At 43.0% G+C, this 61,618-nt stretch overlaps 1 protein-coding gene across 1 annotated transcript; it reads right to left on the bottom strand.

Annotated features, from left to right (window-relative positions):
• Positions 1-966: 966 nt before the first annotated feature.
• atp1a3a (ATPase Na+/K+ transporting subunit alpha 3a) lies at positions 967-22,063 on the bottom strand (the record flags this gene model as incomplete). The annotated part of the gene is made up of 23 exons (XM_079232432.1): positions 967-995; positions 2,093-2,184; positions 2,324-2,425; positions 3,393-3,523; positions 3,753-3,898; positions 4,845-4,968; positions 5,767-5,921; positions 6,593-6,761; positions 7,072-7,222; positions 8,121-8,257; positions 8,515-8,690; positions 8,811-9,003; positions 9,105-9,349; positions 10,359-10,557; positions 11,877-12,056; positions 12,402-12,490; positions 14,298-14,415; positions 16,105-16,239; positions 17,578-17,691; positions 20,430-20,633; positions 20,875-20,934; positions 21,853-21,966; positions 22,046-22,063. The coding sequence occupies 23 exons, from the start codon at positions 22,061-22,063 to the stop codon at positions 967-969; spliced, it is 3,081 nt and encodes a 1,026-aa protein (XP_079088558.1).
• Between the last annotated feature and the right edge of the window lie 39,555 nt (positions 22,064-61,618).

Below are 61,618 nucleotides of genomic sequence, written 5' to 3'. Positions count from 1 at the left end.
ATTTTTCATTTTTTTTAATAACACCTAGTCGTCTATTAGAAAACGACAACAACAACACAGGCTGAACAGAACTCATTCCTCACGAGGAGGGAAGGAAGGAGTCCAACGAAGTGACCTTTTTTTCCACCCTGTTGGGGGCGTGAGTGAAGTTTTATGGTGAGATTGACTCTTTATTGATGGGGAGGATGAGGAGGAGGAGGAGGAGGAGGAGGAGGAGGAGGAGAAGAAGGAGGGAGAATGGCAGTAGAATATTGGCAGTACATTGAGTACATAGAAGTAGAAAGAGAGAAGAGGTCAGAGGAAGGGAAGGAAGTCAAGTCTTCGTTGGCGGATGGTAGAAAATGGCAGTGAGTAAGGAGCTGGATCTGGGTGGCAGGCTCTGGCAGTAAAAACTAAATAAAGAACCCCGTTCGCTCGAGACGGGAGCGGCCATGTTGTTGTTCTGCTCGGCAAGAGAGATCGCGGTGGGACAGTCGGGTTTCTGTCTCTACTCTGGGACTTGGATTCTTTATTCGGGTCCAGGCGGCGCTGTAGTTTGAGGACGTGCGTGTGAAGAGCGGCTGCAGCCGACGGCGCGGTAGTGGGCGTCGGCACGACAGTGTTACTGGCAGGCTGGTGCTGGAGAGACTTTGAATAGAACACAATACAAAAGGGGGGACAGAGGGAACAGGGAAGATTTACACCCATCACACCTCATCCTCTCTTCCTCTGGCGCTGGTCCTCACGGCGTCTTGGCGTGTGATCATTTTCGTTTTGTTTGTTTCTTTGTGGGGGATGAGGATGGAGAGGAGGATGAGAGGAGGAGGAGAGGAGGATGGGCAGGACGTTATCTTCTTGTACAGTTCCAGCATGTTGACGGGAGAGGAGGGATGGATGGAGAAGAGGAGGAAAAGAGGAGGAAAAGAGGAGGGGGAGACAGAAGAAGGGGTGAGTTCAGGGGTGAGAAGGAAATGATGTTTTGATAATTTAGTAGTACGTCTCTCTTTCCACCCAGCCTGCAGAGGAGAGAAACAGGGGACAAGAGAGAGAAGAGTTATCTATCAAATTATTACATTATCTATATCTATTGGTGGGCCATTAGAGCAACATTATTATTTAAAAAGAGGAGGGCCTGGATGAGATTGTCCTTAAAAGTTGCAATCCTTTTTTTCCCTTACATTTGCAATCTATTCTTCTTATCACCCTGTAAACATCTATACTGGCATGTAATCAAAGTTGGAGTAATATTACATAATAGGACATGCTATTAGGGATGTTAGCGGTGAACTGGCTAACCAACGAGAACAGTTTTGACCTCTTGTCTGTTGCTGTGTCCCTGGTAACCAAATGAGCTGTTCAGAGCTACGTGCTGAAGATGTAAAACACAGGAAGCCTCCGGTTCTGAAATGTGACGCCAATGCAGAAGTGTCATAAACTTGCATTCTCTCTCCTGACCACCAGGGGCGACTCCTCTGGTTGTATAGAAGTCTATATACTTCTCTCTTGATTTATTCCCTCAGTAAACATTGTAAACATGAGTTTATGTCTCAATCTCTAGTATCTAGTCTTCTTCATACAGCATGATGTTCATTTAGTAAATTATGGTCATTTAGAGTCAGACAGACGATAAAGCAGGGGACGCTTTAGGGCGGGACTACCTTGTTATTGACAGCATACCGGTGTTGTCCAGTCTTAGTCTTAAAACCCTTTCACTGCGTGTTTTCACTTCATTTAAGTTCAAATTTAAAGTTTTAGTTCAGAATCAATCAATTGAGTAAAAGGAAAGCGCCTCTTAGTTAGTTAGTTACCGGCTAATGGGAGTCGGGCTATCAAAAGAAAATGGACCAAATCTGACATCCCCACATCAACTAATGTAAACATATGGTGTACTGTAGTTTAATGGCAGGCTGGTGAGGTGAATACAGCTCAACGTTCTATCTAATCTATTTTCTACAAATTGAAAATGGGCAGCTTTCAGGCTGCAGGCTCACACAAAGAAAATGCTCGTTGTTTGAAAAGCATTTGGTTCGCTTAGTGCAGCTATGAGTGAAACTGCTGTGCGGCTGAAATAGTACACAAGTATGTGTGAGCGTGAACGTGTGTGTTATCTGACCTCCAGGGTTTCGACGAAGGATGAGTTTTCGGATTTCATCGTACACAAATATGAGGAAACTGTATGGGAATGCACAGAACCACCAGCTGGGCCTGAGGAAGGAGGAGGAGGAGGAAGAGGAGGATGAGAGCAGTCAGTACTAAAGAACACAGTAATAATGACATCGCATTACACATAACTCGTTAGCGCTGAAAGTGAACATGGAGGTCTGTGTGTTGAAGCGCTGCTTACTTGAGCGGGTACATCCGTAGTGCCACGTCCATGCCGGGGCAGTAGGACAGGAAAGCAGCCAGAGCCGTTTCCTCAAACAGGCCGAAGATCAAAATCTTATTCCTGCAAGACAATAAGTGCAGAAAGAAAAGTTAGATTCAGTTGCTATCTTAATCTGCTTTTGGATCGTACAATGGCTTCAAAGTAGATTTCCTGCAGGCGGCACCAGTATGTGGGCTCGTGCGCCTGGACTGTAAATGCTGCGCAGGACAGAGCAGCTGAGGAAGAGGACCGGCGGGTCAAGAGCCAGACAAGGTGGACCCAGGGGAAAGGGGATCAAACAAACATGGGCCATACATTGTGGCCATAAATGAAAGATGTGTCAGTAAAACCTGGCTCTCTAGTGACGCCTAGTGGCAGCAGTGGGAAATTGCTTTTTTTCTTCTGCAACTAACTGAACTACAGCCACCAACCGCATCACAGCGCAGAGAGAAGCGTGCATCTGTCTCATGCGAGGCTTGTGCTCGCGCCAGCGCGACATTGAGACACGAGGAGACACATCCTGCAGTATAAGCGCACGCATCCTTCTGCGAGTTGATACGGTCGGTGGATGTTAGTTCGGAGAGAACAGTTTCTACATTGCACTGTTCTCAACAAGGTCTGTGGATCATCTCGAGTGAACGGGTCATGATGTCTCACAAGAGACTTTGCTGATGAGTTTTCTTTGAGCAGCACAAGCCATCTAGTTCCATCATGTTGTAGAGCAGTGGTACGTAAAGGCCCTCCAGGGGGTACGTGAGATTTTTTAAATAATACATTTAAAATGAGCATCCATTAAAAAAATCTTTTTAAAAATAGTTACTTAATAAATATGCAATAAAATGTGTAAATTCATAAACTGAATATATATATATTCTATATTGCAACTGCATAAAACAACTATACTTATTATGAGTATAGTTTATAGCAGTATATGCAGTATTACAACTACAAGTGAGAGGATGAATATGTATTTTTTTGTGAACTGTCCCTTTAAAGACAAGGTACATTTTGAATGTAACAAAATAAGGTTTGTGTGTATTTGACTCACTTCATGCCCTGCTGGAACACAGAGTTACGCCTGGTCTTGCAGATGATGACATCGGCCCACTGAACCACCACGATGCTGACGAAGAATGCCGTGTGGCAAGTGAACTCCACGATCTTCCGTTGCTCGTAGGTCTGGACAGGGAAAGAGGAAGATGGACTTCTATTCAGACGGTTGTCGGCGTGACGCGTTTCTATACATTCATGTTTGTGTTTTGATCATTTCAAAGATTGCTGTTGTTAAAGGAAATATTCTAAAAACAACATCACGGTACACAAGTGTAAAACAGGTAACTGACTCTCCATGCGGTCAGTCAAACAGAGCTGGCAGCAGAACGCGGGTCCTGTGTGACATCACTCGTACCCATTGCTGCCCGTAGCTGTCCTCCAGGTCGTTGGTGGAGCGATCGTCCCAGTTGAGCCGGATGCCGACAAGCACGGACGGCAGAAACCCGTTTTCAGCCATGATGACGAAGTAGGCGAAGAACCCGCCGAGAGCTTGGATCATGCCTGCAGACGCAGAGATTCACACCCGTTATAATCATTGGAGATGATGATGAGATGACAGAAAAGAAGGGAACCGTGCTCTGATTGGCCGGCCACTGATGGGAATTGTACTTTATATACTTTATATATTTTTGACTGAATTAGAATCACGTGGATATCAAGGTGCTGTCAGACAGCCTAAGAACCAGCGGCGGGCCGTGGATTTTCTACTTGGGCCTTCAGTGGATCAGCTGGAAAATAAGCTAATAGGGAAAAATAATTATAATACATATAGTGTATTTGTGAAAAACAATTACATTATGAAATATATATAACTTTTAATTATATATTCTTTTAAAAGATTACTTTTTTTTTAAATAAATAGCTATAACTTTGTGATTCTGTTTAGGCCAGCAGAGAAGGCTTAGCCGGCCCTGACGGCTCCGCCACTGATAAGAACACTGATGATAGCAAACTGGTGTAGAGCAGTGTGTTAGGAACAAACCCATGTTGTGTTTGGGACCAGTAAAGGTTGTCAGATCTCTGCATGTATGCATATGGTCTTAACTAATATATAATATAATATAACAACAACAGGGGGCAGGCAGGGACTCTGTATTTAAATGTGTATTAATTCAGTATTTGATATATATCTTTTAAAATGATATTTACTTAATGTTTATTTTCATTCTAATTTTTTCCCTTCTTCATATTTTAGTGTGGTTAAGTGACCCTCCCCCAATTTAAACTGAACGAAGTACATACAATAATAATAATAATAAAAAAGATTTTATATATATATATATATATATACATATACATACATACACATAGTATTACTATATGTTTAATTTGGGGGAAGGTATGAACAATGTTTTAAATGTATAAAATTAATAAATATATGTAGTAAATGCGACACACTGACCATAGGTCTGTACTGTGTGTTGAATAACACAAACATGGCACCTACCGATCTGTCCATAGGCGATACTGATAAGTCTCTCGTTGACCAGTTTGTCCCTCAGTGGGTTCCTGGGCTGCCGCTTCATGATGTCACTCTCCGCTGCCTCATAGGCGAGAGAAATGGCCGGTACCTGACGAGGAGACAGACAATGCTGGTATAGTGATTTCATGTGTCAGCAGTGAACACAATACATTTATATCTGGGTATGTTTTTGCAAACTGGACTGGTCTCACACTGCCACCTAGTGTCCTTTTCTGTGTACATACTTTTTATCCATAACCTTGAACTCAACTTCAGCGCTAAATAGAGGGATTGTGTGAGGGATGTCTATCCAGTCTGTAGGACTGGACTGGTTGATGGTGGAGGTGAGGGACTCGAACGCTTACGACTCGATGCAGAACATTCAATAATCGGAAATGTAACGTTATGATCGCCTAAGACAATTCTGTGACGCCGGACTTTCCATTCTTAACCGCTGCCCCTGAAGTTACTTAAACCTTCTCATTGAACCTAAACGTCCACAATTTCCTCAACTCGTAGAAATTACATCCTAAATTGTGTTTTTATATCTCTGGCTTTATTTCATTAAAAACCCCACAAATTATGTTCAGCATCTTTCAGATTCTAAATGTTTCCATTCTATGTGATTCATGCGGCGCAGTTTAACATTCTTATGTTACACACCTGTGTGTCTTCATGATGATAACCATGCTGTGTATCTTCTAGTACCCGTCTGACATGCATACAGTTCAGACAGCTCTACTGGTTTACTGTGCATGCTGGGTGTTTAAAACAACAGCCGAGTGTGTGAGGCCACCTGTGAGTAATAAGTGCGTTCACACATCGGCTGCTACATTTCTCTTTCGCCTGACTGGACACCTCCCACGTGTCCCGTCAGGCTACAGTGTGAGTGTCACTCTTCTGTTACCATGTCGGTTCCCAGGTCGATGCAGAGGATGGTGATGGTGCCCAGAGGCAGCGGGATGTTGACCAAGATGAAGAACAGGAAGGGGGTGATTTCTGGGATGTTGCTGGTCAGAGTGTACGCGATGGACTTCTTCAGGTTGTCAAAGATCAGTCGGCCTGAGGGGATGAAAATAAACGCAGACCTCTGAACAGGTGAAGCTCCTCGTCATTTCTTGGCGTGTCCTCAAATGCTTCACATCCCTTAAGTGTGTACAACCTCAGCCAAAAGCTTCTGTAAGCCAATAATCACAATACTTAATAAAAGTATTGAAATAGTGTCATAAATATTACCGCCTTGTGGTTGTATCCCTCTGCCTGAAACTGAATGCTCGAGCTGTTCTGGTTTTTATTTTAGATCCATTAAACAGGATCATCCCGGTTAAATAAGAAAGATGATGGAAATACGACTTGATGTAAAGTAGACCCCACACCACTAGCTCTATAAAATACATTATTATTATTATGAACTCATTAACATAGCATTCATAAGTGTCTTTCTTGTCATTCCATCTTATTTATTATTTTTCACTGTTCCGTCTACTATTCTGGTAAAAACAGGACAAAAAGAGACTGGAAGTAGAATACAACATCCTTCTCCTTTCAAACATGAACTGCTTATGTCTGAAATGTAAGGAGTAGAATATTACACAAGTATGTGCAACCTACATATACTCTCAACCGAAGTAAACCCTTGTTCTTCTGAGGCCCGATGCAAAAACATTTGATCTCAGCTTTAGCTAGACTCTTTCTTCGAGGTGCCTTTGCCTCCTTTCCCGCCCCTCCCTCACCTTCCTCTACTCCGGTGACGATGGAGGCAAAGTTGTCGTCCAGCAGGATCATGTCGGCGGCCTGTTTGGACACGTCTGACCCAGAGATTCCCATGGCGACGCCGATGTCAGCCTTCTTCAGGGCGGGTGAGTCGTTCACGCCGTCGCCTGTCACGGCCACGATGGCACCCTGACAGAAGAGGAAGACATGCATTTGAGGTGTTTCATCCCCGTCCGGGACGCACAGCGCTGAAAGCCATGAGCTTGTGCGTGTGTGTACTGTGTGTGTACTGTGAGTGCACTGTGAGTGCACTGTGAGTGTACTGTGAGTGCACTGTGAGTGTACTGTGTGTGTACTGTGAGTGCACTGTGAGTGTACTGTGTGTGTACTGTGAGTGCACTGTGAGTGCACTGTGTGTGTACTGTGAGTGCACTGTGAGTGCACTGTGAGTGTACTGTGAGTGCACTGTGTGTGTACTGTGTGTGCACTGTGAGTGTACCTGTCTCTGGCAGCCTTCTACGATGATGAGCTTCTGCTGCGGGGACGTTCTGGCGAAGACGATCTCCGTGTGGTTCTTCAAAATATCGTCCATCTGATCCTGATCGAGTTCTTTCAGATCTGTGCCGTGGATCACACAGGCCTTGGCGTCTCTACACAACGCAGATAAAAGCAAAAATAACTATATTATATATGTTATTATAAAATATAACAAATCATAAAAACTACTGTGATATAAAGGTGCTGCAAAGTAAAAGACCAGACTCATCGATGGAGTATTAGGGCCGTTGTAGGTCATTATAAAAAAAAACACGGAGGGGGGTAATATTCTGAAAAAAAAAGAGAGTTTCCTGAAATGAAAGAGACAAATTGTGTACCAACTACCGTCTTAACTTCCTAATGTTCTTATAATGAGGATGGCCTCTGAGCGAAGTGAAGGTCGTGAAATACAGAATATGTACTGTATTTTACGAAGATAAGGCTGACATTGGAATGCATTGCACTTTATCCTCAGGATAGACCATCTGTTTTAAATAAATCCTAAAGATTGCGGTTTCTGTCCTCTCCAACGATCGCCTCTGAGTGAGAGGACGGTGCTGAGACACAAATAAGCGTTTTCTTTCATGTTCTTTCAGTGTTTTTTATGGACATAAATAAATACTTGTATAATATATTTTGCACTTGGCGGCTCCCGTTACCGCAGTGTGTTTAACGGTTTCGTCTGTGTTGTGTCCTTGCAAAGTGAAACAATGTGATAAAAATTCTGGAAACAAAATTCATAAATCTGTGACTTTAATCTCAAAGAATGCCACTTTTTTTTTCCTCGCAAATGTATGACTTCATAATCTTAGAGAATATTCATGTTTCTTTTCTTGTAAATTAGCCACTTAAAACTTAAATATATCCCTGCATCCGTATTATATATATATTTTTGACCTACAATGACCATAATACGCTGTCGTAAAACAGAGCTCGGCTGTATAAAAGTGATTGCAAAAGTCCAATCTATATCTTTCAATGCATGTAATGATATTATATTCCCTGTCTTGCCTTGGGTTGACCTGGCTGACGGGGATGTTGAGGCGTGCAGCAATGTCTTCCACTGTCTCGTTGCCCTCGGAGATGATGCCCACACCCTTAGCAATGGCCTTGGCTGTGATTGGGTGGTCACCAGTCACCATAATTACCTGAAATATAGGAAGAGGAAGATGAAGGTTGGCGATGAAAGGGAAGGAAAAAGAAAACAACAAGCAAGAGGAGAAAAAGGCCATTTGTTAATATAGAAGGAATAGGGAAAAGAGAAAAATAATACAATAAATACTATCAATGGAACGCCCTTCCTCTAAAAACGAGTGTGGCAATCATCTACAGCCTTCACATCTTGGTGGATGCCATGTTCTGCTTTTCCGGGCCTTTTGAAATGCCAGACTTGAAAGGTGCCCACCTTGATGCCAGCGGAGCGGCATTTGCCCACGGCGTCGGGCACGGCAGCGCGGGGAGGGTCGATCATGGACATGAGGCCCACGAAGCAAAGGTTGTCCGTCACGAAGTTGACGTCATCCGTGTCGAAGGCAAAACCTTTGGGGTACTTGTCCTCTGGCAGGAACACGTGGCAGAAACCTGGAGGGATTAGGGACGAATGAATTATAAAACACAGGACACAGAAAAACTTTATTGGTAAATTAAAATTCCAAATCATGAACCTTTTGTTGAATTACCACTGTGTTCCATCATCCTTACCCAGTACTCGCTCTCCCAGTCCTCCCAGTTCCTGATAGGCGTTCTGGAAGGCCTCTTTCAACTCATCGTCCATGGGCTGCTCCTTGCCCTGCACCATGATGGTGGAGCTGCGGTCGAGGATCCTCTCTGGGGCTCCCTTCATCACCAACAGGTAGCGGTTGTCGTTTTCATCCTCAGTTTCATGAATTGAGAGCTGATGAGAACAGATTATAACAAGAGCGTGAGAACCTTTTAAGACGTGTGCGGTGTTCGTGCATGTTTAAGCCCATTCACTACAAATGAAAGGGGACGAACCTGGTACTTGTTGGTGGAGTTGAAGGGGATCTCGGCCACCTTCTTGTTCTTGTCTCTCATGGCTTTGACGGCGCCGCAGGACAGCTCGATGCACTTCAGCAGGGCGGACTCGGAGGCGTCGCCGGCCACGTCGCGCTTCAGGATGGGCAAAGCATCCTGGCCGGCCTTGAAGGAGGCGCGGTTGCACAGAGCAGCGATGCGGGCCAAAGACCCCCATGTTGCGGAGCTTTTGTCGAAAGAGGAGCCTAGAGAATAATGGGGGAGAGGAACCTTTATGGACAGGTGTCTCAGCCTATGGCACCCTGCAACAGCCGATCAATTCAAATCAATGTAAGAATAGTCGGCAACGACGTTCGTCACCCTTTAGTTGGGTCGATGTTAAAAGGTGAGAGGAGTAAGCCAAAGCCTTGTGTGTGTAGCTCATGTGATGAATGACAAGAACGTTTTTTTGATACTGCTGACCTGTATGCCTGATATGTGGCGAGAAATTATCAAATTTCTCAGTGGAGAAAAGTGCAGAGGCAAACGCACGTCCACAGGTTCTGATCTACAAACGAACGTAACGGAGAGAAATACCTTGCATCTGTTGTCTCTGTTCTGAGATGGAGCAATGAAGGCGGATGAAGCTCTATTTCAAAGCTAACGCTTGATAAAGCTCAAAGGACATGAATCTATAAGAAAAAAGGAGTGAAAACAGATGGACGGTATTTCTGTCCCGTTACGTTTGATTTTACATGAACCTGGAATTGTGAGTTTGTTTGTCAAACGGGCAGAAAACTGCCGGCTGACGCTCATGAAGGTCCGAGAGTCACTGGAGTACAACGTCGTGTGATGTTACTTTGGAATACTTCATGCCATCAGTCAGACAGTCTACAATTAATCTTTCTTTCTTCAACGATACGACATTTCCATTATATTCTCTTTCTTTTTATTGTGGTAAAAACTTATTGCACAAGATGAGGGATACGTGTTTTCCCTATAAAATGCTTGAAATAATAAAATATAGCTTTTCTTCTAATGATCAAAGTAATAATCAACAGATAGATTGACGAGCAAAATAGTCGCATCTGTTCCGGATCAAGCTGCATTTTGACGGTCTGAAAACATTTATTCAGCTATTTTAGTTTATTTTGGATGCCGGCCAGCAGTTGGTGCTGTCAGAGAGGAACTCAGGTCACAAATATTCTGAATATTTGTCAGGAGATCTTAATGCACGCTGCATGGAAGCAGGGACAGAGGCTGGAGAAATCTCACCGGACTGGTCCTCGGTGGTGTCGGCCTCGTGGATCTGGTTGTCAAACCACATGTGAGCCACGGTCATCCGGTTCTGGGTCAGGGTGCCCGTCTTGTCGGAGCAGATGGTGGAGGTGGAGCCGAGGGTTTCCACGGCCTCCAAGTTCTTCACCAGGCAGTTCTTGCGAGCCATTCGCTTTGCCGTCAGAGTCAGACACACCTGAGAGGAGCCGAGAGGAAACGACAGCGAGGAGAGGAGGAACGACAGGAAGGAAAGGAGTCGTTGAGGACAGAGTGGGACAAAAAGGAGAGACGGAACCAAAGGAGAAAGAGAAAACATTATTAGTATCCGTGTGTGAAACTAACAGTACAGATGAACATCTCCAGGTATCTAAACTAACTCTGTGCCATACTGTACCTGAAACTATAAAGCACACCCAGAAAGAAAACCCGCCCCCACACCTGGAGACGTTCATCTGGCTCTTAACAATGCTCTAAAAATCAAAATGCACTAAAACCTCCTTTCCGGAAATGAAATACAGCCCAAACAGCGGAGATGCAGAGAGAGAGAATGAGGCGTGAACGAGAGAAGCGGTGGAAATGAGCGTGTGCGTGTGCGTTATGACATCATGCCAAGTACGGCAAAGACCCGTGGGCCAAACAGAACTAGCCGAGCAGAGAAAGGCCGAATTCATTTCAAGAAGCAGACTGTCCATTAGCCTAATATCATTACATTAGCTAGCCGTTGTCATTGCCGGCAGCACCACGACTGGCCTGGAAAAGAGGGAGAGAGAGAGAGAGAGAGAGAGAGAGAGAGAGAGAGAGAGAGAGACATACGGAGAGAAAGATGGAGAGAACACAAACACACAAACACATGTGGGGCCGCTTTGGGAGAAGGAGAGATGTAAAGAGAGATATACAAACGCAAGACAATACACCACCGTCACCACGGGAACAGGCGCTGACACAGAGAGAATGTTAAAAGCACATCAGAGATGCACAGAGAGACATACATCAACAACAAAAACAACACACCGGTATGAACACAAACGCAGGGAAACGGGGGTGCAGGGACGAGATCAAACAGCAGACAGGACAAGACAACATCGGACTGAAAACACTGAACGCAAAATGTTCACGCCCCACTTCCCCAACATAGTTGTAACAAAATGGTCCTTGCTGAATTTTTATTGCAATAACATAATGTTTAACTCCTCCATATTTGCTTTAATAAATAATAGAATAAAGAAAATTGCACTTTAAAGTAAACCAGATTGCTCCATCAGACAAAAACAAATACAATCACTTTGTTAGAACAATGCAAATAAAGTTCTATATGTGCAAAAAAAACTATGAATATTTAGTTCCTATAGTTACTATTTTTGAGTGAGTGTTGCAGTCTTCACCCTGTGCTCCCCTAATATAACTGTACTAGAAATACTACCATTCTACTACCACAAACTCTCTCTCTCTCTCTCTCTCTCTCTCTCTCTCTCTCTCTCACACACACACACACTTGTTATGTCTCTCCCTACTCACAGTGACCGTGGCCAGCAGTCCCTCTGGCACATTAGCAACGATGATGCCGATGAGGAAGATGACGGCCTCCAGCCAGGAGTAACCCAGGACGATCGACAGCACGAAGAAGCTCACGCCCAGGAAGACGGCCACGCCGGTGATGATCTGGATGAAGTGCTCGATCTCCTTGGCAATGGGAGTCTGGGGAGTAGAAGAAGATGATTGACTGTTTTGTTTATCCTCATGTAAAATTGTTAAGTAATGAAATTTGACCGCATTTCATTATTTTAGGAGCAGTGAGCTGGTGTGAAGCGCCCGAGGAGAAACTTGGGGTTGTTTGTCTAAATAGCTTGTTTTTACACTTGAAGCTGAGAACACGTAATAAATGTAGTCAATTGAGCTGTTATGTTATGTGAGCTGAGTATGTGAATGAGCAACTGAACGATTACAGAAATGAGCCTGTTTTTAGCAAGCGACCTCCTTCATGGTGCTTGTGAAAGACACAGCAGACCGTTGTGGAATAGTGAACAGTAAGGCGTGTGGTACCTTGCCAGCCTCCAGGCCTGAGGTGAGCGTGGCGATGCGGCCCATCACTGTGCGGTCGCCAGTGCACACGACGATGCCGCGCGCCGTTCCTGAAGAATTAGAGAAGAGGGAGCAGTGTTTTTAGTTTTTTATTATGAACTTCTTTAATCTGTTTCAGAAAAGATGAAGACGGAGGAAAACAGAAAAGCAAGAAGAAAATTACCAAAGCAGTAAATACTCAGATTTAAGAAGTTGAAAATAAATTAACATTTATTAAACAATTTTTAAAACTTTTTTAAACTATTATACACACCATGCTATTTTATAAAACTCTTTTATATGTAAACATATATTATTATATATAATAGCTAATTATCTAAACATGTGACCAGTATCAGGAGTCTGGTGTGGTCAGTATAGAACAGGTCAGCAACCTTTCCTATCCAAAGAGCCATTTTGTCTGGAGCGGCAAAAGCTATTTGATATCACAGCTTATGAAGTTTTATATAAGCAATATTATGTGTACAAAAACTATAATCTGTTGTATTTATGAAATTATAGAACAAGAATAAAGACAATGCTAGACATTGTCTTGCTATTTTACCTGTTTATAACTATCAAACTCTTATGAAGAGGAGAAAAAAAGTCATGCGTCGTTCTACATTGAGCTCATGTGGTAGAGTGTTGATCCTGTAATCACAAGGTAGCAGGTTCAATCCCTGTCATCCTCACGTGAGGTCTCCATTTTAAAACGTATATCTTTTGCTACGTTTACACTGAGCGTCCTCACTACGGACTTTTAGAGCACCGCAAACGGAGGACGGATCCGTTTTTACTAGCGGACGCCTCACTGTCTCATAAGCTGCCACAGAACCAGCAGCAGTAGTGGAGTTTGGAGACTTGATCCACTTCCTGAAAGTATATCTACTTTGCTCAGTTTGCTGCAGCAGTTGAGGAATCGCTCTTCTTCGCTCTTCTGCAGCTTGTTACTGTTCAGCAGATGCTGTGTGCTTGTTCTGGAAGTATCTTTCAACAATACATGTTTTGTTGTTTGATAACTTCTCGCCACATATCAGGCATACAGGTCAGCAGTATCGTTGGCAGTGAAAGCAAATGAATACGTCCATGCAGAATTAAACTCTCTATTTTTCTTCGTGAATTTTCTTTTTATTTATGTATCCGTCGATAGTTTAGCGAGGGTGGGGCTCTGCAAATCATGATGAGCCACCTGAAGGGAAAGGTGCTTGACAGCAACGAAAATTGCAATTTCTTAGTGACACAATATCACCTTAAACTCCAAGATAATAGGAGTTCCCTTTGAAAGATTGCCCACTGGGCAAAAGTATTTATATATTTTTTCAAAGCCTCAGGGAGCCGCAACAGAGGGTCTAACGAGCCGCATGCCGACCCCTGGTCTAGAAGAACGTTTGGACAGAGTTGCAAGCGGTGATGCTTGGATAGTAAATGCAATGCAACAGTGTGTCCACAGGAGGGCGCCACACATCACGGTGTTCCTGTTCTACCACTGTGAGGCGCTGAGTGTGAGTCAGAGGGGTCGTCACGGTGATATGATGGGATGGAACAGGCACAGTGGGAGTCACGTTTTCAACACTTTGACCTACAACGAGAGCTAATGTGCAGTGTGTTTGTTTGCAGGACTATCTGAGCACTGAACCGGAACCACACACACACACACACACACACACACACACACACACACACACACACACACACACACACACACACACACACACACACACACAGTATATACAGTATATAGAAACATCTTTTCTAATCCAAACAGTAAATGCTTTGTACAGTACATGCGACGAATATGATGGTACATAATAAGAATGGTTAACAATGGTTAACAATAATAACAATAACAAGGTTTCGGATAGCATGCCGGTTCCTTACCCTCCACACAGTTGGTGGAGAAGAAGGCAATGTTGCGGGTCTCCAGAGGGTTGTCATGGGTGCCGTCGGGGGACCTGGTCTGGGGCTCTGATTCACCGGTCAGGGACGAGTTGTCCACCTGGTTAGTGTGCAAGAGAGAGGGACAGAGAGGAAGAAGAGGGAGCAGGGATTCATGATAAGACAATGTACGGAGACAGATTGCTTTTTTGGAGCCTCTAATGGTTGTGTGTTGCCGTGTAGAGGTTGTTTTCATCAAACATTCTTTCCCAGATAACATTCGGAGGACGATTTGAGGATCATATGAGGGAAATCAAAGTGTATTTAACATGGAGATCTGTGTTTGTCCTCAGCTTGCACCGGCACCATTTAGGGAGGATCAGGACTTTAAAAGCAATCAGGTTAATGTTTACAAAGCGGTTACAGTACAATGAATTTAGAATTGGGGTGAGCCCGACCATAAAGCCGACGGTTCGGATCCGGTCACAGATTTGAGTCACGGATCGGATCAGCACAAGAACAAAGGGAGCAAATATAACTTTGAGAGATCTTCTGATGACGGGTTTAGGCCGCCGATACCAATTGCCAATAAGGATCCATTTTTGGCAGATTTTTGTTTTGTTATAGCAGCTGGTCTTCACCATCCCAAAAATCCTTTCAGGGCTCTGACCTCAGTGTAAACCATTAACACTTATTTAATTACTTTGTTATAATCATTTAAAGTGTTTTTTTTTGTTTCCATAAAACACAATTCAAGTGATTAGGATTAATGAAAGGAAAAGATTGTGTTTTTATTGATAAAAAAACATGTGTCTTATGTCTTAGTATTATAAGATGCTCAGAGCTAGTGTTCATAATTCATCTCAAATATGACGCTGTGAAAACCTCTCCTTTAAGAATCTGGACTTATTTAAATTTCTCACCAAAACTACATTTCACAAGATTGCATTAGAACACACGATAACATTAAAATGTACCTTCGCCAATACAAATCTTCTCTGAAGACGTCTGAACACGTCATAATGTAACCTGCTGTTAGCACCGATGCGGCCGACATTACTGAACTTCCTCCTCTCCATTTCAAACCAGATTAGTTGTAAACGCCTAGAAAAATTCCTTGTTTGTATAAACATTCCTGGCAAATAAACGGTTTCTGATTCTGATTATAAAAGATATAGTAATAGAAATAGGAATAGAAAGCATTATTAGCGATACCATATTTGACTGAATATCAGCAATAACGCTCGTCAGTAAAATATATATTTCACACAATCAAGGTTAAACTGTGTAATTAACCCTACGGATCAACAACGGTCTGTTACACCACTCATGTCTTATTATCAGAATGCAAGGCGGCTGTGCTTTTTTAGATAATAATTCATCGCTTGACACATCAGGTTGATTCCAAAGGTGGTGGACAGAATCTCACTGCTGATGTCACACTCGTATTATCCACTTTTATTTAAACTTCTGTGGCGCAACCACATCTTTGCTGCCACCGACAGCTAATGAGCTGCGTGTGTTTACAGCTGGCTCCATCCTGGCATCTGGATGGAGCCAGCTGTAAACACACGCAGCTCATTAGCTGCACTTGACGAGGTGCTGAGCACCAAATGTAAAAGAAAATAGTTGGACACTCGTAGCCACGCTGTAAAACATGTTTTTGTTTTGTCAAGTTTTTCTTGTGTAGCAAATGGGCTCCAACTGCATCTCTTTGTGTAACCCTGTGTCGCAAAACAACCATAAATGATCCTCGAGTCCTCCTTGGCTTTTCCGTGACTGAAGGAGTGAGTCTGTGCCTGGAACCCACCTTGCAGCCGTGGGAGGAGACGATGCGGAGGTCAGCGGGGATCCGGTCTCCTCCTTTCACCTCCACCAGGTCTCCTGCCACCACCTGCTCAGCGTTGATCTGCATCTTCTCTCCCTCACGGATCACCAGGGCTTGCTGGGTACAGAGAGAGAGAGAGGGGGGAGAGAGCAAATATGTAAAGCCAAAAAAGAACACAAACTATTATTGAGATAAAAGATGAAACAGGCCAGAGACTAAATCAATTAAAGGATACATCACAGATTGGGGTAAAAAGAACAAGTGTGCTGGCTGTGATATCCTGATACTGCAGCCTGCAGCTTCATAACATATAGTTGTCCACCTAATAATAAACACCTGCTTTACTCGGGAACACAATGTAATATAGTTATTATGACCTGATTTGTTTCCATTATTCTTTTTCATTACTCAGGCTTAGCACCTCCAGGAATAACTGTGTGAATTATTGAGTAACCTCATACCCGTACATAGTGCTTTCTGTCAGGGTTGAGCTGATGAACAATGCCATCGCTCAACACCGTGATTTATCCTCCCAGATTGTTTGTTGCGAATGCCGCGTGGATGGATGAAAGCAGATTCAATTATATTTGCATAATGTATATGTGTTTTATTTTGCTGACATAGCATTACGAAAATGAGATCGGGCGTTGGCAACGCGAAAGTGTGTTACCGAGACAGAGAAAGGTCTGGAACAAAGTTAATTTCCTCTGGATTTGTACGTCTGAAAATTGCCATGCCAGTGTCTGAATTTTCAGAAGATATGTGACTTGTGAAAACAGGGTGCAATTTTTTACGTGGGTGACAATGGAGCAAAAGAATCGGTCGTAATCTGTGTTCTTCTATTGTAGCTGATAGACTCAGGACCTACCGATACTCTCCTAAAGGGGCGGGGCAGTCGGTGAAACCCACCGGACAGATACAGGAAACTGACTAAATTCCGTCTTCTTTCTGAAAGGTCTCTGGTAAAATAACGTTTCATGACATAGACTCTCGCAGCATGTCGGCCTTTCAAGGTTTAGGCCTGCTTTTAAACAGTATAAGAGTGTTGAGCCACTTCCAACCCATGATATGCACATGTTCATGAATTAGTTAAGAAACGTCATGATATGTTTCATCGCAGTACAGTTATGTGTACATGTTGTGGAATACCTATTTAATATCTAATATCTAATTAAAGCATCTGTTTTCATTTGTTCGAGCATTAATTCACTTTTAATTTGTAAGAAATATTATGGTCTATATATTATGATATTTTAAAATAATTTACAGTGTTACAAAGGAATTTTACTTTCAATCTCTTGCCTAAAATCGATTTTGTGGAATCCATCTGAAAGCTGAAAGCTGAAAAGTTCGTGCACATTTTCAACTTGCATTTCTTGAGTTAAAATCCTTTTGGCAACAACGATCACAAAAACAGATCACAATCTCCTGGTTGAACTACTGAGCGTCCAGTACCTGAGGGACCATGTTCTTAAAGGACTCCATGATCTTGGAGCTCTTCGCTTCCTGGAAGTAGGAGAAGCAGCCGGTGATGATGACGACGGCTGACAGCACGATACCCAGATACAGCTGCAAAGAGAGGCAGGGAAACAGAGGTTAGACCTCATGTTTAACTTCAACTTTAATCTAAATGTATCACATGATAGGGAACAGACGAGTGGAGAGACACAGACAGAGAGGCCGAGTTGAAAAAGCCATCAGTGACACATCTTGTCACGCTATTTCAGGAAGTTCAGGCTTCTGAATATAACAAAATAAGCCTTTTATTTATGTCCCATCTAAGTGCTGTACCATCTGACGTAACTGTTAACCCTTCGAGGTCTTCGAGCGCGCGCACGCGCTATACGATACTGCCGTTTTGAAAATATTCACTCAATCACGATAATTCTGCACAGAAATATGGTTCCACGTCTCCAAGATTTAGTTAAACTTCAGCTTCCTCTGCCTTTTGTCCGCGAGATCATATGAGATTCACACAGCAAGATAGAGCATTCTACACACCCAGACGTGTCATATGATGCGTACACAGCTTCACTGGGAGAGAGAGAAAAAGAGCAGGCAGGCTGGCTGAGCGAAGCTATACTGGAGAACGGCGCAGCTTCAAATATAAATAGAGCCTGAAGGAGTCGATCCCTGAGATCTACAGGACAACGCCAAGCAAAGGGATCCATTGGAAGATGCGTAAGTGCATTTACTGAACTTTGCAATAGCATATTTACGTTAGTAATGGGACCTGTAGCCAGATAGAGCTGCCGCTAACACGAAGCTAGCGGGTAGTGAGCTAACGATCGCTAACGATCACTAACGGGGTTATATATGTCTACAGGCTGACTATAAGACTGAACGGTGGGTGCTCAAATATTGTCACGATCCCTGTTAACTTTTGTTCAGTGAACGTAGTACGCTTAGTAGTGTTATAGCTCTGTTAATCGTTACTGCCGTATTGTTTACCTCACGTTAGCTCCTAACACGGAGCGAGCAAGCTAACGATCGCTAACGGAGTTATATATGGCTACAGGGTGGATAAAAAACTGAACGGTGGGTGTTCAAATATTGTCACGATCCCTGTTAACTTTCGTTCAGTGAACGTAGTACGCTTAGTCGTGTGGGATCTCTGTTATGTGTTTGTGAGACTGAAATGACCATGTTGTTAGGTTAGCTGCTCGCTAACCGGAAGTAGCGGTGCAGTAGCTAAATGGGTCTGAGACTGAACGGGGCATAATCAAATATTGTCACTATCCTGTTACTTTCTTTCAGTGAACTTATACTAACTATTAGTAATGTATTTTACAGAGAGGATTTGCAGCTGCCAGGGTCCAGAGGACAACATGCAGCATCGCTTTAGCAGCCTCCAGTCCGTCTCTGCCAAATCATCACTGCAGGCCACAACGCCAGCCACAGCTCATCACCTCACCATATAATAATAAATTTGATTTTAGACATTTATTTACATGTTTCTACCATTTTTGTATTCATATATTTCACTGCTTTTGTGTACCTAAGACCTCTGGTAAACTAATTTCAAGCACCAAAACAGTTCGACCTTCTGAATAAAGCTATGTTTTCACAAGAGATATGAAGATTTTCCAAAATCTAGATTACATTTTTCAGCTTTAGAGTAATATTTCTCTTTACACTTTTGCCTTATGACAATGGTGCCTCATTATATAGAGAGCTGAGATTGTTCTGCAATTTTAGATGTAAAACACATGGGTATCAATCATATGCAAGTGACTTTAAAAAGTGAATTTAAGAAATTATGTAAAATCAAGAAAATGACCCATGACTCCAAAGGGTTAACTAGTAATCGGTGTGAGTATACATTCCGGGTGCGTAACTCATGCTGACTCGTCACAGTTGTTGTGACGAGTCCTCCCCTGTAGTCTGAACCAACTATTTTGTCCCGCCATGCTGTGTGGGTGTCAGCGCTGCTTAGCCTCAGTGCCCCGGCTCTGCTCTGCGTAGTGACTCGACATGAAACGGTGCTGACCCATGAGCGCCCTCTTTTAGCCCGCCATTACTATGAGTCACGCGCTCCCCGCGGCAGGCTCAGACGCGGATGCTAACAGGTTGGCATCTGTCACACTGACGACGGGTTTTCAGCTGGCACGATTCAGACAAACGACTGACTCAACCTTTGTCACTGACAAAGCTAGGTCCCAGAGGAGCGGTGACTCAGCAAAACACTTTTTGAGTGATGTGGTGGAGGACGGGGAGCACACACACACACACATACACCACACACACACACACACACACACACACACACACACACACACACACACACACACACACACACACACACACACACACACACACACACACACACACACACCTTTCTTGCTCACCCCCCTTCTGTAGGTTTTTAATATCTGGCTTCTCACAGGTACTGTACAAGTAGTGGTGGGACTGAGAACTGTCTAGGATTGGGCAATATTGGCCTACCAGCAATAACGATATACACACTTATCGTCCAAAAACAGCTGAAGAGAGAGACGCACATAGATATAGATATCTATTGATGGAGGCGCATTTGTTGCAATTTGCTTCAGTAAGCTGAGATCAATAAATCAGACCGCTCTACTGGTAGTAACTGCCCTCGTACGGTCTTGCCACGGTTGACATACATTTTGTTGCCTTTGCAAAAGCCCCCATGATTGAGGGTTGGTTGTGCTTTGATTCCGCTGCTCTTTGTGGATGGAGTCTCTGGCAGACTTGCGTATTCTGATGGATGGTGAGTTTGAAAATGGGATGTCATCCCCAGGCCTATTACCATCATCCGTCTAACCCTACAACTCTCCACTTACGTTATCCCCGGCGGGCTCGTCCTCCGTGGCAGCCTGGATGGCGTAGGCGAGGAAGCAGAGGATGGCGCCGAGCCACAGCAGGACGGAGAAGCCACCGAACAGCTGGCGACAGAACTTGACCCACTCTGGGGTGGTGGGGGGCGGAGTCAGGGCGTTGAGGCCATCCTTGACCAGGTACTCTGCTGCCTTGGCATTGGTCAAACCCTGAGAGGGGCAGAGGGAAAGGAGGAAGGTGGATTAAAGGAAAGGAGGAGAGGTTGATGTTATAGAGAGGCCGCAGGAAAGGAACAGACAGGATGGAAAGAAGATAGTGTTGTGAACAGGAGATACTGGATTGAATCATTGTAGAATCACCAGCACTGTGTTGAATCAGGACAGAAACAACCATGTGAAGGGGAACTGACAGTCTTAAAGTGTCATTTCTGATCTGAAGTGAACCACTTACCTGGACGATATCAGTGCTGTACTTCCGGCAAACCTCCTCAACAGACATTTTGTGTTCCGTCTACAAAGAAATTAAGAAACAAAGCAAACTTTTAAACAAACTCATCAATCATCCGTTTGAAATTATACTAAAGATACATTTTTGATTTAATTTAGAACTCTCCTTACTGCTCTATGTCATCTTGGTTGAGGTAGTTTTTTGTAATTTTATACTATCATTTCTTTGTATTTTAGAAAAAATACTTACTTTGGAAATCAAAATGTGTCAGTGAGGGTTTGACCCCTGTTCAGGAGCAAATCCTTCCACAATACGAATAAATTGCTCTGAAATAGCACATCGAACTACAGCAGCCGGTACAGAATACCACGTCTCTGGTATCTCCTTTTCAAATGGAGATTAGATTAGAGTTGGAATCGCAGCTCTTTGAATGCTGGACTGAGGCCAGGATGCACTATCTATGAACGACTCACTTCTCGACGGGGACTTCAGGGCTTATGTTCATTATGTCTTTCTACAATTAATTTGAAATGAGACTTCCAGGTTGCTGGGTGCCACCGAATAAGAGGCAACCACAAAATGTGTGACAAATTGCAGCAAGGTTGCAGGAAAGATAAGATCAAATAAGATAAGATAATCCTTTATTAGTCCCGCAGTGGGGAAATTGCAGGATTACAGCAGCAGTGCAGACAGAGACACATAGTAATATAATATAAATAAAGTAAAGTAATAGAAATAAACAGTAAAACAGTAATAAAAAACAGTAAAAAAGAATACAATAGCAATATTAAATATACAGACGGAAAAAAACAGTATATGAAAGTATTTAAATGTATTATGTATTGCACCAGATGATGAACGAAATTAAAGTGGCCAAAAGTGATTAAAGTGTTTAAGTGTTCTAAGTGTTTGTGATCTGCTGTGAGCTCAGCTGGTTATGCAGCCTGACAGCAGCAGGAAGGAAGGAAGCGGTGCACTTACGATGGGAACTTCCTTCTTGAGGTCATCGAGATCCTTGCCCCCCTTCTTCTTGGGCGACTCCTTCTCATCCTTGTCCGTCGTGGTGGCCACGCGGTAGCTGTCCGACCGTCCATACTGAAACACACAAAGACAGCGTCAGTGAGTTTGCTCCCGTCTAACTTTTTAAACAGCCGACATGTTTCTTTATTCTCACTGCTTCACAGGAAGACATTTTCAACAATTACTTCACATACTGGACACAAACACAATCCAAAGCCAGAGCATAAAGGCAGCCAAAGGAAACTATGATTGCTCTACATTTGTAATAACCGTGGATGTATCATACACAGCTAAAACACTGACTGGTGCTCTTTTTCTTCCACATTAAGACCAAGTAAAAAAAAACTAGATTGAAACTCAAATTAAGATGTAATCCCCTGGTGTGAGAAAGGGGAACTCGACACTTCCTGATTACATGGGTTCTCACACTCCGGTACACTAGGTGGTGGTATGCACCTAGCCAAGTTGGTTGCAATCCACCAGAAACGTCTCCTCGTGGGTCTTCAATTCCCGAGGAATCGAGAGGACGCTGGCGTGTTTGTCGCCGCTTCTCAGTTCCGTAGCAACAACTTCGCCTCTTGTTTAAATCTGTGCCTACAATCACTGCATGTAGGAATAAGTTATCACTATAAGTTGTATTTACACTCCACTGTCTGGTGCTGCTAACTGTCAGAAGATTGTGCACATTTGACTCTGTGTGCTCGCCTTCTCCAGTGATCAGCTGTTAGCTGTTAGCCGCCGGCCAGCTGTTAGCTCCGCCGACCAAGCGGCGCTATCAATTTACTGTGGATTATCCAACGTCACTCCGTTGCTCACGTTTGGACTCCTCCATGCCACGACTCCAGGACTATCCACCTCGTGTTCTGGCTACACTGTTTGCTGCTGCTGTTCTGGCTGCATTCCCTGCTGCTGCTGCGGTCCGAGGTTGGGAGCCTCCTCCACGGATTGCAGCTCCAGGATTTAGCTGGCGCTCCAGTGCTGCAAACATGGTGTTCTTCAAATACTCATCAACGCAACTCCTGGACCTCTTCTGTCACTTCATTCCAAACTGCATCGATGACATTAAGTCTCTCAGACTCCTACATCGCCCCTGTTATGTTCATAGAGCCTCCCGGTGCAAGTTTGTTTACACTGATCATGGTGTTCCCTCAGTGCTGTCTGACGGGGGCTCCAACGTGCAGCTACGACGTCATCACAACAGACCACACCTGTGCACCCTGAATAATCTGAGGTCCCTGGTCTGTGTTGACAGTGTCGTTCCCTCCACACCGCCTTCCCCAGCATTCACTAACAACGGTGCAACGTTTATGCTGCAGAATGCTCGCTCAATCAACAATAAAGCTCTACTCATCCATGATATCATCACTGACAGGAAAATTGACTTTCTCTGTTTAACTGAAACTTGGCAAAATCAGCAGGATTTCATGACACTTAATCAAGCCACTCCCCCTGGATATGTCTACATACAAAAGCCTCGCTCCATGGGTCGTGGCGGCGGGCTGGCTGTTATACATCGAGCTGACATCCTGGTCAAAGACCTCCCAGTACCCAATGTCACCTCGTTTGAGTGTGTCATTTTCTCCCTGGTTGGGTCTACACAGCTCCAGGTTGTCCTCATCTACCGCCCCCCTAAAGCCTCCACCACCTTCATGTCTGAGCTATCTGAGCTTCTCACCTCTGTCTGCTCCATGTCTCCATCTACACTCCTGCTCGGTGACTTTAATATTCATGTGGACTCCACCAGCCGCTCGTTTGCCACCGAATTCCTGTCACTGTTGGACTGTTTCAACTTCACACAGCACGTTAAAAGTCCCACCCACACTATAGGCCACACGCTAGATCTGGTGTGCTCCACTGGCACAACTCCCTCCCATCTGCAGTGCCTGAACCTCGCGGTTTCAGACCATCTCGCTGTTCTCTGCACTGTTCCTGTCACCCTGCCCAGGCAGCGCACAAAACATACCATCCAGTACCGGAACATCAAGACAGTGAGTACACCAGCTCTGAACGACCTGATAGCGACCCATCTGGCCTCAGATCCACACGACAGCTCTGCTGATGGGCTGATTGCCTACTACAACGCCACTTTATCCGGCAGCCTTGACTCCCTTGCCCCCCTCAAAACCCGGACTGTATCCTATACCCGTCCCGCCCCCTGGTTCACCACTGAACTCCGCACCCAGAAGTCCACTGGCCGTCAACTGGAGAGGCGCTACAAAAGATCTGTCCTCACTGTCCACCTTGAGGCTTATAAAGAGCATGTGAGGGCCTACAAAGTAGCTCTCTCCCAGGCCAAAACACTGTACTACTCCACCCTCATTACCAACCAACAAAACCACCCCAGACTGCTGTTCTCCACCATCAACCGGCTCCTTCGCCCCCTTGACCCCCCCCCTCCCCTCAGGTACCCCCGACCTCTGCACTAAGTTCCTGGACTTTTTCCAGGACAAAGTCGAGTCCATCCATCAGCAGCTCCTGGTTCCTGCCCACCTCCCTCCACACACACCTCAGCCACTGGGCGTGGCTCCCTCGGATGTTCACCTGCCTCAGTGCTCCCTCACCTTCTTCTCCCCTGTATGTGCTCCTCAGGTTGCAAAGTTGGTCACTAAGGCCAAAGCCTCCACCTGTTCTCTGGACCCCATGCCCACAGCCTTGGTCAAGGCGTGCCTACCTGCCCTGTGCCCCATTATGGTGAACATCATCAACTCCTCCTTGGCATCTGGTCTTGTACCCGACAGCCTCAAGATGGCCTCAGTCACTCCCATCCTCAAAAAGCCAGGTCTGGACCGGGATGACTGCAACAACTATCGACCGATCTCCAACCTCCCTTTCCTGAGCAAAATTCTGGAAAGAGCAGTGGCCGCCCAACTCCATCAATATATGGTCAACCATGAGCTCTACGAAACATTTCAATCTGGTTTCAGACCACATCACAGCACAGAGACCACCCTCATCAAAATCACAAATGACCTCCTCATCGCTGCAGATTCTGGTCACATCAGCATCCTCGTCCTCCGGGACCTCTCAGCTGCCTTCGACAGTCTCCCACACCATCCTCCTCACCCACCTATCTGACTACCTTGGCCTCACCGGTTCAGCTCTCTCCTGGTTTCAGTCCTACCTCACAAACAGAAAACAGTTTGTCACCATCAGAGACTCCAGTTCCACCCCGGCCCTAGTCAACCATGGCGTACCTCAAGGCTCTGTGCTGGGACCCCTCCTCTTCACCATCTACATGCTTCCCCTTGGTCAGATCATCCGCCACCATGGTCTCAGCTTTTATTCTTATGCTGACGATACACAACTATATCTCAGCACCAAACCATCCACCCAGCTACCCCCACAGTCACTTGTAAACTGCCTACATGCAATAAATCTGGATGTCATCAAACTTCCTAAAACTCAACAGCAACAAAACTGAGCTCATGGTTGTGGCTCCCAAGGCCCTGCTCCGGAAGGTTGGAGATCTCCACCTGGACGTTCTCCCCATCCTTGGAAGTCCGCAACCTGGGTGTCATCCTGGACCCAACACTATCATTCCAATCTCATATCAGGTCCATCACCAAATCCGCCTTCATCCACCTCAAAAACATCTCACGTCTCCGGCAATCATTTTCTGACTCTGTGGCAGAAACCCTTATCCACGCTTTCGTCACCTCCCGTTTGGACTACTGCAATGGAGTTCTGTCCGGGGTTCCCAGCAAAGCCCTGGACAGGCTCCAGTATGTGCAAAACTCGGCTGCCAGGGTTCTCACCCGCACCAAGCCCTGGCAGCACATCACCCCCACCCTCATCCACCTCCACTGGCTTCCAGTCAAGTCCCGCATCACCTACAAGATCCTCCTCCTCACCTACAAATCCCTCAATGCCCTGGCTCCTCAGTATCTATCTAATCTCCTCCACCCTTACACACAGTCCCGGAACCTTCGATCCTCAGGCACGGGTCAGCTCTCCATCCCTCACACAAAAATGCAAACTTTTGGGGACAGAGCCTTCAGTGTGACAGCCCCCACACTTTGGAACTCTCTCCCCTTAGAGCTCCGCAACACACCATCTCTGGACACCTTCAAAAAAACTCCTCAAAACTCACCTCTTCACCAAAGCCTATGTCCTCTAGCTACTGTTGCATTTGTTATGTTTATTTATGTCTTTGTTAAGCGTCCTTGGGTTTCATGAAAGGCGTTATATAAATCCTAGCTATTATTATTATTATTATTATTATTACATCATCAGAGCACAGGCATGTCTCAAGAGCTCCACTTAAACTACAATTTACACAATGGTTGGTCTACCCAATCTTTGGATTCGCCTAAACTGTTTTTATGAAAATGTGTCCACCTTCAGTTGAACTTGCAAAATGTATCTACCGTACACACAGTTGATACACCTGAATTGTTCATTTTAAAGCATGCAGTGCGTCCACAAGACCAACACCAACACTTTCAGCCCTCTCTCTCTCTCTCTCTTATGTAAATCATGAGGTTGGGCTCAGAGGTATTGTGGTATTGTCCATCGGCTCAAACCTAATTGACACGGCCGCTATCTAGGCTACTGCCGCTGAGACTAGAGCTGCGTCTGAGAGGAGAGAAAATAACAGCAGTTGGGAGACTGAGTGAGATGAGGATGAAATGAAGGGCCAGAAGGCAGACAGAAAGAAAAAGAAACCAGACAAAAATCTGTCAGTAACATGCATTATGGGATTTTAACCATCGCCAGTGACCTACATTACTGTGTCTGGAGGTGTGTGTGTGTGTATTTGAGCCCTTTCCATTTATGCTTGAAAGTGTGTTTATGTCCGTGCAAATAGTACGTGGTTGTGAACATCTGTTGGCTGATTAATTGGCGGCTTAGTTTTCGTGAAATAGAATATCATTTTGAGTTTCGTCTAAGGTTCTCAACCTTCTGTAACAAGGACCAATTCTGGCTTGCTAACAACCACCTTCCCAAATAAATGAGAGAAAGAAAGATACCCAAATAGGAGAAATATACTGGGCTGTAAGTATGCGTTATGTCACTGTTGCCACACACTTTGGAGCGTTTACTGAAGGAACTTTAGCTAGCAAACAGTGGCAAAACACATTTGTCTCTACCTGATAATATGCCGTGGTTGGCATTCTACTAGTCACCTTGGTTTATATTGATGTGAATTTGTGAGCACATTCAAAAATAAATCCTTTTTTATTTATTTAATCAAACCATATGTCAGTATCTCCTCTGCCCATTAGATGGCACTCTGAGGCCCACCAGTGAGCCCCGGCCTATTGGTCTTAATGTCAGGGTGGTTCAACCTGAGATAGTATTCTGGAGAAAACACTAAATATGTGTAATTGTTTTGAGAAATAAAAAATATAATGAATGCAGACTTTTAGGAACTTCAACCCGAAACATGCAGGAAACTGAGCATTTGGACCGGTGAGATAATACATCAAGCCTGTTTTAGTCTGTAAATATCAGATTAAATGCATTTCTAGAGCAGTGATTGTCAACCACTGTGCCGCGGCACACCAGTGTGCCGTGAGAGATCGTCAGGTGTGCCGTAGAAAAATGTCCAATTTCACTTAATTGGTCCAAAAAAATACTATTTAGTTGCCGCAAATGATTTTCCATTGTTGAGCGTCTGAGCTGCAATATAGTGGCTGGCAGAGTAATATAGAACAGGTCTACACCTTGTTCTGCTATTAAACAGACTAAACAGCCGTATGTTATTGATCTTATCTACACCCAGCTTGTCATTTCTGGGTCGCGTCTACAACTCTTCTCTGCTCTGTGTCGTGCATGCGCTGCACACAGAGAGCGAGAGAGAGCAGCGAGCGTGCTTTTCAGAATGGGATTTGCTGCTGCAGCTTTCACTATTTTAAGCTATGAGCTCTCACTTTTAAAGCCCAACAGTTCATGTGTTTGCAGGTCAAGACAAACATCCAACAGCCTGCAGCCTGGAGCTCCATAAATGACGTTTCTGACTTTGCATATCGAGAGGCTCTGGAAATATCCTTCAAAAGCCCGAAAAACACATAGCAGTAACAGAGCCTGCACACTTTGTGGTTGTCATTGAAATAAATGAACACCATATTTCCTTTAAGTCAGTATTTATCAAACTGGGGAGGTATTTATTGCAGGTGGGGCGCAAGAGGAAATGCTGATTTTAAATGTTCACCGTCCGCCGTTAATAGGTTACGCTTGCGCGAGTCGCAGATTCTTGTCATTTCGCCACAAGCCGATCTTTATGAGATCTCCGTGAAGTCGGCTTTCTGCTGTTGTGTCTCTCAACATGGAGCATGAACTGAGAGTGTCCATATCAAATCTACAACCTCGTTTATAAAAGAGTTGTAGAGGAAATTAGCTCACTGCAGCCACTAATACTGATACAACGTGATGCTCACACATCTGCACTCATTCTGTTTTGTTTTGCAAAAGAATAGCTTATTGTTTTCCACAATACGCTATTTAGTAGTAACTAAATATTAGTTATTTTTTGCATAACTTTATTTTCATTTTTCTAACAAAGTGATCTGGTTTACTTGAAACACTGAATACTCTTCCATGCCAGTAGGTAGTGCAATAACTACCTACAATATGCTGTATTATGTTACAATGGGACATTAATAATAATTACCTACCATATATGCTGTATTATGCTACAGTGTGACATTTTGTAACTTTTTGGGTTGTTGGTGTGCTGCAGGATTTTTTTATTGTAGAAAACGTGCCGCGGCTCAAAAAAGGTTGAAAAACACTGTTCTAGAGACTTGACTTATTCTTTGAAAAGTCTTCAGCATTAGGGAGGTGAAGCTACTTTGCTCACACAGATCTATTACCCTAATAGGTCTTTGAATGCTCACATGTTGTGTGTAGTCCCTGCATGCTCATATGCTCCTCGGGTATTAGTCCCTTTTTTTCCTCAAATCACCCTTTTACCCAGCATGCACCATCCAGGATGAACATCCTCAGGGATTCTAGCAAAGAATTAAAATATCAGCCAGCTACTCGGCTCACCGTTGCAACTCCCTTAGAAACGGGAGAATGGGAGGATGGAAGGCAGGATGTGAACATTTCTATGTCGAGATTTGACATAAATCCGTAAATGTTCACAATGTTTTGAATTTAATATTTGTCCAATAGGACAGTGGCTCCGATGAAGGCCCTAATGTAAAATCGAATGTAAGATCTCATACTTACACTATATTACTGTGAGATTATCCATTTATATTACTTTACCTCACAAATGGAATTCATCAAACTCCAAAGGCATACAATTATGTACTATACATTGCAAAACGGCTCCCTCCTGTGTTAAGAAAGTTACAGTACTGTAGTAGAGCTTACTAATGCTGCGTCACACCAAAAGCCTGACTTTACTCGCTCGACTTTATGTTGTTAATTTGCCTTTTCACTTATTTTGTTGCGGAAAGGGGGCGCGGCTTATCTCCGTGGCATTATTCCGTGAAAACAGTTACTATTTCCGCCATTCACCATTGAAATAACCACTAGTTCTGCTTTATACTTGTTGTGGAAGTCCCACAAACGTTGGAAAACATCCAACGCCCCCGTGTCTGGGTTCATAATATTATCCTCCAGGACGAGTGTCTGAATGAAGCCACTTCCAGCGCTCCTTCAGCGGACCAGCAGCAGTTTGATTCAGTTACGGCAGGACGGTGGGCGGAGCTTCTCAACGCTGATTGCCGTTATATTTCAACTCGGGCAAAAAAGCGGAAAAGCGGAAAAGCGAAAAAGCTAATTTTCTTGTTTACCTGTAATGGTCAGAAATGAAAAGCAGTCCAGCGGTGAGAGAGACGTTCTCCTCACAAACACCCCTTTGACACCACACAGCACTTTTTTACAGTTGCTGTGGTGTCTTCCTGATTTCCAATGCTTTTCCAACAGCAACTTCTCATAGAACTTCATCTGAATTTATTATCGTTTTGTTTTGGAAGCCTCTCGGTGTCTCCCGTGCTACAGTACCAGTCTCTGCCTGAACCGTAACTGATGTGCAATCGGGGGGGGGGGGCGCTGTTTTACCAAAACACAAATATCACTAAGCGATACTGACAGAACTGTTATTGACAGATGTATGCAGAATGTTTTTTGGCTGAAGGCGGGAGTAGAGCGAGCGGTAATGGTCCCACGCAGCGCAACGAGACTGTTACTGGGATTAGAAACACCTGTTTCTTCTCCGATGACAAATCAAAATGTCTACTTTAAAAAAGGCCCACTCCTGTAAAAAACTATTTCATTCACTATTGTGTGTATATTTAAATGGGAAACAATACAGAATTTGTGTGACATCCTCAACAAATATCCATGATTAATTATTCCACCAAATAATGCAATGCCACAACGCGACTGTTTCAAAATACGGTTGCTTATTTTTCTTCTTCTTCTTCTTCAGACAGGAAACAGCAAGACGGAAATCAATCGCGGCCCAGTAGGAGGTCGTGTTGATGAGCAATCATGGTCTGGGTAATTAAATTAATTCATACCTTGCCAGTAAAAAACTAGTTATGCATTTTGAGAATAAAACTAGCCCGTTTAACCTCCTGCAGTTCAGTTCAATTGGACTTTGAGGCGAAGCTCAGCTGACATTTCCCAGAGGTATTTTCATGTGCTGATGATGCACCTCGACTTGACATTCGTTCATCAGGCAGGTGTTCTCTGTCACCATTCCCTACAATAAATGTGTGATGTCCTGTAACCCTGCATGATGAGTGGGAGGGCAGAATTATTTTTGGGAAAGCTCTTATGTGGATTAGTCTGGCTGAGAGCTTTGGCACTGATTTGATGGCTCTTGTATGTTTGACATCTGCTTTTTTTTCCTGGAGGAGAAGCGAGCCGGGTGCTGACCTGTTGACAGCCAACCAACTAGATTTTCGCACCTCTTTTACATCCTCTTACCTCTATGCAGCTCTCTATGTGCACTATTGTTTTGCTTTAAGCGTGTTCACAGATCTGCTTTTCAATTATTTAAGTGTACGCATGAAATTAACCTTGTACATGTGATGTCATATGTACATCTAGTCAGGATGCCTCCTGGACGCCTCCCATTAGAGGTTTTCCAGGCACGTCCAACTGGTAGGAGACCCCGGGGAAGACCGAGGACACGCTGGAGGGATTATATCTCCCGGCTGGCCTTGGAACGCCTCGGGATCCCCCAGAATGAGCTGGAAAGTGTTGCGGGTGAGAGGGAAGCCTGGGTCGGCCTGCTGAACCTGCTGCCACCGCGACCCGACCCCGGATAAGCGGCTGATAATGGATGGATGGATGGACATGTGATGTCCTTTTTCTTATGAATGAATTGTGTATGTACTGCAACTTATTATTTATCCATATCCATTATATTTGTTTCTTAATTAATCCTTAATTTAAAGGAAATCATGTAAGGCATCAGCATTATATCAATATTGTGATACGAGACGAGACATTTACTCTGGAAAAAAAGTGACGAAACATGTGTACTGTCACTAAGTGGTAGCAGTACTTCTCCAGACAGCACCAGCATTCGATCCTTTATGTACCCAGATCTAGAAAAAAAATAGATTTGTATGGTTTTCTCACAGCCAATCCCTGCAAGAGGTGTGATTAATGAGAATTAGAAAATAAATGGTACGCTTCAGTACCAGGAGAAAAGAATATACTAAAGCGGTGGGTGGACCTCTGACCTTCTAGGTGGGTCTGGGGACAAGGTCCCCACAGAAGAAAATGTTGGACATTCAAAGTTAAATCCATCAATCTCGTGCCCTTTGAGAGTGAAATGAAGAGGCTGGATCTATGAAGACCTCTGTGCTCCATAAACCATTTGGTGCCTCTGTTGTAGCAGTGGTGGAATGTAACTAGGTACATTTACACAAGTACTGTACTAAAGGACCATTTTGAAGTACTTGTCGCCTACTTCACTTAAGTATTTCTATTTTATGTTATAGATGTTATTTATGTTTATACTTCATGTCCATACTAAGATATTGTACTTTTAACTTAACTACCTTTATTTGACTATATTAGTTACTAGTAAGGCTACTCAGCAGATTCAGATTCTTAATACAAAATATAAATCAACTAATAAACTATGATTTATTAAAAGAAAGTAGAGGCTTATTTAGAATATAAAGTATTCAAATTAGCCCTTTACCAGCTGCAACAATAAAGTGATTACACACATTAATGCATCAATAATTAAAATACAATATTTTAACACTGCACTCTGGTATCTAATTAGTTCACTGGTTCATGGCCCCAGAGGGAAGCGGCTCGGTGCTGTGAAGCTGACACGGTCGAGCTGCGGGCCGAACTCTACGTACCGCAGAGAGAGCCAGCCAGCCCACACGGAAATATTTTTGGCTCATTATGAAACTATGGGAGGGAAAAATAGAATATGGCGGGCCGCTAGAGTCTAGGTAATTAATGGGAAACACTGATGTACAGTTTGTTGGCTGTGTGTGTGAACCTGCCATGTCCACCCCCTACATGTTGCCCACTGCTAAGCAACAGAGTTGAGACAGCAGTGTTTGCTTGTCCCCACCATATGCCACCACTGAATCCATATTGCTGTTTTTGTTGCAGTGTTTTCGTGTGTGAAATCTGTGCTGTACTGTATACAGTGTACAGTATGTGTATACAACTTGTTTTCCTATGTATATGCCTGCTTTTCAGTGCTTTTCAGTGAGCAAATCTTTTATTCCATCTGTGCGGTTGTACACATGTTGATTTTCTGCTTGAATGCAAATGTGAGTATTTACGTGCTGCACTGTATATTTAGGTTTGTAGCAGTGTGTGTGTGTGTGTGTGTGTGTGTGTGTGTGTGTGTGTGTGTCTGTGACGTGTTTGGCCATCTGTTACGAGGTGCAGGAGGTTCCCCGCGCGGTCATATCCAGCAGGTCATCAGATTACAGCTGTTTACTACACTGACAGATTAACCCACTGAACAATGATAATCCCTCTCAATCCCTCTCCCTCTCTCTCTCTCACATCTTTCCATCCCGGTCTCTCATTCCTCCTGTAGCGTTCACTTCAATTACTACGGTGAAACATCTTGTGCATTTCTTTGGCATACATTGTACTGAATAAATTTGACTGTGTTTAAATAAACACAAGAGCAATGAGACAGTCAATGGAAGATGTATTAGTTTGAACAGTCAGAAAAAAAAAGATGGATTTTTTTAGTTTGCGTATTTCTTGCCCCCATCAAATTTAGTTCATTCAGTGTCGAAATGTAATTAGATGACTCAGGGTCATCTGCTGCTACTTTATAAACTGCTGATTGGTATTCCAATGATGAAAAGCAGGTAAAAAAAGCTTCCATGTGTCCCAAGAATTTACCTCTGAACAATCAAACAAATAAACTAGGGCTGCAACAACGAATCGATAAAATCGATAAAAATCGATTATCAAAAGTGTTGGCAACGAATTTCATTATCGATTTGTTGTGTCGCGCGATTATTACGCCGGGCAATAAGTCGCGGAGAAAAAAAAAAGAGCGGAGCAGAGCAACTGGCCGGCCAGCGTTTCTGAGATTGGAGTGAGACACGAGAAAAGCTGAGGTTGTGATGTTCTCAAAAATAGAAGATCTTTGACGAGTCGAGTCTTGGCCAATCGGCGTCTTCATGTTCCTCAAACTTGTTTTTAATGGAAGCTACTAGTAAGCTTGCTATCACGTTAGCTAACGTGTTTGGGTTGTGTATTGTCGTTAAAGTTACGTTATGTTCCGTTATAGTTCTGTCTTGCTTGTAAAAAAACGCAACGTGATGAAAAATGCCGTCACCCCCCGGTCTGGTTCAGTTCACGCTGTCACTCGTTAACGTTAAAGCGGCACACCGGAGGATCTGGCTGCAGGTTTTTTTTTTTTTTACTCAAAGTAGAATGAAGCAAATCACGTATTTGGGCTTAGCCAACAACGTGACGTCGTGGTCATACGAGACCCAGAATGAACCAGTTTAAGGAAGAGGACGCTCTATATGGAGCAGTACAGCTTCCCTCTGTCCAGTATTTCATACGTATTGATAAAGCAGGGTATGTAAATGCAGCCTCTGGAGGGATCAATTACAGTAAAAAGGGCTCACATTTGGCAAATGTAAAGTATACATGTGTATGTTTTTAGTGTTAGTCCATTTTATTGTTTTAATTAACAGCTCAGGGATGTTTAAGGAGCAACCTGTTTGTGCACTTTCTGAACATGTTTTGCACTGTCACTTCTGTTTGAATAAAGGGTTGGAAATGAACGCTTTTTTTATTTATTTTTTATTTTTATCCGATTCATCGATTAATCGAAAAAATAATCAACCGATTAATCGATTATTAAAATAATCGTTAGTTGCAGCCCTAAAATAAACACCTCACAGTGATCACTGTCACACTGTTAACTAACACAGTGGTTCTCAAATGTTAACGAATATTCAATAAAATATAAATGTAAATTCATAAACTGAATTGTACATATTCTATATTAAATCAGTTACTGATGGCACACGGAATTTTCAACCCAAAATGCTTTGCGCTGGTTAGGGGGTGTTTGGCTGAAAGAATATTTTACAGGGGGTACATCACTGAAAAAGGTTGAGAACCACTGAACTAACAGATCATGAGGTGTAATGAAGCACCAAAAAGCACAATTTGACTAAAAACCTCAAAACAGTGTAGCTGTTCTCACGTGATCTCTAGAATCCAGTGATTCTAGGTAACGTGATCCAGCAAGGTAACGTGATTTGGGCAGCCATGGAGGAGGAGAGTTGAGTTGTAAATTCAGAGCAGCAGGAGGAGGCATCCCGAGGAGGAACACTGGTTACAAGAAAATTAAACACTTTATATTTTATATAAGATGAGTAAATCCTGCAGGAAAAGCCAATTCTTTTTTTCTTTTGTGTGATTTTTATGTTGCACTGACTGAAGTCAGGCTGGTATTTATTTGCACCTGTTAACCAACATTTGAATGCATTGTTCTCAGGAACCTGAAAAGCTTTAGTTTTAAGAGTTTTAGCTTCACTGTTTTGTTTTTAACTTGTGTTGTCTCACGTGGGGCAGTTGTTTGTTTAGAGGTTCCAAAGAGAAGATGAAAATAATCAAATGTGATGAAGTATGGTATGTTTTACGGAACAATTCCTGTATTGTGATGAATACCGTTGCGATATAACATTCCGCACACGGTGAAAGAAAACCGCAGTCCTATATCTCACCCCTAACATAAGAGTCTTTTATTCTCCTCTGCCCTCGTGCTCATGTGATAACACATCCGTTCAGGATGATGACTGCTTGGCCTGATTAACAGACTCTTCCCTGCCCAGCAAGACTGTGCTGCCCACCGGCTGCTAACAGCTAACGCTAACCAGCTCTCCTCCTGACAATTTCAACATGAATTTGATGTTCACAATAAAGCATTACCAGGGTTAAAAACAGGGTGCGCCAGTGTTTAACCACAGGTGTGTAGTACTCGTTTGCAAATGTGCAGTGCAGAGAGGACAGGATGGACGGATCTTCTTCATACTGGTGAAAAGTGGCAGCAAGCCTGACAGAAGTAGTTTTTGCTGTTAATGCAATCTCTGGTTAATGCAATCTCTGTTAGAGATTGTCTTTTGGGCTTGCGCCAACATTTTCTACTGCTGCTTGAAGCCACAAACGCTGCTTTCAACCGCTTCATGATCACACCACAAGGGACGCATGTCAACTTCACACAGACATATTTGACCACTTGATGAAAAAAACAAGACCGGGGTGAAATTAACTCCTAAGTAGTTATCAAGGGCAATTATTGCCCCATCCAGATGTTCAGCATGAGCAACAGAATAGACTGTGCACACTGAACATTTGTCGCCCTCTCCATCTGCTGCTATCCTATCTCCAGCTTGGCCTGCGGCGCAGAGCACCACAGGTCTGAGGAAGGCTGGAAAAGCCATTTTTTAATCTGCTGAAATCACTGGTCGAATCTCAGACATCAAACAGGGACATTTGGATCTGTGCAGCCTAGTTTCAATATGAAATAAACAAAAGGTTTCAAAATGAATCACAATAAGTCGTCAACACATTTAATAAAAGGTAAGCGTTATGGTTATCATACCAGCTACTGTGGTAAAGCACCTTTATATTGTAACGACTATTTCACATAAAGGCAGTCGATTGCTGGTATCTGCCCATGTGATTTTTCACCAACAAAGCAAACGTAAACCCCAACAGAAGCTTCACACTATAGGACTTTGGGGAAATATCCACCAGCTGGCACTCAACCAACTGGTATTTATAGTCATGTTTAGCATGTAGTATTTATACGTTTAATAATGTCCCCGTGGCTGAAGTGTCACAATTTTAGCTCAGATTTGTTTAATGGAAGATCTTGGAAGTGTATGTGGCCTCCAGGGGAGTTTACTAGCTCTTGCGGTGCCACAGTGGATCATCGTAACCAGACAAACACACACACACACAAAGAAATGGATTATCACACAGATCAGTAGACTGACCGACCTAGAAAATACTGATGGACTGACAAGCGCCAACACACACACACGCACGCACACACAGTTTAAGGGGGCTTCGATCATCATCTACCCCCCCTCACCGTCCCACTTTGTTTACATTCTCCTCCCTCCAGGCTGCCCATCTGTTTCTTTGCTCACTTCTGCTTAGATCTACTTTAGGTTTAATCAAGAGGAGGCAGTCCGAGCCACATCCGTGAAGATGACACTGTTTAAACTCAGTGCATGTGTTTTCCTGTTAAAAACACGGGTATGAAAATCCTCAGTGGGATAAGCCATCAGGTTGATTTGTTTTTGTATCTGTAAAAATGTTAGATCAGTAGGAGCTTGGGGATTCTGCGCTGTCCCCACCATTTAGCAGTGTGTCGCCTCCAGCAGTGAGGCACATCTGAGAGGACGACAGAAAATGGCACTGGTTGACGGAATCAGATTGACAGCATCTACTTCTACTGGGTTGATAAATGAGGGATGTGAGGTTTCTTATAACATCCAATCCATGGGGGGAGGGGTGTAATGTAACTTGTTATTGATGTACTTAAAGTAACAAAACCCCAAACAAACCACATTCTTTAGCTGAAAGCCAATTTGTATGTGTATTGAGTAGTGTTGTTGATTGATTTCGGTCTTAATCTTCCAGTTTTGGGAAAAGTATTTGAATTATACATATTGTGTTATTATTAATACATAGCGACTGCACTCTACCAGTTGAGTTGACATTTACATTGTTTTATCAGCTGGTCTGGAGTATATGGAGGCAGCAACGTCTCTCGGCTAAGCAGACTGTGGATAAAGAAGTAGCAGCAAAGAGTAGCCGTTACCATTTCAGCCTTTCAATCGCTAATGCTAATCACTAATGCTAACCTCTACCAGCTCTGCCCATGTTGATCTTGTGGCTCTCTGTAGAATTTCCAGGGTAGACGCACATGATCCCTCTTTAATGTGAAGGTGTGTTATGCAATGTTCACGCAGTGCAACTGTTCAGAGTGCAGTGTGCTGTCACTCTCTCATCCTCCCAGTCATTAACGAATGGTGGTGTTGCAGGAGGCGCAGAAAAGTACTCTTTACCCTTGACACCTATGTCACCCCTGGAAACAGCAAGTGACGTTAACGTGACCTCACAGGGCATTCCAGGAAACGCACGATGCACATGGAACAGAACCAGTGGCATTGGAAAAACCCTGATCGGTGGTTTGCAGTAGTATGGATCCACGCTGTTTTACACACACGGATGGAAACTATAAAAGGACAGGGTGGTTGAGAGTCAGTATTGATGAAATATTGACAGACTGAAACATTTATGTAACAGAGTCCATGACCAGGAGAACATACATGAGGAGTAACTACAAACATACGGAAGAACAAACTATGCAATTAGATTACAATGCATGCTCCTGCTCTGTGCCTTCATGCAGAATGTAGATGTTATTTTATTGCATCCTCATGTAATGCACTTTGAATTGCCTTTGTACAAAAGCGGCACAGGAGCACCCAGGGCCGCAGTTACATAAAGTCCAAGTGATTTTGTTTTTTTTATCTTTAACTAAAATGTTGTGCACAGACTAGAGCCACGAGCTGTTTTACGGTTTGTGACTTCGGTGGGCAGTAGAAATAGGCAGAGATCTGGAAATCACAATGAGTCTGGCTGTTTTAATCCACACCATAAGTCACTTTACGAGATTTTATATTTGTTTCAATGGTTACACTTTTAGGTCAAGTTACATCTCATCTGTGTACCCCTACTCTCAGCTGATTCTCCAGGGGGGTTATAAAGCAAGGAATCTCCGTTCATCTGATCTACTTCACACTTGGTGGGTGAAAAACAAAAAACTCTAAAACTACAATGAAGCGATACGATGTATTTTGAGCTACCGGGTGAAGCCTCATCTTCAACATGGATGGATTAGACACCATAAACGAGAGCTGGTTTAGCCATTAGAGAGCCGCCTGCCTCACACACACATGCAGCCACAACGTCCATCCTCCACAGTGATGGGCTCCCCTCCTTGAGTTTCCGCAACAACTGCATCATGGCATATTAGCAGTTGCATGAATCCCTGTGTATTTCTTGTTACCCTTCTATATCTCTCCATTGATCCCCTCAGTGCATGAGCAACAACCCAGCATCTCTTTGTGGCATTCCTCCACTCCACCATGTTTTCCAGAATCCACCCATCTCAAGGTGACTCACCACAAAAGGCATCACTTTCTGTCCCTCCCCCTTTCTCCACTTAAAAAATTCAGTGCCAATTACTGGATCTTGGCTGGTTTTCCTCCGAACAGGGCCTCCCCACGAGGCCTGCAGGGGCTGACCTTCGCTTCATTTCTGCCAGCCGTTCTCTCACCCACCCAAATTGATAATTTGCCTCCTGTAGCGACAGCTCCTGTCAATTGATTGGCACGGATCCAATGGCACCAGATGCCCATTTCATCCCAATCTCTTCTCGCACGCCATCCCTCCCGATCGCCAATCTCCAGCCTGAACATGGGAGTTTCCACTAAACACACACGCTGTCCTCATCCAGTCACTGGCGCCTTGGTCAGAGTCGTGCGTGGTTTTCCCCCTCCGGCGATCTAGTGAACAGCGCCACAAAGCGGCACCATTTCCACTCCTCGGCCCGAATGCGCCCTCGTCCCATTCCCTCAAACATGGATGTTGAGTAGAGTAGAAACCGCCGCCCATCACGCTTCATTAGCATGGACGGAACATGACACCACGAACACAGAAGAAACGGTGCTACAGTGCATCTTCACGTCATTTTACAGGCTCCACGTACTACAAACACAACTTTACACTATAATGCAAATACTTTCATATCAAAGTCATCATACAGCAGGTGGCGAGAGATTATGAAATTTCATAGAGCAATAACAGCTTGTAATATGTCACTGCTAACTATACATACGGGATAATGCCTAAAAAATAACACTACACTAACAAAAATGCAACAATTACATTTTTTTGCTGGAGGCTAAATGTAATGGCTGAAACAGGATGCCCTTCCCGACCTGCCAGATCAGCGCTTGTGTGAGGGCGGCTGGGGTTGAAAGAACTAGACGGTGGAGGTGGAGGCTGTGTCTAACCCTTGTGGAAAGCACCTTCCTTTGGAACCCATCCTCCTAACATTTATAGGAGGGAGGGAGGGTTTTGACCAACGGCGAGGAACCATTTTGTCTGTGCCCATTTGGTATCCAGACATCGGCTGCCTCCACATCCTCACCGAGCATCAGTGACAGCGACACGGCGCACACACCCATTATGTAATGTTTGACTGAAAATGCACCAAATGTTTGGGAGAAGAAAAAAAAAAAAACACATCCTCCTTCCACCTGATTATTTCCAAATAAACAGGCCGATTACAAAAACACTGCTTTCCTTCTGTTAGGAAGACCTGATGATGCACGTGTGTGAGATGATGGAGAGTCATGCAGTCAGACCTGGGGAGGAATGGCATGATATTCAGCAGTCTGGGGCTGCGGTTTTCACACATCCTCGAGCTCGCTTTCACATGCACATTATTCATAGAACTGTTTTTTGGGTATTATTTCTTGCCGGACACGCCTGTGTCTGAGTAGTTGTGTTGTTTTTGGGAGCTGTCTACAGCTCCTCTGTGAGGGGGGCCAGATGTTTGGTCGGTGTAATCTTTTATTTTTTGGAACCGGTGAATGAAGCAGCACATTTATTCCGCCAATGCTTGTTAGAAGACTATAAACCCTTTTTTTTTTTTTTTTTTTTTTTTTTAACAAGACATGTTGCTCAGCATTCTGGGTCCGTTGTCCCATTTAGTTCAGCGCCAAAAATCGCCAGTAAGCGTCTGCCCCGCTGTCTGGAGACACGTTACACACCACTGCTCCTCTTCCACCACACTACGGGATTTGGGAAATTGTTGGAGTCATAACCGTTAATGTGACGTTCGACAGGGGCGGTAAAAAAAATAAAAAAAAACAGGGACATATTTGTTATTTGGTTGAGAAGAGGCGACTGAGCCTGAACCGTTGCTGTCCGCCCTGCGCCGGTTCTGTCGCACCGACTGGACTCGGAATTGACTCACAAAATGTGGCGCACATTCCTCAGAAGTAACACACAAAAAAACGGTCGCGTTCAGGCAACAAACATCCCCGCTATCACCCGTTAATGTCGGCCGCGGTAGTACGTTGTAACGCGTTGACTGCGCGTGATAAGTGACGTTCGCGGCGAACACCCGCGTGAATGAGCCGTTAACTCAAACCATGAATTATTATGACAGTTAGAGCTTTAACATTTAACACACAGCCCACCGTGTTCTATGTCTTTCTAACATCATGTCTGCGCCTCCGCGCACTTTAACCCTTTCCTCAACCCTGTACCGCGAACTTTAACTGAAGACTTTTTTTCTTTTTCTTTTTTGAAAAACATATTAGCTAAAATCACAAGAGTTAGCTCTTACCCCCATTTCGGCGCAGTCAGTCGGGTCTCCTCAGAAGATGAGTCGCTTTTCGGCTTGGTTAACCAGAGTAGGGTATAGACGGGGAGGAAACAGTGGTCTGACGATGAGATGAAATAAAAATGTCTCCCGTCAGTTGACAGCTATTGCTCTCCTGTCACAAATCAATTAACTAGCTAACATAACACCCTGACAATGAACGCTCTGGAGAGTAACGGGCATATGGTAACTTGACAAAGGCAAAATATAGGCAAAGCGGCACCCCGTTCGGATTAAAATCCAAAGGGGTTTATTTACCCAACAGAAACTCAAAATGTATGTGCAGCCGTTAGTGGTACCTCACCAGCCTTCTCTCCCGAAAGGCGCAAATGATGCCGGTGGAAAGTAGACCCGCACAGCAGGCTTCTTCTTCGGATGCTGTCTCCCTCCGCGACTGTGCCCCGGGCTGCCGCAGCACTCAGGGTTCCCTGGTTGTCACTCCGCGGATGAAACCGAGGCAGTTCGATGTTTACACGGTTCTAACCCATCAGACTATAGTGCTGCGTTCATTTGATAAACGGACCAAATATATTGATCAAATAAACGTGTATGCCAAGTGTCTTCCAAATTCATATTTGTGTGGGATTTCCTACCTATTTAGACTTTTTGAAAATGTATTTGTATTTTTTATTTTTACAGCATTCACTCGGACCACAGGACCATTTTCGTGTGAAAAGACAGCCAAATATAGAAGATAAAAAAACTAACAAATTATGGTTATAGAGTGATATTAAACCAATGATACATCCAACTTGATTGTAAAACAAAATCATTCTTCATCTTTGAATGAATGCATGCTATATCTACTTTGTTATCAATGTACTGTGTAAAGTACTGAATTCTTCTTCTTCTTCCTCTTCCTCTTCTTCTTCTTCTTCTTCTTCTTCTTCTTCTTCTTCTTCTTCTTCTTCTTCTTCTTCTTCACCATGCTCAAACTCATCCTCATCTCTCTCATCATCTGAAAGCTCCAAATCTGATTCTCCCTCAACTATCCGGTACAGCATCCTTTATGCTGAGTTCTGTCTCCGACAACAATGTTGAGTCATTAAATACATTCATTTTGTCCTGGCGTCCACTATGATTGACATTCATAAAATGACTATTATTTAAATAAACAAATAACTGAAATGCTTCAGAACTAAATATATCATTCCTGACATGTTAATAAACAATAACATATATGAATATCATAGTAAAAAAACAATAATTTTGCAATATTTAACTTACCCTTTGACTTTCCATAAAATGTGCTGCTGATATTGTGTGGAAAGAAAGAGGAAGTTGTCATGATCCCACCCCTACCCATGTGGTATCAATGGAAAGCCCAGGATGTCCTCTTTAGAGTACAGCAGGAGTTGTTTTAACTCAAAAGAGTAAAAGGAGACATGCAAAGCCAAAGTGTCCACCACAGAGGACACAAATGAATGGTCTGGGTCTCAGGAGGTTTTATCAGTTTTTATGCAATAAATACGGTTTGTAAACAAGGGAACCAAACACTTTTGTTATGGTTTCATCTGGAATATTAAGACAGAAAAACATGAGGAGAATGACTGATTCATGTGAAAGGTCTTTGTTAAGTTGAATCACTGAAGGGCAAATAGTAAAATACATACGCTATTTAAATTAGGAATAAACATGACTGGTTTAGTTAAAAGAAATGCTGCTACTAACCACACCCACTATTCTCAGTGCAATATGTATCTGATAATACACATAGCAGCGGGGGCCAAACAGTTTTTAATTGTGCATGGGCCAGAGACAGAACAATAAAGGAGTCACGTGCCAATACATTCATAGCTTTAGGTAATTTGCACTGCACTAAAATCAGTTTCAGAAAACCCCATGTGCCATACAAAAAGTATATTCTGTCAAACATGACGACGCAACACTACTAAACAGTTTAACATTGGACATTTCAGTTTTCTTAAAGAATAAGATTATGTGACCTTATGAGATTTGTACATTGCCAGTAAAATAATAAGCTATAGAATGTGATAACTATCACTAAGAACCCTTACACAGGGCCTGTTTGAGCCAGATCCATTGCACAATCATGAATGACTTGCTAAAGACATTCAACGACCAGCCAAGAACTACACTTGAATGAACAAGTTGAATATGTGGGAAAGTAAAAGAACAAAGTAGAAGTAAACATTGGTCCGGTGTTTTCAGGTCGATGTGCTAGACACTGATTGGTGCAAAGAGGCGTGAAGGAAGGTATGTAATTCGGTTTGAACTTGTTGTTAGATTCTATTCTTGAACAAAGCAATAAACGGCTCCCTGCTGGTTGCCCAAAAACAAATCCTGTCTCCATCTTTATTTGTAGCACCACATATTACAATAAGTATTTCTGTAGCTGCTGCTTTTCAATTTAATTGAAATTAACTAAATACTTTTAAACTCTTAATACATTTCATAGCTTAAGTACCCAATTAAACTATTATGATGTTATGTGTAAATATGTAGATGAATAAAGTTAAAACTGGCCTAAAATTGGCAACCAAAAGAAAAGTATTTTCATGGCCGAAGCTTAAGGTGTACCATGCAAATGTGTGTTAGTTTATGATCATTTGATGAAACACAACTTTATTTAGGAATATTCCCCATGTAAAGTAGTGACTAAAGGTTTGGGTCGTATCACGATTCAGAGTCACGGATCAGATCACGAATGGGATCGGCACAGAAGAAAAAAGAGAGCAAATATAACTTTTAGAGATCCCTGATCACGTTTTTTGCAGCCGACACTGCCAATCATTTATGATCCTTATTGGCAGATGCAGATCCATTTGTTGTTTGATTATAGCGATCCCAGCTGGTGGAAGGCAGGGTTCACCTGGACAGGTCGCCAGACTATTCCAGGACTGACACGCAATTTAGAGTCCTCAGTCGACCTATGCTGCAAGTCTTTGGACTGTGGGAGGAAACCGGAGAACATGCAAACTCCACACAGACGGACCCTGTTTGCTGTGAGGTGACTATGCAGCCTCATGTAAAGACCGTGTTAGCTAATAATAAAGCTTTTAAAACTATATTTTCTCCACAAACCACCTTCAAAAGTATCAAAGGAAGCAGGTCGGGCCTTTGCTGATATGGTACTTCAAATGACCACAACCACTGTCCCAGTGGACCTGAGGCTCTTTGCTGCAGGGCAGTCGGTCCGACTTCCGGCTGCGTTTATGACCGAAATCTGTCATAAAATGTGCCAAAAAGATGTAGGCAAACTTGCATGTGAGGCAGATGCATGTTTGGAAGCTCTGAATATACAAATTATCTGGTTGCAAAATGTTTATTTGTCTCAGCCTGCAGATGTGAATAAGAAATGTGTTTTCCAAAAAGAATTGTGGCAATCATAACTCTTCAATCAGATGAAATAGAGTATGTTGTTTAGCTGGCAGCTGTTCCGACTGCAGCTTCTCTGCTGCACAGAAAAAGAGAAAACAAAGCTAAAGCATGAACAAAGTGCACATCTGCATCCTCAATGTCAGGGGGGAAAGACTGGCGCATCCAAACTATTCTCCAAAGGCAGGATACACCTTGTGCTACTATGGCGGTATGTGACGAACAGATGTGATGCGGACGTGAGCGGCAGTGCAAAACACAGGATTGATTTGAAGCCGTGCTGACAATTGGGAGTGGAAAAGAGAGAAGAGCAGCGCTGAGGAGACAATAGAGAACGGCGAAAAACTATCTCAGAGAAAACGAGGAAAAGAAGAGGATGAGTGAGACAATAAGTGAGGCCTTTCTTCACAGGATCACACTGGAATAAAGATGGCTTCCACGGTGCTAATATGGGCAAAGTGATGTTTATGGTCGGTCGGAGCAAAGCCAAGGCTCACATGCTTTTTATTTCTGTGTGCACCACCTGCTGTGGGAGATTAGATAATTACACTGCTGTTTTTAGAGCCTTCAAATAGAGCAGGAGGCTACAAATATTGTGCAGCTGCCATACGCGCACAAACACACAGACACACATACACACAAACACACACACACACACACACACGCATGCGCCCGTGAACAGCAAGCAGATGAACGAAGGGGGAAAGGACACGATGGTGCAGTGGCGGCATGGTGTCAATTATTTTGGGTAACAAACATCCCCGTATTATTCAATGCAAAAAAAGGTATCATGCATTACTACTTTGCAGTTAAATATTTAACATGTATTCCAATACTTTGACATAATAAGGACATCTTAATAATTCAATTCAGTATATTATAGTGATATATATAGAATGTGTGCGAGCGTAGCCCGCTCCGCTTAGAGGCGTTCAGATGGGATCGATACGGCCCTCCGTCATGACGGCCTGGTTCCTGCTCTGCTTTGTCATCCCATCACTCACACGTCCTGCTTCAAAATCATGTTGGAGAGATGTGACAATGGGAGCAGGCATGGACAGATTACTGAGCGGGCCTCCTGGGCACAGGCCCAGGGGCCCAGAGTGTCAGGGGCCTCAACCTCATAGCCTTCACCCACAAACTGTCACTCAAAGAGACATGTGCCAAGCAGACAGAGACAAGATAGAGTCGAAATAAGAACAAAGACACAAAGCAACTGTAAAGAGTCACAAAAAGACACCAGATATGAGAGGACCACAAAGAGACTCAAAAAGACCACAGAAACACATTCCACAGAGATACAAATTGCATTAATAATCTAAATCTGCACAGTTACTTAAACTGTCACATAAATGAAGTGGAGTACAAAATACAACATTTGCCTCTAATAAAATCTGGTCAGGTTTATGCTTCAAAACGATGGGAAATTCCTTTTCATAACGCTAGATGTGTTGTGTTTTGAGGTGGTTGGAAACTAAATGGAAGCTGTCTGGAAACCTTTCTGCTGTTTAATCTGCGTGAAAGAAACGTTGCGCGATTGCGACAAATGAAATAAAGCACTTAAGAGTGTTTAAACTGAGAGCGGTTCTCAATAAGAGACTTGGCGTCTGTGCAAACAACTTTTTAGCCACACTGGTAGCAGTGTTTCTAGGGATGGCGTGTGGGTGGATCTGTTAATGTGACATTTTGGATGACACAGACGATGAACAGACGACTTTGGAGATCCTCTGACTTTCCCTCTAGCGCCACCAGCAGGTTGACGTAGCTCCGGCTGTATTATTTTTGCGGATTACTGCGGAAATTCAATGCAGACATTCAGGGTCTCTGAGGAATTTGGTGCTCCCGCTTTTTCATCCAGCCCATTTCATTTTATCTAAATGTAAATGTTCACCATACTTTGGTTAAGGGTGTTGCAATACCCCGTATTGACAACAACCTCGATATAACAACAATGCAATCTTGGTATCGTGAATAATCGTCACCTCCTTAAACGTATACACTCCTTTTTTTGAGTGTGATAATTTGCCAAAAAAGATGCAAAACACAAAAACAAATAGACACATTTTAAAATTAATTTGACTATTTTTTTATTTGGAAATTGTTTATAGATATCTTAAAACTATAGTTGTCGTGAATTATTTTGGCCAAATGATTGTTGTTTAATGAAAATCTGATATTGTGAAAGTCCTAACTTTGTTAAACTGTTTGGTTTTCTTGACATTGAGCATCACTCACAGAGCTGCTAGAATGCCTCCAGGCTATTATTGACATGCTTGGAAAATTGGGAATTGTAGTCCTATATCTATAGAGTTCCTGGACAGTAACTCTGGATCCGTTGGTTCATTCTGTCTTCGTCACTCTTCCTATTGGAGACCAATGTGAGCTGCGTTTCATTAGTAATCACAAGACGACCTGTGGCTGGATTTTCTAAGCATTTCTAACAAGAATAAAAGCAACGCTTCACTGACAGGAAATCAGCAACAAAAATACATTTATTGGGACTGCTTTATTCTTTTGTGGGTATCAAGAGTTACGATGAGTGGGGGAAACATTTGATCATCAAACATAACCTGATAAATGCGGCGCAAAACATATATAGAGAAATATATCCTATCAGAGGCATGATGGAGAACGCTTCCCACTCAATACTGGAATCACAGTTCGATGGTTTATATTCTGTCTGGATTGTGTATAGTGGATATTCTAAAGCCTTAAAAAGACTGATGGCCTGGTCTTGCACCCGGCACAAAGCAGCCGGTCAGCCTTAAGGCATCCTGCCAGCGGCTCTCATCTCCAACAACATGTTAGCAAATCTCCAAACGGGCGTTATTTGGATAAACTCCACGTGTTGGAAACCTAAACGCTTATTTTCTCAGATTAAAACAAACTAAAACTTCATAAAGTGACATTGTGTATTAAAAGGTAGGGTTAATGTTTTTGCTTATGTCGTATACATCTGGTCATTTCTCACCTTCACAAAATCCACATACACAGTGTGAACAATACATACTCAATTGTATGTCTTAAATAGTACACCAGTATGCCATTTAAAAAAGCCCACCTCTGGGGACAACACATATCTGTACAACATGTTACGACAATCCATCCAATAGATGTTGAAATATTTCAGTTTGGACCAAAGTGGTGGCCCGAACCAACATTGTCCACCATGGATCCAGCTGTTTCACGTTCAGCATGACTGCATTCAGATCTGGTGGCTTCACCAGTACACACACAGTCCTCTGGGCAGCTCTGCTGCAGCAGCTGCGGGGCGAAGTGCCTTGGCATCGGGGGATCTTTGTGGCACTCACTGATGCACTGGAGGGTGTTACTGGCTCATTTCCCTTGCAGGGACATTCCCAGTATCCAACCAGTGTCCTACTCATAGGTCTAATGGCCTTGTGCTGGATCAGCAGTCAGAGTAAGGTAGTCACAAAGAGCCCCTGTGACGGGCTCTAGAGTCAGCTATGAAGCACAAGCCATCACATCTTCTAGTCACATGATCACATACAGATTTGACATAAGACAATACTAATATACATACATTGGCCATCAATCATACATCAATGAATATCTATTTAAGACAAAAACACCAAAGAAAATGAGTTTTTAATTCAACTGAATGAAAACCATGACTGAGATGGATTTGCCTTTTCGAGGGTGCAGTATAGCAAATGGCAGAACTCTTCTCTCACCACAAGTTCTCCTTTTAAACATAGTGGTATTTCTGAAATGGCCTTTTGGATCACTCTAATGGGTCTGCTTTTCACTCAACACATTGTCGGAGGCCTGCTCTCTATACTACCCCCTACCTCATGGACCCCAGCTCAACTGCCTGCACTGTCTATATTTATCCCCCATGAAACTGATTGGTAGACATAGCCCTCTGGGCTTGAGTACCTCACTCTGCAACTGGTTATTAGACTTCCTCATAAATCGACCGCAGGCAGTTCGGATTGGCAGCAACCCTCCTCCACTATGGTGTTGAACACCGCAGCCCCCCAGGGCTGTGTGCTCAGCCCCCTGCTGTTAGCGCCCTGAACCCACGGCTGCTACACCAAACATGGAGAGTTTGCAGACGACACTACCGTCATCAGCTGAGGCTTCATATCGAGAGGAAATCAACAACCTTGCAGAGTCGTGCTCAGAGAACATCGTGCACAACGTCAGTAAAACCAGGGAGCTGATTGTTTATTTTAGGAATAAGGAGGTCGAAAAAACGCACAACCCTGGTCTGACAATGTCCAGAAAGATATTCACAAATACAGAATCCGGATATGAAAATCAAAAGACAAAACCCATCCAACCACAACCTGTTCACTCTGCTGCCGTCTGGAAAGAGAGACAAAAGTATCAGCTGCTGTAGTACCAGACTTTAAAAAGCTTCTTTCCTCTGGCTGTGAGCCTCCACCCACGATATATATCATTTTTGTTGTGGTTTGTTTTCGTTCCTATGTAGCAAATGTCCTAGGGTTAGGATGAGTAAGTCTAGTTTAAAGTCAGTCAACCAGAGAAAAGCAAAACCCTTAAAAGCTCTTCGACCCAACTGCAGATAACAGGAAGAATGTGCGCCTCGAAATGCTACGGCGATCCAAAACGTATGCTGAACATCATTTTGAAGACATAGGGTACATTTGTCTTTACATTGAATAAAAACATTAAAAAAACTAGACACTATCTTACAATGGGATCGCACCAGCTTCAATCTCTGCCTTCATTCTGATCTCAACTACACAACCTGGAAAGATTCGCGATGGCATCATGAACAGTTGTTTTCTCTCCTTCTTTCTCTCTGTCTGTCTGGGCATGACATTCTGGTTCCCGTCACTCATCGAGCTCCTGCAATATAAAATATAACCCGGTCTTCACCAGATCGTTCTGTTTGCCTACGTGGCAACACCTCAACGGTCTCAGTTAACCCCGTGGTTTCCTTTGTGGGTTCACCGTCCTTTTGTGGATTTGGGTTTGACGCTGACGTAAATATACTGTTGTTTGAATTGCAAGTCCTGCTTTGGGGGTCTTACAAACATTACGTATCAAAAGTACTCTGTGTTAGTCAGTTAGGAAGTACCTTGAAATGTGCAGGATGCCATGCGAGCCCTGATGAACATTATCGCTGCATCACCAAACACAGACACGTTCCTGCAGATGTGTGGAGATGCACACACACACAAAACACACACAGACGACTCACACATGTGAGAGGTGAACGAGCGGGCTCGCAGCCATACTGATATGACGTGTGTTTACATGATTCAGGTGTGAATCCGGATACATACAGGGACTGCTACACACACGGAGCAGACTGTAATCATTCTGAGCGTAAGGGGCTCTTCTGGTCTCCTCAAGCTCGAAGTGGCTGGCGAGTGTTATAACAGAGAGAGAAACACTCACACACACACACACACACACACACACACACACACACACACACACACACACACACACACACACACACACACACACACACACACACACACAGATAGAGACCACTTGGCATGCATGTCAGCTCTCACGCTGCTGGTACAGTCAGTGATTTAATTGCTTAACAACAAAAAAAGAGGTTGGGTACATTCATCGCCTAAATTAAACAAAAAGCCAAAATAATTAGAACAAACCTGGATCTGTGTAGTTAAATCTGTAAACAACGTTGAAGTCCCAGTATATGAAATCAGGTCCAACTAGAGGAAACACAGCACAAGTATAACGGAGAGTGAACTTTATCCTGAATATATGCACGTTTGAACGCTAACAGTTGCTAACTTGTGCTGAACAGAGGCCACGGCAGCAAATATAATCTAAAACATAAAATATATGAGTAGCTGACAAACACATGACCAAACCATTTGGTCTCAACTCTTTCTATATATGACAACAACTATCCCCACCAGCTGCAGGATCAGCACTCTGGACAGCGCTCAGTTCTGCTGAAGCCAAGTGTCTTAAAAACCTGCATTCTCCATGCTGACCACCAGGGGGCGACTCCTCTGGTTGTAAAGAAGTCTATGCTTCATGTGTTAAAGCTGCATAGACACAGCCCTTTGATGGCCATGAGAAGGAATTACATTTTTAGGGAAGCTTTTGGAGCTGTATTTAACACTCAGAGCAATAATAGCAGCAAACAATTGCTACCTAAAGATAGTGGAGGAACTTCAGCCTGCAAAGCCAGAACCTGCTCTTCCTCTTAGTGTGTTGTTATCTCAGCTTCTCTACGCTTTGTTTCAATAGCCGGGCCGAAAAAGAAACTCAATAAAACAGCTCACAGTAGTTTAGACTTTACAACAGTATAGCTCAGACACACTGCCAGACACTGCTCTGGAGTACAAAGTCAAATAAAATACCCATCTCAATAAAAGCCTTTATACGGGTTGTTTGGACATGAAACACAGTCAATATGAATGATGGTCCATAAGCAAACATCTCAAAGACATTTAACTATGACTGTTCTACTTCAGTGGCCTCCTTGTTCCTTTTTTATTTTCCTCCGGTACCTTATCTATCCCCGCAGCTGTTTGATCGGTCCTTCATTCCCTTCTCCCAGCATGCATCCCTCTCCTTGCAAACCTTTTAGCTTCTGTCATGCTAATTTTTGTTGTATTTGTCTTTCAAGAGGTCCAACAATCTATGAAGTCCCCAGCCTTTTGCTGATCTGATGATAATGTCACATATTGGACAGAGCAAAGCCTTGCAACCAAAAGGGAGTGGCCATACTGAGTGGAGTGTATTGTTGGACATTTCTGTCAAATGCTACTAACGCTCAAATAAAACAAGATGCACCTCATAGTTTTCAGTTTCTACTCATTTTATTAAACTTTGGATTTATATCAATTCAAACTCTAAACCTTTTGATTTGACCAAGTGTAAACCCGTCAGTATCAAACCCCACAATGGACACATGCATTCAGTCTGAACATATCTGCTGGGTATTTTCAACACAAACAAACGTATAATTCACTGTAAGGCAGTGGAGTATAACGATCACTTTCAATGAACTCAATCACATCAGAGCAACGTCCAAATATGTTATAACAACAAGAACAAACAAGTAGAACAAAAAGGTAAGAAAACTGTTTTTGAAGGTTCAGTACAGTTTCAGAAGATTCAGTTCAGTTCATCAAGCAACCAAATACTTCAACACAAATCATGAGTCACAGCACCAAGCTGGACCAGAGTAATATGTCAGAAAAATGTGCTGCAACTTTCTTTTTGATTCTCCCTCTCTCTCATCTCCTTGTCTCTTCATCCAAACACACTTCCCCTGACGGAGCGGTGAATAATACTTTCTGCAAAGGCTACACTGCTGATTAAATCACACTAACCATGCAACTTTCTATTTGTGTGTCTGTGTGTGCATGTGTGCCACTAGCTTAACATCCCCTTCCTCCACCTACGCCGAGTGCGCTCTCTGCTCCAGTCACTCCTCTGATCTACAACAACGGTTGGATTTACAACAGGAATGTCTCAGTTTTTTTGTCCAGTGAGGAGAGGATGCAAATATGTATAAAAAGCATTGGCTGTGATCAAAATATTTATATTGTTAAAAAATAAATCACATTTTACAGCTAAGAAAACCAACAACACCTGCCCAACTAAACCATGTTTACATCATACAGTTTATCATTTCCACAGCTTCCTCTTAAGTGTTTTTCTGTTGATATAAAGACTATATTGTGGTGTTAAGAAAATGAGAGTGAAGTGATACAAAAAGCAACCATAACCTGCAAAAACACGAATACATAAATCCACACAAAACAGTCCAATATGACAAGCTAAAGTAGGTTGCAGATCTCTCGGCCAGATGTTCCTGCAACAAACACTGCAATTGACTAGAGACACCAGGGCGTCGCTGTCCGGGGCCCAACAAAATTAAAAAGTGTAAAAAGCCATCCTGCTGTCTCTTTAAGGCCCTATTTTGCTGCGACAGCCAACCACGGGCCGGAAAATGAGACTAGACCGTCCTTGTCGACGACCTTGATGGAAGAGGAGTGAGAGGATGTGTGAGAGCGGATGGCAGTGATGAATGAAGGAGAGTTTATAAACGAGGATAAGTCTCTGCCTGCCTTTCTCTCTTTTGCTCCCATATACACTCTAACACACTTCTCCCTCCTCTTTCCTGACAGGCCTGCAGAGTGTTGCATAATTCTCAGCGTGGGGGAGTGAGGAGACGGAGTGAGGAGACGGGAAGAACGATGACTCACGATGCAAGGCGCGCCGCAACGCCACCCTCGAGTCATCTGATACTATAACCACTTCATCACCACCAGGCATGAATGTTGCACTAAAGGCCCGCGGCTTTGAATGATGACATCATTTGTTTTCTTTATTGCTTATTCTTTTTGCATTAAGGCCCCCGGGGATGAATGCAGAAACACATCACTTTGGCCAACAAAATAAACCCTCGGTTCTGCAGGCGGTGCTTGAATTTTAAAAGAGGTGCAAGTTGGTTATCGGAGTGAAAAATGATTTTATCACTGGAGACGGAGTATCATGGATCATGAATAAGACATGAGATGTCTGCTGTCATTGGGGTGTGAAACTGCATTATCTTTACATTACATGACATTGCACCCAAGATTATTCATGAGTGAGTGAGTGAGTTAGTGAGTGGGTTGGTATTTCAAAATAAAAGCGATGCAGGTGCTCAGGTGGTTTTCCAGTTTGTGCATCCTCGGTTCCTTTCCTCGCTCCTTTCCTCGAGGATTTGAGACAACAGGCGTGCAACATGATGGCGTGTAAACACATATGATGTGTGGTTCATTGTTTTTTACTTGCTTCACAGCATCCGGTTGCCAGGTCAGCCAAACGGACAGATTGAGCAGTAAAGTGAGGGATTTACGGAGATGGAAATCCATTTATCTTCTTTCCTCGTGCGTTTTTAGACGCAACATGTTTCATGTCATGGGCCCCGAGAAGACTTCCCCAACGGATATACCAGTGTTTCCTCGCCTACACGGGATGAGAGAGTTGAAATGCAAAATCTGTCTCTTTGGATGAGATGTCACTTAAAAAAAAAAAAAATCTTAATTATATAAAAAACTGTATAAAAAAGTTTGTTCTTTTCCTAAAGTTTCTGTACACAATTTTTAAAAAGGCAACAGCTAAGCAGAGCGCACACCTTTAGTTCCTCCATATTTCAGTGTTTTTTGGAAGGCAGATCGGTCCGGCAGCTCTCCTGAGTAATGGAGCCACCCAGACATCCATCTCTCTCTCTCTTCCTCCTTATCTCCCGGGGTGTTGATGTTCCATTTGGCCTGCAAACAACCGCCATCATTGTTTCCCTGGGAACGCACAAACACACACTCACGCGGATGTTCGGAGGTGTCAGGACGAGTTTGTCGAGGAAATCGCCGTCCATTCATCAGCGTGTTGCTGCTCCAGCGGTGGGAGGAGCAGGAGGCTTGATAAGACCTTGAGATACCATCGGCCCGTTTTGCCACAGCAAGGCTTAGCCAGGAGAAAGCCCAGGCATTGGAGTAGTTGTAGGACAGTATCTGTCACATGCTGAAGTATGTTAGTGGGCCATGCGCATTTATGTCACGTCGGGGTTGTGGCCTTTTGCTATTCATGGTTGCCATCTGATGAATCGCGACCCAAAACTAGATCATGTAAGGGTTCACATTGAGATGAATAGAAAACAGCTGTCCATTTGGAATAAATACATGGGTAGACCCGATAATATGAACACCTTTTATATGGAAAATGGCTGCAAAGTGTTTAGGGTTATAGCTGCTATTAGAATAGGAAGCATGAGCACGGATAACTCAGTAATGGTGTAAGTGGTGGTTTTCTGTGAGGGCATTAAGGATTTATATCAACAGCTCTGCTGGCAGAGTTGTGTATTTATCAGCGTTTTGTAATGGCTTCACACTTGATGGAGCAAATGACTGCACATTCATTATTGAGGATTGTAGAGCTGTGCTTTACTGTACACTGAATAAACTAGATATTTACGAGGAAGAATTCTGCAAAAAAATATACACACAACTGCAGTCTAAATGTGTGGATGTATTATGTCTGGAAAGAGACTTAAAAAGCCTCCTTGGTTGTTACATGACACTTGGATTTAAAACCACACTATAATCTTTCTAAAACACCTTTTAAACACCATAGGCTTATTTATGGTTCTTTTTTTGTATTGCAAAAAAACCCATATAAATCACAAGAAAATATATTGATGTTGCACATCAAATTAAACACCAAATCCTTTGTTACATGATCAGTAGTCCATTTAATAAAAAACTCAAACAGAAAGAAAGATAATCATAAAAGTATAAAAAGTATTGTTGTTACACTTACTGTTTTACTATGTTTTTACAGTTTGATAAAAATGTAATCTGTTCATTCAGTTAATTTGTGTGCGTGTTTTATTTTAATGGGAAATATATAGGTTGTTTTATGAATTGAAAAAAATCAAGCAATCATAATTCATAAAAAAATGTCAGCATTCATAATTCATAAAAATCATAAAAAAATTCAAAAGTCACAGATGAGCGCAAATATGCGCAAATGTGCTCATTTGAGTCCTTGCCTGAATTTTCCTTGTACTAAACCCTCTCTAACTTTGTTCTGCTTCACTTTTTCAAAGTCAAACTTTGCAGAGAGAATGTTCACATATTGAGTTATGATTTGGGTTAGAGAATGTTCACATATTGAGCTATGATTTGGGTTAGAGAATGTTCACATATTGAGCTATGATTTGGGTTAGAGAATGTTCACATATTGAGCTATGATTTGGGTTAGAGAATGTTCACATATTGAGCTATGATTTGGGTTAGAGTTGGACCTTACAGCTGCCTCATTTCAAAGAAATAATCATCCTGAAAGTGCTTTTTTATATGCAGACCTGAAAACTTTGAATTTTTGCTGTGTGTCATCTTCATTTACTCTTAACCAGTAACATATAGACTGATATTTACACATCTGAACAAAATCTCACATTATACTTGTTTATTATAACACCAAAAGTATTCAAATATCCCTAGTGGTTGCAGAGATACACCCTTTTTAGTTTGGGAATGCCATTTCGAGCAGAAGCCTAAAAATAGCTTGGTGCTAAAAAGGATAAACTGTACCTACCAGCTGGACTTGGTCACACAGACGTCACCCATTTGTTTCTGGACTACGGTTTTGAAGCTTCAAATTAGACATTTTGGACGTCACCATCTTGGTTTTTGGCTTCTGCCATCTCATTTTTTGACGTTGCTATCTTGTTTTTTTCAACCAGAAGTGACATGAGAGGGTAGAGCTAAGTACACCAAACCAAAGACATTTTTAGGCAACCAAAATGTTACAATTAAAGTTCATGAACTGAAAACACACTGTGTAAGGGTTAAAGTCCTAAGACAAAAACACTCCCAGACCAGACAGTGCCATGGCAGCGACCTGTCAATCACCTTGTAGACCCGCCCTAAAGCATCCCCTGCTTTATCGTCTGTTTGACTCTAAATGACCATAATTTACTAAATGAACATCATGCTGTATTGAAGAAGACTTGAAACTAGAGATTGAGACATAAACTTGTTTACTGAGGGAATAAATCAAGAGAGAATAGACTTCGATACAACCAGAGGAGTCGCCCCCTGATGGTCAGCGAAAAGAATGCACGTTTAATTCCCTTCAGCATGGGCTTCACTCTCCAGACCCGGAGGTTGTCGCCTGCAAACACCTCCTGTAACTACTGCCTGTTAAAGATACCAGCAGAAGTGTTTCTTGCAGCTGTGCAAGCTGCTAAACACAGAGACAAGAGGTCTTGGTTTAGCCCCATTGTCATACTCCCAGCTGCACACTGATGAGGTTACTGGACCTTTCCTCCGGGGTAACAGGGGGAAGCACGCTCTGTAATGCCGGCACATTCATCTTGTGCGAGTATAGGGAGAGGACACGATAACTCCTCACAATCAAGTGCAACCCAGCGCAACAATACCACAAAGTACTGATAACAGCAGTAACTGGTAACTGTTGTGCTGAACACCTGTACATTGTACGTTTTCAATGGACCTCACTTTGGTGAACAGATGGAGCAAAGAGAGGAAGAGAGACAAGTCGACTCATTTTCGCTCATTTTCAAAATGAGAACGGGTGCTCTGACCCACTGAAAAGCTTCTCCAATCTGCCTGGAATGAACTCAGCTGTGAATCAAAACAGTCACGACAAATGTTTCTCACCTCCAACGGGTGGAGAACACAACAAAGAGACCCGACAGAATTAGTTCAGTTCACTTCATTCCTTTGAGACGGTCAACACGGGTGTTTTTGGAATCTGTTAACTATTCTAGGGAACACATCACTTTTGTCCTGGTCAAATTAAACTGTCTATAGTTTGATATAGAAAACAATTTAAGATTCAACCGATTGCTTTTAAAATCCATACAATAAAAAATTAATCGTGTTAGTTCCCGACTACCAAGAGCTTTACTATCGGTCCCATAGAATATTTTCCTTGCTTCAGCCTTGCCATCGCAGGATGTCCCAACATCAGGTTGAAAGGTCTGGCAAATTGTCACAGACAAATCAAACAGAAAAGCTACTGTGAGGGATTTATTAAGGATTTTGAAGGAATCTAAAAAGACGAGTACCTAGTGTCCTTTTATGCACGGATGGTTGACTGGAGAAAATGCTACTGTCCAGCTCCTGCTGTCTTTTTTTACATGCTTGTATCTTTCAATCTGAATATTTTTCTACACACCTACCTGTCACACTCTATGTAAGCCCGTTTCCGCAACACAAAAAAGAGATGAAAATAAATATATATATATCTCATAATTATGAGATAATAAAATCGAAATTATGAGATAAAAAGTCATAATAATGAGATAATAAGTCATAATAATGAGATAGAAAGTCGAAATTATGAGATAAAAAGTCATAATTATGAAATAGAAAGTCATAATTATGAGATAATAAAGTCAAAATTATGAGATAAAAAGTCATAATTATGAGATAGAAAGTCATAATTATGAGATAAAAAGTCAAAATAATGAGATAAAAAGTCATAATTATGAGATAATAAAGTCCAAATTGTGAGATAAAAAGTCATAATTATGAGATAAAAAGTCATAATAATGAGATAAAAAGTCATAATTATGAGATAGAAAGTCATAATAATGAGATGATAAAGTCAAAATTATGAGATAAAAAGTCATAATTATGAGATAAAAAGTCATAATAATGAGATAGAAAGTCATAATTATGAGATAGAAAGTCGAAATTATGAGATAGTAAGTGCGCATGCGCTCCAGTGACGTTGGCTTTTCTCCTTCCTGTTTTCTGCGCTGTCTTCACAAGTCTCTTCCTCCCCTCGCTGGTCTAACCATGCAAACGATATGCAAGCGTCACTGTTGATGTTTTAGCTCAACAAATAATAGCATTGCTAAGCCCCGTTAAGCACCAAGGCATTTTTTAGGATTTAGCTCGAAATAGCATACCCAAACTAAAAAGGGTGTATCTCTGCAACCACAAGGGCTATTTGAATACATAATAGTGTTTTGGAAAAAAGTTGCTGTTCCGGTTTCGGTCACTGGTGGACTAGTGGCCATTTGCATGTTTGCTACCACTGTTTGTCTGACCACAAGGGAGACAATAATTAGCTAGCTAGCGCACCCCGTCGTTCCTCAGCCTCACTCCTCCACCGCTAGTAGACTAGTTCGGTGGCGGGAGAGCGGTCGGCAGCTCCATCTGCTAGCCAGTAGGAGTGATGCAACGTTTCGCTGGCCAGCAGCCACAGACTCATAGTCTGGACCAGCCGTAGCATGAACGCATGGTGGAATTAACAGCCAGCTAGCTAACTGTCCATCTGCTAAATTAGTCAAATTTAACAGCTTAATGCTTCATCCACACACTCAACACATCACGTGGTCAGGGTAACACGTAACAGTCGTACGGTGAGCCGATGGTTTGCTTTTCTGATCATTGGAGTTTTGCCTATTTTGTACAATATATCATCCTTGATTAAGTAACTGGACGCTAAAGTGTGAAGATTCTTTGTCTCTGCTGTTGTGAGACATATATGAAGATACAAGTTGTATAATAGCATGTTAATATTTACATACACACACAAACATTTACATATTGTATAGTAATGTGTATGAAGGGTTGAAGCGAGCAGTGTTTGTTACTGCTGTCCAAAAAGTCAAAAACCGCATGCACTGACTTAATCGCATACCGAATTTAGCGTTCATCAGGCCACAAATGAGACAGGAGTTAGCTAGCACAGCTCGTGGCCCCTATACTCCCCATCGCTAGGAGGCTACTTTGCCGGGAGGAGAGCGGTTGGTGCCTCCGGCGGAGAAGGACCTTCAGGCAGTGTTTGTACTCGAATTTAGCAAATGCAAACCAGCAATGGCAGCATCAAAAAATTGTTTCGGCTTTTATTATATCACCATTGTTCTATTCAAATCAGCTTAAAAGTAATCAAAATCACTTGATAGTTTATCAATCTCACCATTTGTTATGCATTTTCAGTTGTTCAAATTAATTAATATACCTGTATCTGAACAAAATGTGATTGTTCATATTTGTATATAAAATGTATTATCTGTTTGATACTATCTCACAACTGGCTCTTATTCCTCCCACATTCCTTGTGCATCCTTGTTGTTGTATCTCACCCTTCTCCTCACTGCATCTATGAATGAATGTGCCAGAGAAAGCAAGTGAGGAAGAGTTTGAGACGGAGAAGAGAGAGAGAGAGAGAGAGAGAGAGAGAGAGAGAGAGAGAGAGAGAGAGAGAGAGAGAGAGAGAGAGAGAAGGGGAGATGGCAGGTTTAATTTTAGACTCAATAAGGTAATTCCCCCTCTTTCGCTTCTATTAATAAACTCCACCCACGCAAACTTGATGGACTATAAGAGACGGGGAGGGAGCGAGGGAGGATGAGAGGGTGTTGCTTAGCAACCGTGTCCTGACTTGACAGGCCGTGTGATCGGGAGAGGATGACTGGCATGGGATGTGGTAGTGCCTGGGAGCCGGGCACACGCATCGTGACGCTTCCTTGCACACACTTCCCCTTTCTCATATCATGATGCTCGTTAAGTTGTCGACGGCCATCCATGCATTTTTTTAATTCATCCATAACTCAGTGAGACACGGCAGCAGAACAACACATACCTGATGAACGGACTCCCTGATGCATTCAGAAACTGGTTAAACTGCAGTGTTATGTACCGTGGGGGGCTTTTTTTTGGAGTACGGATAATGGGTGTGTTTCTCTTTTAATGGAGGACTGAGAAAAAAGTACCTGGACCTCGGGACACATCACTTTACTTAAGATGCTATTTCAAGGAACTCCGTTCCAAAGCAGATCATCCAGCCACTCAACAACCTGGTGGTTAAGAAGATCGAGAAAACTATTGCCCTGTTCATGTATATGTCTATTTTTCAGTCTTGTAATAGACTTTAAATAAGGGAATGAGCACGTTTGTAATTATATGTTTGGGCACAATTCCTGTTATGTTGGCTTTGCTGTTGTTGTAATCATCATGTGCTCAAGATTTAAATCTGGATCCTAAATGACACACAATAAAAACAATTGTTTGAACTGCACACTAAGTTTCAACCTTATCTTGATAAAATCCTGCATATGTACACTACCAGTCAAAAGTTTGGGGTCACCCAGACAAATTTTCAGTTTCATTGTAATTTCCTGCACGGAATGGTCTTAATTTCTAAGAACAAGAACAGACTGGAGAGTTTCACATGAAAGTTCTCTTTTTCTGGCCATCTTGAGAGTATAATCTAACTCACAAATGTGATGCTCCAGATGCTCAACTAGCTCAAAGGAAGGCCGTTTTATAGCTTCTCTCACCAGCAGAACTGTTTTAAGCTGTGCTTGTGCTAATTGCACAAGGGTTTTCTAATCCTCCATTAGTCTTCTATGTGATGAGCAAACACAATGTACCATTAGAACACTGAGTGATAGTTGCTGGAAATCGAACTCCACTCCACTTTAGGTTTGCTTGGGCTCACAGTTGCCAGTGGACACAACATTGTACCTTTGACTTGCAGTTTAAGACAGTACTGGATAGTCTTAAATACAGCTTTGGTTTAGAACAGAGTATTGATAAGAGCAGGGCTCTCAAGTGTCACGCATTGAGCGTGACTGTCACGCATTTCGGTCTTAAGTCACGCCCTCCCGCCACACATCGTATTTCTCACGCTGAAAAAAAACTCTAGGCTATTTAATGTGCCACAGCGCACAAACATGACCTGGTCGCGCTGCCCTCACCATGGAGGGAAGGAGAAGGAGCAGGAGGAGGATATGTCACTCTTACCTGTCTTAAAAACTTGAGAGCCCTGTAAGAGTAGCTCCTAGTTGTACTAAAAGTCTACAGATACCTATCCATACCTGTAGGCCACCGTAGTTCCCGACGCCTTGGAAAGGGAGGCTGAGCTGAGGGGGATTTAGTTGGTTGCAACCTGCCAGTTAACGACTAGATACCCCTAAAACGTACACAATGTTCCTTTCATTTCTTACTTTGAAGGATCATCTTTATCTATTGTTTCCTATGCTTAAATGAGATGTTCATCAATATCATCCCACAGTTGCAGTGGCATAAGTGACAGCTAGCTTGTGACAGCTAGCTTAAGTTGCTGAAGGACGCTGAAGTTACATGATTCATGCACGCCATCATCTCTATTGCATTATTGTCCACTTTTCAGCGTAGGTTTTTCTTTTTTTAACATTTAATAACATCGGTTATTTTGGAGCACGTAGATATGAGTGTAATGCAACAGGTGTTTGCTACATGCTACATGCTACATGTCCCTTTGCAGAAGGTTTCTTCATTACTTGATTAGAGTCCCAGCCAGATTAAATGAGCCTGACAAAAGCTCTAATGTTCATCATCCATCCCGTTAGTGGAACTATTATAACTATTAATAAAGTCCAAGCTCAAAATTGATTTAAAAAATGTGAAACTACTAATGGCCACGTATAACAGAAAGTATGCTTAATACTCAGTTTTCATGAAGAACTACGTCTCTCTTTATACTAAAATATTGAAAGTCTCAGTCCGACCAGGAAGTGAGCGTTCCTTGTTCACGTTCACCTTGATGGGCTCACGAAACCCCCAACGCCTCTCATTCGATGAGACGCAAAGCCACAGCGGGCTCTGATTGGTTGCCAGGACCCAGCCTGTTGCTTGGCTGTTTCTATGGAGATCACTATCATCGTTCTCTCGAGCTATGAGTTATGGGAGTGTGTGTGTGTGTGTGTGTGTGTGTGTGTGTGTGTATGTGTGTTTGTGTGTGTCAGAATGAAGTCAGTGAAGCTTTCAGAGGATGTAAAAACTGGAGTAGAGGAGGAGGACACAGTGATTAAATGGTGTGAAATATTTTTTGGGGGAGATTGCTGCAGTTAAGATGGCGCACCTTTCTCAAATGATGCCTCACTCGGCATCCCAATTCTCCTCTTGCAGAATCCAATACGCTGTACAAAGAGTTGTGTAGCAGAGCACCGAGGAAGAGTCATAAGGATTCACATCTATA

This window comes from Taurulus bubalis (genome assembly GCF_910589615.1).
Source record: "Taurulus bubalis genome assembly, chromosome: 16".
Lineage (NCBI taxonomy): Eukaryota > Metazoa > Chordata > Actinopteri > Perciformes > Cottidae > Taurulus > Taurulus bubalis.
Note: the sequence above shows the minus strand (reverse complement) of the source record. Positions and strands in the feature narration are given on the sequence as shown.